Source organism: Microplitis mediator, chromosome 3 (genome assembly GCF_029852145.1).
Source record: "Microplitis mediator isolate UGA2020A chromosome 3, iyMicMedi2.1, whole genome shotgun sequence".
NCBI classification, from domain to species: Eukaryota; Metazoa; Arthropoda; class Insecta; order Hymenoptera; family Braconidae; genus Microplitis; species Microplitis mediator.
The window spans coordinates 21,163,871-21,229,073 of record NC_079971.1 but is presented as its reverse complement, the minus strand read 5'-3'; the positions used below and the strand labels follow the sequence as shown (position 1 = coordinate 21,229,073).

At 31.9% G+C, this 65,203-nt stretch overlaps 2 protein-coding genes across 2 annotated transcripts; one reads left to right on the top strand and one right to left on the bottom strand.

The window, feature by feature from the left end:
* Positions 1 to 44,280: 44,280 nt before the first annotated feature.
* On the top strand, positions 44,281 to 52,831 carry LOC130665161 (G patch domain-containing protein 4). The gene is made up of 4 exons (XM_057465451.1): positions 44,281 to 44,536; positions 45,597 to 45,719; positions 45,840 to 46,017; positions 49,020 to 52,831. Exons 1-4 carry the CDS (start codon positions 44,464 to 44,466, stop codon positions 50,647 to 50,649), a joined length of 2,004 nt encoding a protein of 667 aa, XP_057321434.1. The 5' UTR covers positions 44,281 to 44,463; the 3' UTR covers positions 50,650 to 52,831.
* A 31-nt stretch (positions 52,832 to 52,862) lies between these two features.
* LOC130665162 (translational activator of cytochrome c oxidase 1) lies at positions 52,863 to 58,110 on the bottom strand. Its single transcript, XM_057465452.1, has 4 exons — positions 57,961 to 58,110; positions 57,626 to 57,892; positions 55,583 to 55,992; positions 52,863 to 53,193 (listed from the first exon to the last, which is right to left on the bottom strand). Exons 2-4 carry the CDS (start codon positions 57,801 to 57,803, stop codon positions 52,942 to 52,944), a joined length of 840 nt encoding a protein of 279 aa, XP_057321435.1. The 5' UTR covers positions 57,804 to 57,892; positions 57,961 to 58,110; the 3' UTR covers positions 52,863 to 52,941.
* Between the last annotated feature and the right edge of the window lie 7,093 nt (positions 58,111 to 65,203).

Sequence of the window (65,203 nt, the reverse complement as noted above, 5' to 3'; positions counted from 1 at the left end):
ATTTTTTTTTAAATGTGTGTGTGTGTGTGTGTGTGTGTGTGTGTGTGTGTGTGTGTGTGTGTGTGTGTGTGTGTGTGTGTGTGTGTGTGTGTGTGTATGTATGTGTGTATGTATGTGTGTGACCGGTCTATAACTTTGTAACTAATGAACCGAAAATTTCAGATCATTTGATCAAGTAAACTCGAAAATATTGGTGAATTACGAAAAAAAAAATTTTTTTTTTAGTTTTTTATTGATATCTCAGAAACGAGTTGAATGATCGACTTCAAAACCTAATCAGCTCTAGAACTTTATAAGCCGCGTCGAATATTTGATAAGTGAAAGTGAATTTTAAGCTTCGAACATACCTTCAAAGATCTAAGAGAAAATTCTTAGCCACTGAAAATGAATAATTTTGAATGAATGTTAAGAAATTCTAAGATGTGAAATAGAATATAGAGTACCGCATATCCGAATTGAGTTTAGATATTTTATACCGAAAGAAAGATAAATAAGATAAGATTATTTCCAAAATGAACAATAGAGAACAACGAAATAGATGATAAATAATTATCTCGATAATTACAAAATTTGAAAATTATCGTTCGGATAAGCGGTGGTTTACTGTACGGATAATTTATGAATAAATTATATCACTACTAAAGTGTTTCATAGTTACAAGGCATTTATATTTTTGTGTCATTAACAATGTCGTTGCCTATTTATATTATCTTTGAAATGTCATTCATACTTTAGATTTTAAGAACGTATCATAACTTAGATATCGTGAATCAAGAGTTAAATAAGAATTATTGAATCGTTTAAAATCATTCATTTTTTACTATCAGTTGCTATATATGCAATCGATGAGTTAATAAGTATATATTTATTAGTTGTGAATCATAATTTGAAACATATATACAATCGAATTTATTTTCATTATTATTGTTAATGTCATTTTTTTTATCAAATTATGTGTTTTATTAGTAGTTCACTCAGGGGGTATATATATGTATATTATGGTTAAGGGTATATTAAATATGAATAGTTTGGAAAATCAAAAAGTGTATGGCTTTTAATGAATTAGACTTAGATTTAGATTTATTTATGCTAAAGCTTAACTAGCCAGATGGTAAAAGAAAAATGTTTACGTTACATAAGTATATTACACATTAGGTCATTACTTTTAACGAGATTTTTGAAACTTAATATATACTTAAACATAATATACAATAGAGTATTTGTATGACTGCTAATAGATAGATTATTTTATAAAAGATGATGTTATAAACGACTGTAACATATTTTGCATTTAATGATTTTGATTTAGATGATTTAACTGAAATTAAGTGAGACAAATTAGAGATCTAGATTAAATAGGTAGTTGAACATTTTATTCTTAAAGATTTCAATACTAGATGTATTTTTCAAGTCAGCTGCACGGAAAAAAATAAATAGTGAATGCAACATGATGCAGTCTTGGTAAATAAACATGATAAAATCATGTTGCATCCACATGATTTGTCATGTTTCGGCTACATGACAATCATGTTGCGGTAGCATGAGAAAATCATGCGGCAGCAACATGATTTGTCATGTTTCGGCTACATTTGTGCTTCAGAAAAATGATTTATTATTAAGCAACTAGATTTTTTCGGATTTATAATATTGCAGATGAAAATTAGAGTAAATTATCAAATTAAATCATTTGTAAATGATATTTTTGCTTAAGGTGTTAGGGGTAGTCAGGATTTTCAAAAAATCGTTTTTTTTTTGCATTTTCTTTAAGTGTAATATTTTAAAAATATTGTCTGAAAGTTTGAAGTGAATCCGACAAATACTTTTCAAGTTATTCGACAAATAACAAAGGACGCTCGGGCACTTCAGAACGCTCGAGAGCAGGTAGTGTAAAACTTTATGCTATTAAGGCTACATGAAAAATCATGTTGCTGCCACATGATTTTCTCATGCTACCGCAACATGATTGGCATGTAGCCAAAACATGACAAATCATGTTGCTGCCACATGATTTTCTAATGTTACCGCAACATGATTATCATGTAGCCGAAATATGACAAATCATGTGGATGCAACATGATTTCATCATGTTTATTTACCAAGACTGCATCATGTTGCATTTACTATTTATTTTTTTCCGTGTGGTAATTCTTCCCAGAGACGAATGCAGCTCATTAATGCTCATTTTATTGTCAATAAACACAACTTTTTACCAGCTATTTATTGGGCATGTTCGAATAACTTTTGTTACAATAATACGAATGATTAAATAATTTTCGCTGCTGTTAAATTTTGATAAAACCCTCTTTAATGCTTTGCATGTTAGGTTGTGTAACATACTCATCGATAAATATATTAATACGTCTTCATATACATGTTATAATGAAGCGATTCATGTTTACTTTTTATTGTTTATAGCTAAGCGACCATAAATTGGACCCTTATTTTGAAAAGCTTCTCCAAATATTTCTACAATATGTAATAAAACAATACCTTCCCAATTGTTGAAAATTTTTAAAACGAGAATTTAAAAATAGATTCCACTCATTTTTCAACTTATGCACTTAAGTTTTATTTGACATACTCGAAATAAGTTCATCCCTATCTTACAAGAAAGACATAAATTCGTAAAATTAAGACACTTCGTACTACTTTTCATTGTGATTCGTCTAAATATATTACAAAATTTCGTTTGACTTACAAAGAACTAGATATTTTATCAAATGAGGTACTCGACTGAACAATTGATCATTTAGTATCGTTAAAATAAAAATTTATAGCTCAAAACCACTTTACTCACATCTTCAGTCAGAGAAAGAATCCAGGAAAACTGATAGAAGTGAAGGTTGTTCTAATACATAATTATTTCAGTTCTTATAAACTATTCTATAAGCTTCAATTGCCATGCTTATTCATAAGATTTAATTTCAATTTTACCATCGATCATTTTGTATTTTATCACACATGATGACTCTACTAGATATTAGCAGACAAAGGGTAAAAGGGAACATTTTTCCATATTCCTTTGTCAACATGTTCAAAGGTTTTTATAATATTACGATCGTTAGGACAAGCAGCATAGAAATGCACACAGTCCATATGGAAAATCGTCAATATTCTTGACGAGAGTATCTTCTGAGGCTTACAGTCAGCAATCATCGCTAATGTGGATGTGAAACCAATAATAGAGTAAACAAGTACTCTAATTCCTAAGCCATTGCTTACTGCTAAAATAGAGCCTTCATTACCCCAAATTTCATCAGCAGCTACCATTTTCAAAAAATCAATTAGATTTGGATCTAATATCACATCTTTATCTTCATTACCGTTTCTAACTTCTATGGTTCCTTCTCTACATAGTACTGCATACTGATCACGATTCATAAAAACATAATTGATTACAAAAAGCTTAATGATGGGATATTTATCTTCATCTTTAAATAAAAGTTGAGCGATCGCTCGAAATAAACAATTGCCATCACTTTCTACATTAATAATTTCAAAATTATCTAGAATTTCCTTAGGAAACCGTGCTTTGATTACGCGTCTTCGTTTTTTGTTCGCTATTTCCTCTTTTACGGAAGTATTTTCAGTGTCTTCGATATTTATTACATTTTTAAGACGAGTACAAATATTTGAAATAACTTGGTCATTTATTTTTAAAATACTTTCTACATTGACAAGAGAGGTACTTCGTTGTATTTCTGTCAAAATTTTTCGAATATCTAATAGATTAATCTCATCGAGATTTTTTATTTCCGTAGTAAGACGTCTATTCATAGGAAGGTCGTCACTTTTTTTGATAGGGATGTCGATATCTGTTTGAGAATTTCGATAAATTTCCATATCGCGATTAAAAGGTCGCTCTGTCTTAGTTTTAATTATCTGTATGCCTTGTCAAGAAACACTGTCAAATTTTGGGGTTTGAGTTTCTGTGTGCCACTATAAAATGGCATCTAATTTCATTAACTATTGTTAAAGGTATTAGTCATGGGGGATTACTCGGTACCAATCTGAAATTATGATTCATATCGCGTGTTTCTGGGATTACTCCAATAACAGTTATAACGACTTTTAGCGCATCACTTATTGCATAAAGCGAGCCTTTATTTCCCCAAACATATTATCGGGTCATCATACATAAGTTAAGTAAACTATAAATAATTACCTTAAAATAAATGACTATACTGCGGATAAATTCGTTTTAATGATTGTCATGTTGAAAGGTAGAAATAATGTCACTGGCCTTATCAATATAAATTTAACTAGACGTAATAGAATGATTATATATTTTAAATGTTCAGTTATTTATTAGTTATTACGAGGGGAGTAATATATATATATATATATATATATATATATATATATATATATATTATACCCCCTCAATTAGCTACTAATATAAAACATAATTTAAAATAAATTTTCAGTTCTTTGTAGAAAATCAAATTTTCCTTTAATTTTGTTGATGAAATCAATTTACTAAATAATAATTTTAACACTTTCATTTACATTTCTCTGTAAATAATTATTTTGAAGGCACTGACAAAAGAAAACCTTTTTGATAAAGCTATTCATCCCTTTTAAAACTGTTTAGATGATTTTTGTGAAATTATTTTTCCTTGCTTTGTCAGTAAAAATGGACACAATCAAAAGAATTTATGTCCGATTGTATGGAAATCCATACAGGAAACTATGGCTAACTAAATCCCCCTGCAAGAAACCATGACATGTATACAGACATTGAAAAATTTAACGTGTCACTTTTGAAACTTTAAATAGAGGGTACATACTTTCATAACTATTGAGTTTTAGCGTCTCATTTTGATAAATGGAAGTAAAAAAAATTTTTTTGATGTCTTGCTAAAATATAAACCTGGACAAAATGATTAAGGTTACGTAGATCTGGATCGTTCTATTTTTCGGATTGACTTCCAAGAAAGCAATAACCCATTTCACAATCTTGTCCAATCCTGGTCACCAGTACACTAGTTAACTATGTCTTTATATAACTATGGATCTTGCTGCAGACACTGATACAAAGTTTTCAATTGCGAGTCTTGCACAAGACCGTAAAAACAACTTTCTGCTGTATTGTACTTCAAGACCGGTGAAAGAATATTGAAGATAACTTGCTTAAGGTGCACTGGTACAGTGAAATGAGTAAATCTTGCACCAGAAATTACTTGCAGGCACTGACGCATATCTTGCTCAGATTTGATTAAGAGAGTGTACCAGGTAATTTTCAAATGAACCGTTTTCACAGGTCAAGACCCAAATTATTAAACGAAATATGTCATTCGATGCGTAAACTTATTATTTATCGAATGAAATGTTTCTCGTTCGGAAATTGCAGTTTATATCTGAAAACGGCTCATTTGAAATTTCCATTTGCTAATGTAAGTGCAACAAGGACAGTTCCGTTCGTTCACATGTGTGTGAGAAAGAAAATAGATGGCACATCCTCTTAAGAAGTGCCATATTACACTATCTGTCTCACTTCTGTCTCTGTCTCTTTACCACTTCCATTAACACACGATGCATGATCCTGGGTTAAAGTGACAGAGATAGAAGTCAGATATATCGATACTGTGATATGACATTTCTTGAGCAGATCTGGTGCAAGAAATGCATTAGTGACTGTAAGTAATTTCTGGTGCGACTCGATCAAGATACGCAGAAGTAACTTTACTAACACGTTCTGATATTCGATATTATGGGCAAGTGCTACGACAATCTTGTCTTAGAATCTTACATCAATACCTTGTGACAGCGATAAATGTACTCAAGTATGTCTTTAACATTATGAATTGTTTGAAAGAGTATTTCCTCAAAAGGATAAAGTCTAATTATTGCATAAGTAGTCCGTTTTTATTTATACTTCAAAAAGCTCTATAATTTGAATCTTATACATATCAAATACTCCTTTAAGAATTGGATAGTTTTCAATTTATTCATCGATTAAGTTCAACATAACAAAACTTGAGGAAAAAATCGTTTTACTGTTCACTAACGAACTTGCATTGAATGGTAATTGAGCCGGCATATCTTGTCAGCGGAAGTATCGTTTGATTTCTTATGAGTAATAGCAGCTGATAAACATTTTGAACCTGTTTACTAATAGATTGTCAAATTGAAATTTTCTTGTTGAAAATCACCCCTGGTCCATTCTTTGTTATGTTCTTTTGGACTCCCATACATTATAGACTGAATAATACCAGGAGAGCTCTTCATCCAGAAATTTTCGTTAGCGAATGATATTCGATGCCTATGAGACGAAATCTTACCTTATCTTTCGAATCCGCAATTGGATAACCTTGTTTGTAACGCATTTCAAAAAGTTAGTTTGTGGTACTAATGGTTTTAATGTATCGTTAAAAGCAATATATCTTACACCCACTTTTAATTATGAGCGTAAGTTGAAAATATTACTTAAAAATGAAAAAAATCTAGTTTTCCACACCAGCGTGTACCAAAAGCGTAAAATCTTATCAAATATGTTTTGAGGATAAACTCACGGCAAATATGTTACATTGGAATAATAGACTTTATTGATAACTTATTAACTTTGTGCTAAATTAAGTTATACTATCAATAAGGTATATCCTGTTGTTTTTACGCAAGCGAACCGCAAATTAATACATTTAAATTTCCTATAATGAATCATACAATTTTTCTGTTTAGTACAAAAATTGAGTATTGTTATACTCATTGCTATCAGAATTGTGGTTAATTAACGATTAATGATGCTCGGTTAAATTTCCATAACCGGGATAAATTGTAAAATCCCAAGTTATTCCCGTAGAAACTATGTGTTTGTATAACGATAACGATGCCCATTACATTTGAACAATAGAAGTAAATACGGTCTAATAAACAAGACGCAAATCGAATTACAATGTGATGATGCAATAAAAAATTTAACATCCGGGACTATTTTTGATACTTACAAGGAAACTACGAATGAAAACGTAAGCATCGATGAAAGCATCTAAAATAGAGTCCAAGATTCAACTTTTTGTAGGTGCGCGATGGATAGTTTTCTGGTCCAATTCTTCAAGAATCCTAGAAATCCGCAGAATATGTTCTTGCGATGATAACGGCGGTAATCTTAGTCTATCTTAGTCATTCAATGGTTTCATGTATTATTTTAAACATGAAATACAAAGATAACTAAGATAGTCCAATATTAAATCTTCTTTCATCAAGGCCAGTCGTTCTGGAGTCTTCCGGTGAAAATGTCCGAAATGCATAGTGATGTAAAATTCTTGGCACGATTCAGTAATTCCAAACTGACTTGCAAAATAAAAACGCAAAGTCCATTTGGAATACCTATATCGGAAACCCAAGATAAAGCTTTCTGTTGCTAAAGGCACTTGATACAATATAATTAAAACAATGTTGACAATTTTAGCATAGTATAGAGTTGACATAAAAACAACGCAAACAATCTTATCTATTTTTGCTATTCATAACGATTTTGCAAAATGAAAACGCAAGGACATTTAAGGATAGCTGAAATAGAAGGCAGGATTCAATTTCTTGTTCTGGTGATCACAGGTAAGGTAATCTTGGTCTATTCTAGTTATGGCCCGATCTCATGAAAATTAAACACATGAGATACGAAGATTAACTAGGACCGGCCAAAATGAAACCTCTCTTCTTAGTCACTCGTAATCGTGTATTCTGGTGGAAAGATCCGAAATCTATACTGATGAAAAATCTTGGCACGATTCAAGGATTTCAAAGTGACTTGCGAAGTAGGAACGCAAGGTGAACTTGGAATCCTTAAAACAGAAGTCCAAGATAGAGTTTTCTATTGTTCAAAACACGATACAATTTATTACAGACAGCGTTGACAACTTCACCTTATTCTTGACGTGATGACGCAGATAATCTTGTCTATTTTAGCTATCTACAAAGACCAAACGAAGTGAAAACGTAAGTGTCCTTGGAGATAGCTGAAAAAGAAGCCAAGATTCAATTTCTTGTTCTGGAGATGATGACGGTTGTAATCTTGGTCTATTCTAGTTATGCTTTGTATTTATGAATAATGCAACACATAAGATACACAGATGAACTAAGACAGGCCGAAATAAAGCTTCTTTCTTCTAAACTACTTGTTATGTTATGACACTTGATACAATTTATTTCAAACGATGCTAACAAGCATAGTTAACTCGAGAATTTATAGAAACGCAGAAAATCGTATCTAATTTTGCCATTCACAACGATAATACATAAGAAAATCACAAGTACCTTTAGAGATAACTAAAGTAGGAGGTAGGATTCAATTTCTTGTTCTGGTGATGACAGGTAAGGTAATCTTGGTCTCTTCTAGCTAAACTTACATCTCATGAAAATTAAGCACATGAGGTGCAAAGTTCAACTACGATAGGCCAAAATGAAACCTCTCTTCTTAGTCACTCGTAATGGTGTATTCTGGTGAAAGGATCCAAAATCTATATTGATGAAGAATCTTGGCACGATTCAGTAGTTTCAAACTGACTTGCAAAGTAAAAACCCAATGTCGATTTGGAGTCCTTAAAACCGAAGTCCAAGAGTTTTCTATTGTTCAAAACACGATACAATTTATTACAGACAGCGTTGACAACTTCAACTTATTCTTGACGTGATGACGCAGATAATCTTGTCTATTTCAGCTATCTACAAAGATCTCACGAAGTGTAAACGCAAGTATCTTTGGTGATAGATAAAACAGAAGCCAAGAATCGATTTCTTGTTCTAGAGATGACGACGGTTGTAATCTTGGTCTATTTTAGTTATGCTTTGTATTTATGAATAATGCAACACATAAGATACACAGATGAACTAGGACAGGCTGAAATAAAGCTTCTTTCTTATAAACTACTTGTTATGTTATTTTGCGATATTATACTCTAAACAGCATAATGTTGTTAATATCTCGGCTTGATTCGGTATTTTAAAACTGCTACTAAGAGTCATGGATATATTTTGGCATTTTGAATTTACCAAAGCAGAAACCTGGGATTAAGTCATCGTTTTTTCAACACAATTGATAAAATGAATCCTAGACAATGTTGGAAACTTCAGCTTATTCTACAGTTGATGACAATGTAGATAATCTTGTCTATTTTAGCTACTTACAATGACCTTACAAAGTGAAAACGCAAGCGCCCTTGAAGGTAGCTAAAACAGAAGCCAAGATTCAATTTCTTGTTCTGGTGATGACGACGGACGTAATCTTGGTCTATTCTAGTTATCGTCCGCTCTCATGAAAATTAAACACATAAGATACAAAGATTAACTAGGACAGGCCAAAATGAAACCTCGCTTCTTAGTCACACGTAAAGGTGTTTTCCGGTGAAACGTATCCAAAATGTATATTGATAAAAAATCTTGGTACGATCCACTAATTTCAAATTGACTTGCAAACTAAGAACGCAATGTCGATTTGGAATACTTAAAACAGTAGCCCAAGATACAATTTACCATTTCCCAAGACACTTGATACAATTTAGTTAAAAAATGTTGACAATCTCAGCGTATTCTAGAGTTGATAACAACGCAGACAATCTTGCCTATTTTAGCTACCAACAAAGACCTTACGAAGTGAAAACGCAAGTGTCCTTGGAGGTAGGTAAAACAGAAGCCAAGATTCAATTTCTTGTTCTGGTGATGACGACAGACGTTATCTTGGTCTTTTCTGGTTATGCTTTGCATTTATGATTAATAAAACACATGAAGTACAAGGAATAACTAGAACAGCCCAAAAATAAAGCTTCTTTCTATTAAAGCAAAATCAAGACTATATCGTCGTTTCTTCAAGACATCGATCAAATTTATTCCAAACAATGTTGACTCCAGCTTATTTTAGAGTTGATGACAACGCAGATAATCTTGTCTATCTTAGCTACTTACAATGGCCTAACAAAGTGAAAACGCAAGCGCCTTTGAAGGTAGCTAAAACAGAAGCCAAGATTCTATTTTTTGTTCTGATGATGGCGACGGACGTAATCTTGGTCTATTCTGGCTACGCTTCATATTTATGATTAATAAAACACATAGCATACAAAGTGTAACTAGAACAGCCCAAAAATAAGGCTTCTTTCTTCTGAACTACTTGTTATGGTATTTTGCGACTTAATACTCCAAACAGCATATGGATGTAAATATCGGCTTGGTTCTGTATTTCCAGACTGCTAAGAAGATTCAAATGCATACTTCGACCTTTCGAACTTACCAAAACAGAAACCTAAGACTAAATCTTCGTTTCTTCAAGACATTTGATCAAATTTATTCCTAAAAATGTTGAGCACTTCCGCTTATTCTAGACTTGATGACAGCGTAGATAATATGGGATATGTTAGCTATTCGCACCGATCTTGCAATATGAAAACGCAAGTATCGTTGGGTATAGCTAAGATAGCAGCCAAGATTCAACTTCTTGTTCTGGTGACAACGATTACATAATCTTGGTCTGTCCTAGTTACGCTATGATTTTATGAATAATAAAACACATAAAGTACACAGACTAACCAGAACAGCCCAAGGGCAAGGCTTCTTCCTTCTGAACTACTCGTTATGGTACTGCGCGATCTGACGCTTCAAGCAGCATATGGATGTTAATATCTTAGTTTGATTTAGTATTTTTGAACGGCCAAAAAAAGTCAAGTGTCTACTTTGGCGTTTCAAACCTACCAAACCAGAAACCCAAGATTAAATCTTCGTTTCTTCAAGACACGATAAAATTTATTCTTGACGATGTTGACGACTTCAGCTTATTCTTGAAGTGATGACGCAAATAATCTTGTCTATTTTAGCTACCTACAATGACCTTACAAAGCGAAAACGCAAGTGTCTTTGGTGGTAGATAAAACAGGAGCCAAGATTCAATTTCTAGTTCTGGTGATGACGACGCCGCAATCTTGGTCTATTCTAGTCATGCCATGATCTCATGAATAATAAAACACATGAGGTACAAAGAATAACCAGAACAGCCCAAAAGCAAGGCTTCTTTTTTCTGAATTACTTGTTATGGTATTTTTAGATCTTGATACTTCAATCAGCATATCGATGTTAATATCCTGGCTTGATTCGGTATTTTCGAAATGCCGTGAATAGTCAAGTTTATTCATCGACTTTTCGAATTCACCAAAACAGAAACCCAAGAATGAATCCTCGCTTTGTCAAGATACTTATTACAGTTCTAAATGGTCAGGTTGATTGAAAATGCATTGGCTATTTGGAATAGCCAAAAAGACCAAAGATTCAATATTTATCATTCAGAGTTCATTCATATGTTGAGTTCCAACGACCTAGTATATCTAAAAGACAAAAATATTCAGATATTACAGCAATGCTAAGTAGAAACACATTGATAATTAAAAGTAATTGGAAATGATCAACGATAAGGACATCCGTGTTAACGGTGGCTTAATTTTTCATTCTGAAATTCAAGAAAAACCCAGTGATTAATGAAATTATTGTAATAATCTTCAGATATGATGCTTCTCGTTTTAATACTTTATGAAAAGTACAAGTTCCTGCAGACTTCACGTCGATTGTTAGAGTCTCCTTTCCGATATTCAAAATGGGTATGCTATCAAAATACGCAGTACCTATTGAGAACATCCAGAAAGACACTCAAAATTTGATGATCTTCATTTCCGCCAATCATTATAATTTCAACTCACCATTCGTGCAAGCATCGCAATCGATAACAAGGCATTTTAGCTTTTGAATAAAAACATTATTATACATATATTTAAATACACTGTCATCGGAGTGTTTTGTTAGTAATTTCAAGCCATTTATGTCCCAGGCCTAAGAAACTTCGTATTTAAGTATTAAATTAGATCGGAGCTTCAGATTACACTTTCTATTACTTGATCTAATCGACAGAGTTTTCTAGACACCGTTGTCTCTTCTTCATCCCATGCCTAAAGATCTTGTGCTTCCTCGTTTAACTCTAAAAAAAATAAACGTAGAAGCATCAAGATTAGTCAACATGGCCATGACAAAGTAGGAGATTTTTGTCCATTCTCGTAATTCAAGGAACATATGGACACGGTAAAACACATCATGTTTCTGGAATTACCAAAATAGACAACCAAAGATTAATCTTCTTTGTTCTTAAGCAGCTTACAGAGTTTTTCAGACGATATTGACTTAGTCTAGCCATTAAAATTGCTCATGCAGATAAAAAACGCAGCAGCAATCTTTAACAGCTAGACTAGATCAAACATTACATCTTCTTTGTTCAATGCCATTTGATGTTCCATCTTGAAGTCCAACAATCCATTGAACTTGGATGACGCTGGGAGTCACAAATTTGATGGATTTCTTGGCTGACGTTAATTAGTCCAAACATCATTGCGAAATAGAAACGCACATGCAGTTTGAAGTAAAAAGGACAGACCAAAAATTTGATTTGATGATTTTTAAGGAAGTACAGGCATTACAGTAGCAATCTGATGCAAGCCTGCTTAAACTTAAAGGAAATCAATTATTCATCCAACACTTTTACGTTGGTTTATAATAAAAAATTATTGAACAATGTTCTGGAATAGCAAATCGTGTATAGAAAAAAAATGAAGGATTTTTTTTTACGCATCCATGAGGCGCTAACTTACAGCAATTAGATTCTAAAACTAACTAAAACAAAACTAAAACAAATGAGCGAGCTATTTTTAATTTGTTGTTCATTTTCTTCCTTCGATAATTCCTTTTATTACAAAGTCAGTACAAAAGTATGTAAACAGCTGTTAATTACCCATTCAAAACCGCAAGAACTATTTCAAATTTTCCCGTAAGATAGTTCGCTTATGCGGTTGGGATTAAGTATGACGTAGAATAAAAGGAAAATGGACAGTAATTAAAATTGTTATCAGAAGTGAGGCCACTGTATTAGTATTGCGGTTTGATTAACCTACAATGGCTAAAATTAAATTAATACCTCAAGTAATCGCTGTGGTAACCTTCATATGTATGTGTCATTAATAATTCATATTACCGATGAACAAGAATAAATAAGGCGTAACGAGCTGGAAATAAAGACTTAAAATATAATTAACGTGATTGACGCGTTGAGTAACTTGGCCTATTTTCGCAACTTTCGATGGCAATGCAGACTAGAAACGCAATTACTATAGAAGATTGCTAAAACAGAGCAGCAAGTTTTAATTTTCTTTAACTCCACTGTTGACAGTCTTGGTCTATTCTTGCTGTCCTCAATAGAAGTGCTGATTAAAAACGCACTTCGCATTGGAGGCAGCTATAACAGAACAGCAAGATCTCATTTCTTCGATGCCACTCGATGCGTCGTGCTCTGGCCCTATATTCTGAAGCCGGAAAAATCGATAAGATTTATGATCGACGTACTGCTGTTGACAGTCTTGGTCTATTCTTGCTGCCCTCAATAGAAGTGCTGATTAAAAACGCACATTCCATTGGTAGTAGCAAAAACAGAACAGCAAGATCTCATTTCTTCGATGCCACTCGATGCATCGTGATCTGGCCCTATATTGTGAAGCCGGAAAAATCTATTGGATTAATGATTAACGTGCTGCTGTAGATAATCTTAGTCTATTTTTGACACCCGCAACTACAGTGCAGAATAAAAACGCACTGGTAGTCAAAAGGTGCTAAAACAGCCAACAAGATTTAATTTCTCCAAGGCTACTTGATGTCTTGTGTTCTGGTCAATATTCCGACGCTGTAGAAATCAATGAATCGATGGTTACTGCGGAAATGTAGATCTGCTTAGTCAATTTTTGCGACTGTTAACGTCAGTGCAGGATAAAAATGCACTTGACACTAACCGTGGCAAAAACAGAGCAGCGCGACTCTATTTCTTCTATGATCTTCGTCGTGTTGTACTCCAGTTTAAAATACTTCGAAACCGTAGAAATGAATTAGATTTATAATCACCGTGACAAAGTTGATATTCTTGTTCTATTTTAGCCACCCGTAACTACAGTGCAGAATAAAAATGCACTGGAAGTTATGGAGTGCCAAAACAGATTGACAAGATTAAATTTCTTCAAGGCTACTCGATGTGATGTTCTCTGGAATAATACAACGTCTTCGAGATATAAAAAATTTATGGTTACCGTGAAAATATAGATCAGCTTGACCTGTTTTTGCTACACTGAATGTCAGTACAGGATAAAAATGCATTTGACATTAAGTGAGGCAAAAACAGAGAAGCGAGACATTATTTCTTCCAGGCTCTCTGATCCGGTGTTAAAGTGAAATTATACCGGTGTAGCAGGCGTAGTTCGGCGGTGTTAAGCCGGTGTAAAGGCGGAGTAATACCGGTGTAAAAACGGAGTAACCGGTGTAAAAGCGAGGTAAACTGCGTCCGCTTGGAGTATTAACTTTAAAGATTATAAAACACAAAAAATGTCAGTTCTTTATGAAAATTAATTTAAAATATCATTTATTAACAAGTAGTGTTCGAGTTAGTACAAATATTCACAAAGTAAAATATTTTAACACCGGTCTAGAATATTTACACCGGCGGTGGCATTATTTTAACACCGGGGAATTTTTTTTGACACCGTTACAGAATATTTACACCGGTGGCGGCGTTATTTTTACACTGCTTTCGGTGTTGAAATTTAACACCGCCGATTGAAACACCTACACCGTTTGGACTTACCCCGGTGATTTTTTACAGTGTATGAATCCGTAGAAACAAATAAGATTTCCAATCACGATGACAACGTTGATAATCTTGGCTTATTATAACTTCTCACCGAGTCGATACTCAATAAAAATGCATTCGTTCCGGAGAGGCGTTAAAACAGGCTGTCAAGATGCAAGTTCTCCAAAGCTGCTCGATGTAGTGTATTCTGGTCCAATTCTTGGACGTCGTAGAAGTCAATAAGATTTATGGTTACCACAGAAATGTAGTTAATCTTGGTCTGCTTTGCTAATTGCAATGACAGCGTTGAATAAAAACGCACTGTCCATTGGAAGTAGCCAAAACAGTGACAAGATATGATTTCTTCCAAATGACTTGATGTGCTGTGTTTCGGTCGAATACTTTGAAAATTATTTAAATCAGTAAAACAAGAATAACCAAAATAGAGGCTTACAACTAAATCTTCCTTATCAAAAGAATCTTTACACAGAAAACTGAGTACCTGGATTCCTATATAGGAACGACGTAGGAACTTCGATACATGGATTTCTTTGTTAGACACTCATATAGGAATCTGGCTTCTTATATTAATAATTTTTGTCGAATCCAGGGTATCTGGATGTCTAGGTCTATTGTCTAATGATACACGTATATTAATAATGTGTGGATTTCCCTAGGAACCCATGTGAGAATTTATACCAGGATCTATGCTGTACTCCTCTAGGAAACCATATAGGAATCTATCCGAAAATATCATGTGGGAGCCCACGTAGGAATCTAGACGATTTTCATAGGGATTTTTTTGATAGGGTTATTTCTTGAACACGGTAAAAAAAATTCTTGCGAAGAGCTATTTCTGATCGTTAGATCAACCAAATAAGATCAATAATAAAGTCTTCTGCGTTTACGACTGCTATATTTTGTTTTCTTCATAAATCCGACACTATCTTGGCCATTTTTAGTTGCTCGAAGTTGCTTAGCGATAGAAAAACGGCTTAAGCACTAAGAGTAACTAAAATGATCGAGATGAAACCTTCTCTTCTCTAGCTCCTTATTAAGAGATTTTCCGCTCTGATATTTCAAAGAAAGCACACTGGAATACTTAGAAGTGATGACGTCGACTGCTTGAATCTCTTTTTGTGGTTCAGAATGAGTGTACATTCGAAATACGTATCACTTAGTGAGAACGTCAAACAAGAAGACTCAAAATTGCATCATCTTTTATGACACGACGATGTCATTTCAGTTGATGATTCCTGCGAGAATTGATATCGCTAGAAAAACATTTCAGTCTACACATGCATACAGTAGAGGAGGAAACTTTTTGGAAACGTTTTGAAAAAACTAATTATCTGATGGAAATTGAATAGTTAGGAAGCCACTAAATAGTTGAAGTCGATTTCGTGAAATCAGAAAAAGGTTCGGTTGGTTTGAGTCTTATTAGCAGCCTAAAATTGCTGAGTTTAGTTCTTTTGAATGAATATACTTTTATTATTTTTAAAATATTCACCCAGGCCTTCTTAGTGCAAGTCACAGATTTAAGAGCAAACATCTGAAAAAACGGGCGATATCATTTTTAACTCTTTTAAGTGTTATATAGTTCAAAGTTAGAACGATAATACCGATATTTAAAAAAGTGTTTTGGCGCCAAAATTATTCCTACTAAAAAAATATTTGTAGCTAATTATTAAACGTGCGCTTTAAAATGCTTATTATAAAGAACGAAGTAAATTTTACACAACCAAGAAATAAAAAATTACTACTCACCTGTTTCTAATACTCACCAAGATCGTGGATTCGTCCGAAGAACTCGCTCAGCATAAAACTACAAAATTAGCAAGAGCCTTTACTTTGCTATGGAACTTAGATCTTAATTTCATTATAGCAGGACACTTTCATCACAGTTGATGGTGAACTGTACACTGAACTAGTAATGAACCAATGGTCAGTTAAATAGTCCAGACATCCAGGAAAAAAGTTTATTTATAGAATAATTAATTTCTGACCATAACTATTCGTGGAACAGAACAAAGGGTCTCTTTTGCTGATAAGCACAACGAAGCTCAACTTTTAACAGCAAAGTGCGCAATTAATTTAATGATTCACTAAAATATGTTATTACTTGTTGACCAAATACCCATAGGTATTACATCACTTCAAAAACAATGGAGTAATTAAAATAACATTCTTACTATGTATCAGTGAATCACCATAAGCAAATAACAGTTTTAAAATATAGTTTAACCTAAACTTACAATTAACCTTCTCAATAAGACAATTTATAGATAAATTGAGAAGAATATATATAGCCCGTACTGGGAATCGAACCCAGACCGTGTCGATGTCGCGCCGAGTGCTCTACCAGTTAAGCTATCCAGTATTATGCTATATTCCGTTCAATTTGATCTATAACTTATTGAGCCACACCGTCCATCGGACGGTAATACAGACTTTAAGATATGTTAAGAGTTGCTAAAAAACTATAGTATGCTTCTGACCTTAAGCATGGAACATATTTAATGACTCCCTATCGGTTTTGAATCACCCTGGAAACACGGTGGATCCAGGATGGTTACACGGCGGGTTTTTGCCATTTTACCACCGTGTATACACCGTGTAATCACCGTGATTCCACCGTGTTTTCACTCTCTTAAAATGAACCAGTGAAATTTCACTGATTTTCCAGTGAAATCCACTGATTCTCCAGTGAAATCCACTGGTTCAACCAGTAAACGCTCGGTTCACTGGTTTAACCAGTGAAATTCACTGGTTTATCCAGTGAAATTCACTGATTCAACCAGTGGAATAAGATGATCGCTTGGCTCACTGGTTGAACCAGTGAGTTTCACTGGTTCAACCAGTGAAATTCACTGGTTAAACCAGTGATACGCCGGTGTACTACATAAATATAAACACAATAGGTTAGATTAATTTTATTTTATTATAAACGTTTATTTATAAACAAAGTGAAGTCAAACAAAAAGAGTCTTAATAACAATTATATTTAATTAAAAATTATTTAGTAGTAAAATAAATGATATTTATTAGGATTTATAAATATTTAATTTGTTTCCATTTTCAATGGGCTTTTTATATTGTTCAATTTTAAAATGATGTCATTCATTTTTGAGGTTAGCTCCAAGCTATTGAAATTACTCTAAAGTTATTTATTTTTAAACTCTCTAAAAATTGTGTCATATAATTATTATTGTTATATAAAAGTTAGTTAAAATATTACATGAAGATAATCAATAAATATTACTTATTTATTGACATAATAAAACACTTAAATATACTCATGTACAGAATGCTGCTGTACCCGCGCGCTTACATATTTTTAGTTCACTGGTTGAAACCAGTGAGCGCGACGTTCACTGATTCAACCAGTGAAATTCACTGGTTAAACCAGTGAACTTTTAGTCACTGGTTAAACCAGTGAACTTTTAGTCACTGGTTAAACCAGTGAACTTCACTGGTTGAATCAGTGGAATTTCACTGGTTCATTTTAAGAGAGCAGAGTGTTTCCAGGGTGAGTCAAAACCGCCAGGGCTGTTAAAATACCACATTCGTTTTTAGAGTGTAAATGTTTTCATATGATATTCTAATCAACCATAGATGTTTCAGTAATAATAAAGTATCACTATAGGGGAGGGTGGGGCAGAGCGGCCCCCATGGGGCAGAGCGGCCCCCCTGAAATTTTGACCAAAAAAAAAATTTTTTTTTTTTCGACTAATTACTATAAATCCGATATGTTTGCGCATTTTTACCCCTACGCATGACATTTGGGGCAAAATGGACAAGCCCAAAATTTTGAAAAAGTGATTTTTTCATATTTTTATCGTCAAATTAAAAAAAAATTAGTATAATTTCACATTTCTAGCCCTACGCATAACACCTGGGGCAAAATGGACCAGCCGAAACTTCCGAAAAAATTATTTTTTCATATTTTTCGGCCGTTTCTCTATGTAAGAGGCAAATTTGGTCACTAAAAATTTATAAAAATTAAATTTTTTTTTTTAGTTGATAAATTTTTGAAATAAAGTAAAATTATAGAATTGATGTTTTTTTTTATTAAATAACAATTAGTAATTAAGGTAATCGAGAGTGAACGATTTTTTACGCTTTAAAAAATTTTTTTCGAGTAATGTAAAACCAAAAATAGTTGTCACGAGAAAGAAATACATTCTTAATGATGAAAACAATTTAAAAAAAAGAAAAACGAAAAAAAAAATTTTTTTTATCACTTTTTGATGGGGGGCCACTCTGCCCCACAAAAAAAAAAAAAATTTTTTTAGAATTTTGGCAAAATGTCCATAAATTTGTTCGAAATAGGACAAAAGTAAAGTGATCTTATGGTTGAAAGCCACAAAAAATAATAATTGGCTTAGGGGGGCCGCTCTGCCCCACCCTCCCCTAAATATCTTCTGATTTTCCTAAAACCTTATTGTGGAGTACGCCACCTATGCAGGGGTGTCATTAACTAGTCGTCCAGTATTTGTTCATCTCTCAGACTTACAAAATAGTACATTGCGCAACAAGTGGACAAAGTTAGCCAGTATTAGTCGAGTGCAATGGCATAGTGCACATCGGAAACGAGTGCTAAAGACATTGTTTTTTATGGATAACGGTTCAGTCCACGTGTTTCGCACGATACTTTTTGCAACACTTGCTTTGAAAGTTCAATTTTCGAACGCTAAGCGATTCGGAAGTGCCAAATATATTCAGCCTTGCCTATACGTTTTACTTTATAGCACTTGGGTGCTAAGTATCCTATAACTGCACAGTTTTAACTTTACTATACTAACGTAGGAATAAGATGTCACGACCAGTGAGTTTGTTTAATTTCGCTCTCTATAACTAGCTCATATGGTTGTTGCTTACTCACCTACGGCTTGTTGAGACTACTATACTCCTCCTCATGTCAATGCATCACAAACCTTACGCTCATGTCACGACAACATGATTGTCAAATTATTCGCTCCTTATTTCACATGTAGCATAAACTATTATTATCCAACACCTTTCTGGTTATTCTGATTTATCAGACCAGTAAATCGAAGTCACAGTGGTCATTTCGCAGGAGCTCAAAGGTTCTTGCCATATTCTGGTGCAATTTGGCATAAGTGTTTAGAGTCAACATTCAGTACAATACTAGTTCAATTCTAGCGCAAGAAATCTGTTTCAGTTCTTTAGACAAAAGTCCTGTCAATACTGTATACCATAATCTTAATAATATTGTGAACAATTCTTGCGCAAGAATTGCTAAGTATTGCTGCTAGGGTACTTTAATGAGGTCACTAAGCCACGCTTTGTTAGATGTCACCACAGCCATCCTGTCGAGCGCTTGTTAAAACAAAATATTCAGTATAAAATACTTCCTCCTGTTATCTAAGAGGCATTGCTTGGGTGGAAGGACATAAATCATCTGACCAATGAAACAACGACATGTATGGGAACACATTTATTTCTCAATAATTTTAATATCACATGTAATTTTAATATTTTTGTTATTATACATCAGAAAAAAAAGAGGTCTATATTTATTGTCTGTCTACAGCTAGGCGCATTGCTTACATTTTGTTCACTACTTTTGTTCAAACTTTAGAAAGCTTCACGATTATTCATTTAATTTAATAAAAAAAAAAAATTAATTAGAGCGCGGTAGAAAATAATGTACTATATTTTTAATTTGGAATGGACTTTTGGTATCAAGCAGCCACGTAAGCCATAGGTAAGTGATGCCAGTCGAAGAAATAGTGAATCATAGGCTAATGGTACCAAACAAAAGAAGTATTACGCGTAATGTTGCATAAAAAATAAAAATAATAATGATTTTTAACTTCCCGCTAAGAAAATTGTAAATTTTCAATAATTCGGGAAGTTATTGGTTTCGGTCCGATTTACGAAAATCGAATTTTCATCAGATGTCGACGTTTTGAGGTCCTAGGAAGCTATTCTGACTAATTTCACGATGATGTCCGAGTGTATGTATGTATGTATGTACGTACATACGTATGTAAATACCTGTATCTTTTGAACGGATGAACCGATTTTGAACTTTAAGGTGTCATTCGACGCGGCTTGTCAATATCTTGAAGCTGTAAGGAAATTGAGCTTGATCGGTAGGGCTCGTTCAGAGATATTCCAAAAATAAAATTTTTTTAAAAATGTTTTTTTTGGATAACTTTTAATGTGCTCGATGGATTGATTCCAAAATAAACAGGACTCGAGAGATTTATCAGCCGCGTCGAATGCCACCTCAACCATCAAAATCGCTTCATTCGTTCAAGAGAAACCGTTGTCGAAATAATTGAAAAAAAAAATTTTTTTTATTTTTTCTGAAATATCTCAAAAACGACTCGATAAATCGAATTCAAAATTTGATCAGCTTTAGAATTTGATAAAACGCGTCGATTGCCACCTCAACCGTCTCAATCGGTTTATTCGTTTGAGAGATATCGTTGGACAAAAAATGGTGTAAAACGTTTTTTTTCAAAAAGAACGGCATACAAAAGTATTTCCGAAGAGCTCGAAAATGTATTCACAATAATGTTTTCGAGGTTCTTGAGCTCGAAAACAGCGGGAAGTTTTGGGGCTGGCCCGCAGGGTCAACTGACAGACCGATTTTTTGTTTTAATTTTAATCATGAGATTGTTTTTGATTGATGTCAAAAATATTTTGTATACATTAATTTAATGTATTATTTTTTACTTTTAAAATGTATGAAGAATAATTGAGACATCGAGACATTCTATCATGTTAATTTTGTCAGCTTAATTTGACGTCATCTGTGTTACTATTATTGCTATGAATGAAAATTGTGAGTCAGTACTTCGAATTAATAATTTATATATAGAATAATTTATGAATAAATTATATCACTGGTACAGTAAAACACCGCATATCCGAAAGTAATACATTGAAATAAAATAAATTACTTATTGTCTAATTGGTCATGTTCAATAAAATGATTCAAATAATATTGAACATTTATTATCAATGACTGTATAGTATTCGGATCAACGATGTTTTACCGTGTGATTTATTTTTAAACAAAAATTTTATAATTAAATGAAATTATTGGCGGTAATTATACGGAATCAGGGTCAACCACATTTTTCAATGTTCCAAGTACTCGTATTTTGAATATCCATAATTAAACTTTCACCACATGTTCAGTTACATGGCCAATTAAATTTCCTGTAAGTATTTTTGGCTGTAACATAAGATATCCATTCGCCCTGATTAAACAACTGAATTCGACCGAATAACAAATTTTAATTCTGTTACATTCAGTTGAATTCTGCAAATCAGAATTCAACTGAATTGAAAATTTGAATTTGAATTAAACAGAATAAAACCGATTAAAAAATTCCAAATTTGTTTTAGTTCAGTTTAATTCGAATTTAGAGCCAGAACTTGGAGAATTATTTTCGAATTAATCAGAATTAAACCGAATAAAATCATTTAAATTCGTTTTAATTTGGACGAATTCTGGTTTTCCTGCCGAATTAGAAAGAATTTATTTTTAAGTTAGGTACCGAATTAACAGAATTTATCTAAATTAAATAGAATTAAAAATTGATTCTGTTTAATTCGATCGAATTCAGTTGTTTAATCAGGGCTGGCCTTGCACTTAAAGGGTAAAAAATTGATGAAAATAACATGAAATCTAGCAAATTTTTCAAAATAAATTTTTAAACTTATAATTATCATTTTTATATAATACTGTAAGATAGACGATGGCCTTTTAATGGCTTATCTACGAGCTAGAATAATATTGAAGATCTTGTAATAGTTGAAAATTGGCATATTTCTGTTATTTTATCACTTTTACGTCGTACAACAGCTCACGAAACATTGAAATGTAAGTAGTTTGGACGGTATTCGCCTACCTTTACTAGTCTAGTGTTTAGTTGAAGCCCGCAACACGGTTTCAGTTCGGTGCGTAGTAGTATAAGGCGTAGTCTAAGGCAAGAGTACGTTAACATAGCCTTGCTAATGAGTCCGTTAACGTACTCAAGACGAAACTACTACCTATTATGGCACATAGATATATAACTTCAGTTTTGGTAGTTGACTTAAGAGTTCATGCAAAAAAGTAAAAAAAACACTTCATTTAGTGAAGTGTAGCACGGTAATGAAAAATGTCGAAGTTAATCTCGAAATTAATGAATGCAACGGAATCAAAGTCCATCTCCGTTTTACAGGAGGCCGTTTCTGCCCCCTTTTGGGCATACACACGCTGCGAAGTCATCCTCATCTTCGACCCAGACAACACTTAGCGGAAAAATATAATCGAGTGACGACTAAGGTGGACGTTACCCGAAGGTATAATCAAAAATCCTCAATGCACGTGGTATCTAACCACAGCCACCACGAGTCCATACCTCTCTCAGGCCAAACACTAATATCATCTCAGGAAATAAAGAGACTCTGGTTGAAGTGGGTTTGGAAAGGCCCCCCGTGGTACCAGTTCCCTGGACTGGGGATCAGGTTGCATCGAGATAAGCCGTGAGACCCAACCTCCTCAATACTCTAAAGAGAGTTTCCTTCATTTGTTACCATTCAGCTTCGAACAAGTTATTGACCACTTGTTCAGTCCCTAAATGAATTTTCTACTTTCCGAGCCTTTAGAAGCTCTGATTATTTAAGCCGGATCAGAATACAGAACAAATCGATGAGATGATCTCGAAAATAAGCATGAGTTATACTTTTGGTATACGCTTCCAGATTATTGATGATTATAAGGCACGAAGTTAAGCACATATATTGTTAATCCACAATAAATACTGGCTGTTGAAATTGGTATCAAAACAATTTGCCTAATATTGTATTTTTGCTTTTTGAAATACGTGTTGACTCTACTTTCAAACAATTACCGATACTATAGGGTTTATTTCCGTTATTGGATATTTCTGTTGCTAGGTAAGAAATAATGACAGGTATTTAATGTAACGAAGCCGAAGCTCACCTCTTTTTTACAGGAGGCTAAGAAAAATTCTTGGCCATTGAAAATGAATAATTTTGAATGAATATTAAAAAATTCGAAGAGTGAAATGGAATATAGAATCCCGCATATCCGAATTGAGTTTAGATATTTTTTACCGACAGAAAGATAACTAAGGTAAAATTATTTCGAAAATGAACAATAGAAAACTACGAAGAAGATGATAAGGAATTATCTAGATGATTAAAAAGCTTGGAAATTATCATTCGGATAAGCGGTGGTTTACTGTACGAATAATTTATGAATAAATTATATCACTAGTAAAGTGTTTCCTAGTTACAAGGCATTTATATTTTTAAATCATCAATCATGCCATTTTCCATTCATATTACCTTTGAAATGTCATTTATACTTTAGATTTTAAAAACGTGAGATAACTTAGATATGATGAATCAAGAGTTAAATAAGAATTATTTAATCGTTTAAAAGCATTTACTTTTTACTATCAGTTGCTATACATACAATCGGTGATTCATATTTGAAAACTTATAAGTACAATTTATTCTCATTATTGTTGTCAATAACATTTTTTTTTTATAAAATTTTTTTAAATGATGTCTTTTATTAGTAGCTAACTTAGGGGGGGTATATATATATAAATATATATATATATATATATATATATATATATATATATATATCCCCCCTAAGATAGCTACTAATATAAATCATAATTAAAAATAAATTTTAGATCTTTTTAGAAAACCAAATATTCCTTTAATTTCGTTGATGAAAACAATTTTTAAATAACAATTTGAAAATTATCGTTACATCCTACTGTAAATAATCATTTTGATGACACTGACAAAAAAAAACATCTCTGATAAAGCTTTTTATCCCTTTTGAAACAGTTTTGATGATTTTTGTGAGCCCTGATTTAAAAAAATGATTAAAAATGATTTCACGCGTTAAATGTCCATAAGAGACAGGATTAGAAATGATTTGAAGGATTAAAAAGTATTTAAAATGATTAAAAAACAAATCATTTTAAATACTTTTTAATCATTTTTTTTAATCAGGGAGATTATTCATCGCATTATCAGCAAAAATGGACACAATCAAAAGAATTCATATCGGATCAAGATACGCATAAGTAACTTTACTCTCTGCTTACAAAATCCGATAGATTCTTATAGCTGTATGTATAAGGCCCTATACTTAACCATAGCACCTCATAGAACTCATTCATTCTTATAAAATCTCTATAGGAATTTATGAGAATCTATTGGATTCTATGAGATTTTCTAAACAGGGCAAACACATCTTGGGCGAGACATCTTCAGTGTTCTGATTTACGATATTATGTACAAGTGCAACGACAATCTTGTCTCAGAATCTTGCATCAATACCTTGTGACAGCGATGAATGTACTCAAGTATGAGTCTTTAAGGTTATGAATTATTTGAAACAATATTTTCTTAAAAGGATATAGTCTAACTGTTGCATAAATAGTCCGTTTTGATTTATAATTCAAAAAGCTCTATAATTTGAATTTTATACATATCAAATACTCATTTAAGAATTATATAGTCTACAATTCATTCATCGATTAAATTCAACATAATATAACTTGTGGACAAAATTATTTTAGTGTTTATTAACGAACTTGCAATGAATGACAATGGAGCTGGCACAACTTGTCAGCGCAAGTATCGCTTGATTTCTTATGAGTAATAGCAGCTGATAAACATTTTGAACCTGTTCACCAATAGATTGTCAAATTGAAATTTTCTAGTTGAAAATCACCCCTGGTCCATTCTTTGTCAAGTCCCTTTGGACTCCCATACATTTACAGACTGAATAAGACCAGGAGAGTTCTTCATCGAGAAATTTTCGTTAGCGAATGATATTCGATGCCTTAGAGACAAAATCGTACCTTATATTTCGAATCTGCAATCGGATAACTTTGTTAGTAACGCATGTCAAAAAGTTACTTTGTGGTAGTAATGGTTTTAATGTACCATCAAATGCAATATATCTTACGCCCACTTTTAATTATGAGCGTAAGTTGAAAATATTACTTAAAAATGAAAATATTTTCGTTTCCCACACCAGCGTGTGCCAAAAGCGGAAAATCCGATCTAAATATGTTTTGGAGATAAACTCGCGGCAATTATGTGACATTGAAATAGTAGAGTTCATTGATAACTTATTGACTTTGTGCTAAATATATATTTTTTTTTGAATGAGTCATATCATGCTGTTATCGAACCAGCGAATTGCAGATTACTGTTTCCGGCAATGGATTCGTACAATTCTGTTGTTTAGTACAAAAGTTAGGTAAAAAGAATTGAAATGTGTTATTATATTCGTTATCATCAGGATATGGTTAATTTTTGACCAATGATGTTAGGTTGAATTTCCATGACCGTGGTGAAATTGTAAAATCTCAAGTTATTCTTGTGGTAATGTTGTGTACGCATGACGATGACAATGCCCAGTAAATTTAAATGAAATAAGTAAATGAGGACCAATAAATGGGATGCAGATAAAATTATAATATAATGATGCAATACAAAAATTGAACATCCGGAACTATTTTTAATACTCCCAACGGGTTTACGGAATGGAAACGTAAGCATCGATGAGGGTATTTAAAATAGAGCTCGAGATTCAACTTTTTGGAGGTGCGCGATCGATAGTTTCTTCCAATTCTTCGCAAATCGTAGGATTCAGTAGAATTTCTTCTTGCGATGATGTAAAAATCTTGGCACGATTCGGTAGTTCCAGACGGACTTGCGAAGTAGGAACGCAATGACCATTTGGCACTGCCAAACCAGACCCGAGATGAAGTTTTCGATTTCTCAAAACACTGGATATAATTTATTACAGACGATGTTGACATCTTGAGCTTCTTCAGTTCTTGAGGTGATGACAACGCAGATGATCTTGTCTATTTTAGCTACTCACAACGAACTTACAAAGTAAAAACGTAAGTGCCATTAGAAGTCGCTAAAACGGAGGCCAAGATTCAATTTTTCGTTCTGACGGTTCCGACGGACATAATCTTGGTTTATTTTGGTTATGCTTCGATCTCATAATCATAAAACACATGAAACAAGAAGACTAACCAAGATAGCCTAAATCGAATCTTCTTTCTTCTGGTCCAGCCATTATAGTGTCTTCCGGTGGAAATCTTCGAAATGCATAGTGATGTCAAAATCGGCGCGATTCAGGGATTTCAAGTCGATTTGCGAAGTACGAACGCGAAGTCGACTTGAAGTCCCCCCAACCGAAAGCCCGAGATAAAGTTTTTTTTTTTCAATACACTTGATACGATTTATTTCAATCAATGTTGATGAGATTAGCTTATTCTAGAATTGATAGGAACGCAGATGATCTTGTGTACTTTGGCTATTCACAACGATTTTACAAAATGCAAACGCAAGTACCTTTAAAGATAGCTATGATAGAAGCCGTGATTCAATTTCTCGTTCTGTTAATAACGACGGACGTCTTCTTGGTCTGCTTAAGTAATGCTCCGATCTCATGAAAATAGAAGACATGAGATGCAAAGAATACTTAAACAGACCAAAATGAAACTTCTTGCTTCTGAGTCATTCGTTATGGTATCCTCCGGTGGAAATCTTCAAAATGCAGAGTGATGTAACATTCGGCACGATTCAGGGATTTTAAACTGACTTGCGAAGTAGGAACGCAAAGTCGATTTGAAATTCCGTAAACCGAAAGCCCGAGATAAAGTTTTCTTTTTTCAATACACTTGATACGATTTATTTCAATCAATGTTGATGAGATTAGCTTATTCTAGAATTGATAGGAACGCAGATGATCTTGTGTACTTTGGCTATTCACAACGATTTTACAAAATGCAAACGCAAGTACCTTTAAAGATAGCTATGATAGAAGCGGTGATTCAATTTCTCGTTTTGTTAATGACGACGGACGTCATCTTGGTCTGCTTAAGTAATGCTCTGATCTCATGAAAATAGAAGACATGGGATGCAAAGAATACCTAAACAGACCAAAATGAAACTTCTTGCTTCTGAGTCATTCGTTATGGTGTCCTCCGGTGGAAATCTTCGAAATGCATAGTGATGTAAAGATCTTGGCACGATTCAGTAGTTCCAAACAGACTTAAGAAGTAGGAACGCAATGTCCCTTTGGAGCTAACAAACCGGAAGCACAAGTTAAATTTTCCTATCCCAAGGCCCGTAATAAAATTATTTTCAGCCAATGTTGATAACTTCAACTTTCTAGAGTAGACGACAATGTAGACAATCTTATCGATTCTGGCTACTCACAAAGACTTCCCAGAGTGAAATCGCAAGTACCCTTGAGAAAAGCTAAGATAGTAACCAAAATTAGTTTTTTTGTTCTGCTGATGACGACGGACGTAATCTTGGTCTATTCTAGTTATGCTCTGGCCACATGATCATGAAACACACGAAACACAAAGATGAACTAGGACAGGCCGAAGTGAAACTTCTCTCTTCTAAGTAGCTCCGTCAAGGTGTGGTCCAGTAGATATCTTCATGATGCATAGTGATGTATTAATCTTGGTACAAGTCAGTAATTCCAAACCGTCATGCAACTAGGAACGCAAAGGCGATTTGGAACTGCCGAAACGGACGCCTTAGATAAAGTTTTTTTTTTTCACGCTATTTAAAACAAATGATTTCAAACAATGTTGACAAGTTAAGCTGATTCTAGAGTTTATAGAAACGCAGATAATCTTGTCTAGTTTCGTTATTCGAAACAATCTTACAAAATGAAAACGCAAGTACCTTTAGCGATAGTTTAAGTAGAAGACAGGATTCACTTTCTTGCTCTGGTGATAACGACGGACGTCCTTCTGGTCTATTCGAGTGAGGCTCCCACTTCGTGATAATCAAACACATAAATGCAAGCCTCACTCAGATAGCCCAAAATTAAATCTTCGATCTTCTGGGCCAGTCATTATGGTGCTCTTCATTGGGAATCTCTGAAATGCATAGTGGTGTAAAAATCTTGGCACGATCAAGAAATTCCAAACTGGCTTGCGAAATAGGAACGCAAAGCCGATTTGGAATATTCAAATTTGATACTCCAGATGAAGTTTCCTATTTCTCAAAACACTAGATGCAATTTATTACAGACAATGTTGACAACTTCAGCTTATTCTTGAGGTGAAGACGCAGATCATCTTGTCTATTTTAGCCGCGCACAAGGACCTTACGAAATGAAAACGCGAGAGCCCTTGGAGGCAGCTAAAACAGGAGCCAGGATTCAATTTCGTGTTCTGCCGTTGACGACGGACGTAATCTTGGTCTATTCTAGTTGCACGGTGTACATATGAATAATAAAACACATAGGATACACAGATAAACTAGAACAGGCCAAAATAAAACTTCTCTCTTCCAAGTCACTCGTTATGGTGGTTTCTAGTTGGAATCTCTGAAATGCATCGTAATGAAAAATCTTGGCACGGTTTAGTAATTCTAAACTGACTTGCAAAGTAAGAACGCAATGTCGATTTGGAATACCCAAATCTAAAACCCCCGATAAAGTTTTCCATTTCACAGGACACTTGATACAATTTATTTCAAACAATACTGACAAGCTCAGCTAATTCGACAATTTTTAGAAACGCAGATAATCCTATCTTATTTTGCCATTCAGAACGATAATACATACGAAAATCACAAGTACCTTTAGAGATAACTAAAGTAGAAGGCAGGATTTAATTTCTTGTTCTGGTGATGACAGGAAAGGTAATCTTGGTCTCTTCTAGTTAAGCTTTGATCTCATGAAAATTAAGCACATGATGGGCAAAGCTTAACTACGATAGGCCAAAATGAATGGTGTATTGGAATGGTGTAATGGTGTATTCCGGGAAAAGGCTCCGAATCTATATTGATGGAAAATCTTGGCACGATTCAGTAATTTCATACTGACTTGCAAAGTAAGAACGCAATGTCGATTTGTAATCTTTAAAACCGAAGTCCAAGATAAAGTTTTCTATTGCTCAAAACACTGGATACAATTTATTACACACAATGTTAACAACTTCAGCTTATTCTCGAGGTGATGACGCAGATAATCTTGTCTATTTTAGCTATCTACAAAGACCAAACGAAGTGAAAACGTAAGTGTCCTTGGAGATAGCTAAAAAAGAAGCCAAGATTCAATTTCTTGCTCTGGAGATGATGATGGCTGTAATCTTGGTCTATTCTAGTTATGCTATGTACAAATGAATAATAAAACACATAAGATACACAGATGAACTAGGATAGAGCAAAATGAAACTTCTCTGTTCTAAGTTACTCCTACGCTGTCTTCCAGTAGAAATCTTCGAAATGCATAGTGATGTAACAATCTTAGCACGATTTAGGGATTTCAAATTGACTTGCGAAGTAGGACCTCAAAGTCGGTTTGATTTCCCAAAACGGAAGCTCAAGATAAATTTTCATATTTTCAATACACTTGATACAATGTTGATGAGTTTAGCTTATTCTAGAATTAATAGGGACGCAGATGATCTTGTCTACTTCGCTATTCATAACAATTTTACAAAATAAAAACGCAAGTAGCGTTAGAGATAGCTAAGATAGTAACCAAAATTAAGTTTCATGTCCTGGTGATGACGTCGGGCGTGATCTTGGTCTTTTCTAGTGGGACTGTGATCATATGAATAATATAACATAAGATACATAGATGCACTAGGACAGGCCAAAATGCAACTTCTCTCTTCTAAGTTACTCGTACGGCGTCTTCCGGTGGAAATCTTGAAATGCATAGAGATGTATAAATCTTGGCACGATCTAGTAATCCCAACCTGTCTTGCAAAGTAGGAACGCACAAACAATTTGGAAGTACCAAAACGGATGCCTAAAATAAAGTTTTCTGTTTCTCAAGACACTTGATGACATTTATTTCAAACAATGTTGACAGGTTCAGCTAGTTCCAGAGTTTATAGAAACGCTGATGATCTTGGCTAATTTAGCTATCCATAACATTATTACAAAATGTAAACGCTAGTATTTTTAGCGATATCTAAAATAAATGACGCATTTACTGTCTTGTTTCGATGATAACAACGGACGTCATCTTGGTCTATTAAAGCTATACTTCGATCTCATGATAATGAAAGACATGAGACACGAAGAATACTTTAACAGGCCAAAATGAAACTTCTCTTCTAAGTCATTCGTTATGGTGTCTTTCGGTGGAAATCTTCGTAATGCATAGTGATGGATAAATCTTGGCACGATTCAGTAATTCCAAACCGACTTGCAAAGTAGGAACGCAAAGTCCACTTGGAATTTCCAAAACGGAAGCCCAAAATAAAGTTTTCTATTCCTTAAAACACATGATAAAATTTATTTCAAGCAATGTTGTTAACTTCAGCTTATTCTAGAACTCATGACAACGCAGTTAATCTTCTTTATTCTAGGTACTCACAAAGATCGCACAAAGTGAAAAATCAAGTGTCCTTCGGGATAGCTAAGAAAGAACCCAAGATTCAATTTTGTGTTCTGCCGATGACTACGGACGTAATCTTAGTCTATCCTAGTTATGCGATGCATTTACGAATAATGAAACACATAAGATACAAAGAATAACTAGAACAGCCCAAAAGCAATGATTCGTTTTTCTTAACTTCTTGTTGTAGTATTTTGCGATCTGATATTCTAAACAGCATGTTGATGTTATCTTAGCTTAATTCAAAACAAGAAACTAAGATCAGATCTTTGCTTCTTCAAGACACTTGATACAGTTGTTCAAATCAGACAAGCTGATTGAATATGCATTGGCTATTCAATAGCCAACAACGACCAAAGATTCAATATTCTTTACTCAGAGCTCCTTCATATTTTTAATTTTAACAACCTATTATGTCTAGGAGACACAAAACAGTACGGATATTACCGTGATAACAAGTAGAAACACATTAACGATTAGAAGTCATCGAACATGTCCAATGATAAGATCATCCGTGTTTACGGTTGCCTAATTTTTCATACTGGAAACCAAGAAAAACGGAGTGATTAATGATATCGTCGTAATGATCGCTAAAAAAAACTATTGCTGTGAGAGCTACACAATAAGGATATAGTAACCATCTAATGTTGAGAAAATAGTAGATTTTTGACATAGCCATACTTCCTTGCGTAATGGTTAGATTTCTTGTAATTGGTCAGCCACTGTGGATAATCTTGGTCTATTCTTGCTGCGCTCAATAGAAGTGCTGATTAAAAACGCACTGTCCATTGGAGCCAGCCAAAACAAAGCAGCAAGATTTAATTTCTTTAATGTTACCTGATGCTTCGTGCTTTGATCTTATATTCCAAAGCCGGAAAAATCAATTGGATGTATGTTTGACGTGCATCTGTACATAATCTTGGGTTATTCTCGACACCTGCAACTACAGTGCAGAATAAAAACGCACTGGTAATTGAGTGGTGCGTAAACAGACAACAAGATTTAATTTCTCCAAAGCTACTCGATGTGTTGTGTTCTGGTCAATATTCCGACGCTGTAGAAATCAATGAATCGATGGTTACCGCGGAAATGTAGATCTGCTAAGTCAATTTTCGTGACTGTTAACGTCAGTGCAGGATAAAAATGCACTTGACGCTAATCGTCGCAAAAACAGAGCAGCAAGACTATATTTTTTCTAAACCTTCGATGTGGCGTGCTCCGGTTCAACATACTTCGAATCCGTAGAAATAAATCACCGTGATAACGTTGACAATCTTATTCTATTTTAGCCACTCGTAACTACAGTGCAGAATGAAAATTCACTGGTAATCACAAAGTGCTACAACAGACGCAAGATTCAATTTCTTCAAGACGACTCGATGTGATATTCTCTAGATCAGTACTTCAACGTCATTGAGATCCAAAAAATTTATGGTTACCGTAAAAATGTAGATGAGCTTGACCTGTTTTTGCTACACCCAATGTCAATACAGGATAAAAATGCATTTGACATTAAGTGAGGCAAAAACAGAGAAGCAAGACTTTTTTTCTTCCAGGCTCTCTGATGTAGGCGCTTCAGTTAAATACTATGAATCCGTAGAAATAAATAAGACTTCCAATCACGATGACAACGTTGATAATCTTGGCCTATTCAAACTTCTCACGGAGACAATGCAGGATAAAAATGCACTCGTTTCAGAGAGATGTTAAAATAGGCTGTCAAGAGGCAGGTTCTCCAAAGCTGCTTGATGTAGTGTATTCTGGTACAATTCTTGGACGTCGTAGAAGTCAATAAGATTTATGGTTACCATAGAAATGTAGGTAATCTTGGTCTGTTTTGCTTATTGTATTGACAGCGTTGAATAGTAACGCACTGTCCATTGGAATTAGCCAAAACAAAAAATTTATGGTTACCATGAAAATATAGATGAGCTTGACTTGTTTTTGCTACACTGAATGTCTCTACAGGATAAAAATGCATTTGACATTAAGTGAGGCAAAAACAGAGCAGCAAGACTTTCTCTTCTAAGATCTTCGGTGTAGTGTGATCCAGTCAAATACTTTGAATCCGTAGAAATCAATAAGATTTATAGTTACAATAACAACGTTGACAGTCTTGGGCTATCAAGTCACGTATGGCCAGATGTAGTATCTAAGATGAAAAAGTTGACGGTGCACTTTTAGACATGACTATATGTAACATATGTCCACATATAGTCTTGCATAGCTATGTATGAATTCATTTGAAAACTTCGTGTGCCCATCTATGCCCTGATCGAGCCATTCATGGATATATATAACATCTAAGATATATCGAAATAAAGGCTTCAAATTCTTATATGACTATACTTAACCATATATGCCCATATATAGTTATATATGATTCTACATAGTTATATATGGACTCTTTCGAAAAGTACATATGCATATATATGACCACATATGCCTCGATCAAGATACATGTCCTTAAATAATATGCAAGATAGCATAAAAATAAGTAATGCACTTTGATATATGCCTATATATGGTCATAAAAAGTCACATGACCATTTAAGCTCTATACATGTTCCACATATGTTCCGTTTTTGGCCATAAATAATTCCTTTTTCTCTGAGCGAATTGCGTTACATCATGTGGACGTCGAGCAAGATCATAAAGACGAAGAGTTAGTATTGTTTTGAACACATTTTAGTACATTACATTATGATTTATGCGAAAAAAAGATATAACATGTTATTTTATAAACTTTTCATCATCGATATCTTTGGAACTAAATAACCGATAGAAATGGTTGAGGCGGCAATTGACGAGTTTCATCGAGTCCTAAAGCTAATTAAATTTTGAAGTCGATCCTTTGAGTCGTTTTTGAGAAAGTAAAAAAACGGTGATTTTTTATTGACTTGTTGAGTATATTATTTAAACTATCAAAACGATTGCATTACATTACGGGGTAATAGAAAGAGACTATAAAGACCAAGAGCCGGTATGATTTTTGGACCATTTGGTAAATTATATTCTGAGTTATCCGGAAAAAAGACGAGGTAACCATTTCAGTCGGTTAATTCATTTAAAAGATATAGAGAGTTTACATCAATAAATACACACACACAGACACATACATACATACAGATAATCTGACATAATTCTGGAAATGATCAGAATAGTTTCCTAAGGCCTGAAAACGTCGAAATTCTATGAAAACTCGATTTTCCAAAATTGGAGTGAAAACATTTACTTCCCTAATTTTTAAAAATTTACAATTTACTTTGCGGGAAGTTCAGAGTATTTTCATTATAAGTTCATTATAAAACCTGCGCTTTAAAATAATTTCTACTGAAAACAAAGGAAATTCAAAATAACAAATAATTAAGAAATTTCTACTTACTTGCTTCTAATACCCGGGAAAAAATGATTTTGCCTAATCATATATGATTATATATGTTCATATATATAATCATATATGATTATGTATAATCATATATGAAGTTATATATAATCATGCATGATTATATATGGGGTCATATATAATTATATATAATTATATATGACCCCAAACATAATTAGATCTGATCATACCTGGCTGTTATAAGCCCATATATAAGTCTATATATAATCAGATCTGATTATATATAAGTCTATATATAATTAGATCTGATCAGATCTGATTATATATAAGTCTATGTATAATTAGATATGATCATACCTGGCTGTTATGACCCCATATATAATCATACATAAGTCTATATATGATCAGATCTATTTATATATAAGTCTATAGATAGTTAGATTTGATCATACCTGGCTGTTATGACCCCATATATAATCATGTACGTCTATATATGATCAGGTCTGATCATATATGAGTCTATATATAATTAGATATAATCATACCTGGCTGTTATAACTCCATATATAACCATATATGAGTCTATATATGATCAGATCTGATCATCTATAAGTTTATATATAATTAGATATAATTATACCTAGCTGTTATAACCCCATATATGAACATATATAATTCTATACATGATTAGATCTGATCAGACATGATTGATACAAACCCATATATAATTAGATATAGGCCTATATATAATTAGATCTGATCAGATTTCATTGATATGAAACCTATAAATATTTAAATATACATATATATATATACATATATATATATATATATATATTAAATAATATGACAATTTCTTAATATCAATGTTATTAAATTTTTATTCTGTCAACTATCAATCAAACTTAAATCCCCAATACTTAAAAAATGTTCAAAGGTTTCGGCAGTAATTCAAAAGTATAAAGTATCAATTTGATTATTTGAGTTAAGTAATGCCATAAACGTTTCTTAATTGTAAGTGTATAACAGACTAGAGGATCAGACTCCAAACCATCGATAACCAAAGTTAAGCAGCATCGGCGTTGGACATTAATTGGATGGGTGACCTCGTAGTAAAATAATTGTCGATGGTTAATAATTTTTTTTTTTTTTTTTTTTATTTAATTTTAACCGACATTGATATTGATGAAGACAATAAATCCTAATTAAACTACTTAATTAATAATTTACAGATATTCTAAATGAGATTCTAAAAATGACTATATTCGTTCATGCATGATTATATATAATCATATATGATCATGTATAAACAGATCAAGTTATGTATGATCAGACCTGGCCAATTTTTGGATCTGATCATATATAGACAATTATGCATGATCATATATGATTAGGCAAAATCATTTTTTCCCGGGTACACACCAAAACCGTTGATTTGTCCGAAGAATTTGCTCACTATAATACTACAATATTAACAAGAGTCTTTACTTTGATATGCAAATTAAATCTGTATTTTAATATAGCAGGACACCCCCATCACAGTCGACGGTAAACTATACACTGAAACATGAAATGAACCAATGTTCCGTGTCCAGTCATCCAGGACATGGGTTTTTTATCACATGATTAATGTCCGACCATAACTATTCGTAGAATAGGACGAAGGTCCTGTATGCCGGTAAACATTGCTGATAACGGAGCTGAAATTTTAACCATAATGTATGTTATCAATTTGATGATTCATCCCCGCACGAAAAAATATACATCCCGGCAAAATAGTATGTATCTGGCTATATCTTTAGTATTGTCATATGTATGTTATTTTGCCGGCATATATTCCCGGGTATATCTTTTTCCGTGTGGGTCAAACTATGTTATTATTTGTTTACCAAATGCCTATAGGTATTATGACACTTCAAAAACAAATAACATATCCACGGTATACTAGTGAATCACCATAAGCAAATAACAGACTTCAAGATGTGGTACAATAGCACACTTGTTTTTAGAGTGTATCTGCTTCTATGAGACCTTATAATGGACCACAAATGTTTCATTAATAAAACAGCATCACTATGAACATCTTCTGATCTTCATAAAATCTCATTTTGAAGTACGCCAGTTGAGCTATCCGGCCCTATACTATATTCAGTTCAATTTGATTTACGACTTTTTGAGCCACACCGTTTATCATACGGTAATCCACGGTTAAATATAGTGAAACCTAAGCTTACAATTAACCTTCTCAATAAGACAATTCATAGATGAATTGAAAAAAATGTAGATAACCCGAACTGGGATTCGAACCCAGACCATGTCGGTATCGCGCCGAGTCTCTTCCAGTTGACCTATCTGGCTCTATACCACATTCCGTTCAATTTCATAATACAGAAGTGTATTGATAGACTATTTATATACTAGAGCGAATATAATTCACATAGCCATACATCCTTAAGAACCGTTTTCAGATAATTTTGTCCAAGCTTTTCTCTGAGATAAAAACCCTAAACGCTAAATAAAGACACAGACCCGATGCTTTACTCTATGAACTAGCGAAGTGCACTTCAATTTTTTGACAACTCCCATTTGTTTACGAGAAAAGCTTGGACAAAGTTTCCATTTACTGAACAAGTGCAACAAAGATAGTACCGTTTATCCACTTGAGTGCGAATAGAGAAACAAATGAAAACGCGTCTTAAACGGGTTTCTTTCAAAGATGACGTCTGCATGAGGTTCGAAAACCACGGTTTTCGACACTGTCTATTGAAACACGTATATCAAGCTATGCTGCATTCCTATAGGAATCCATCCGAAAATGCCATGTGGGAACCCGTACAGAAATCTGGGCTGGATTCCAATATGAATTTTGGCAGGTAGTTCTTATTGTATTTTGGCTCTCCCAACTCAGAAGAGTTGAGTCATTATGGAAAAAGTGGGGCCTTAGAGCTAGTATGCTTGACTTATGTGGTCCCATAGATCTACTACGCATGCGTCATTTAGGTCTTCAGAAATAAAATAGTTTTTCATTGCTTTCATTAAGTATATTTATAAAGATTAAATACAATTCTATTTATCAATAGTCAACGAGAGATAATCCAGAATTTCACTATGCATTCGATACCGTTTTGACTTGAAATTATCTATCATTTTGACAATATATGATGCTGATTGTAACTATGTTTAGAGTTACGATTTGTTAGTATGTTTGTTAGAATACATATATTATATTTATTTGTTTGAAGACAGGACATAGAGCAAACATGCTTGACTCAAGTGGCCCTATCGAATACAATGTGTTTTGCTATCTTTATTATTATTATTATTATTATATAATTTTTAATTTAATAATTATATATATATATTACAGTTTAGTTTTAATTTTGCCGTAATAAAGATTAGGAAATGGCTTAAAACTTATCATTTACAAATATTATCAACCAAACAATCACGCTCACTTACTACAATTATTATTATACATATTTTCTTTTTATATAAACATATATTTTCTTACTGTAGATGTATGGACTCTGGTTCATAAAATATTTCTTAACTGACCCTCGTACTTTGCTAGTAGTGGTTACTTAACTAATGACGCTTTCTTTTGTTAGTTATTCATCTCCTTTTTGGACGTTTTTGTGGTTTATTTTTGCGTTGTCGTCAATTTTGGTTCTTCTGCCGCTTCTTATGCTTCCTTACTACTTTGTGGTGTCTCGGAAGTTCGTAATCCATGATTTGGACTTCGTGGAGGATGATGTTATTTAGGTTGGGCAAGAATTCTATTCCTAATACGAGAAATCTGGGAAGTAGTTAAGGTTGATATCGGTTTACTGCACGGATTTCACAAGATGGTGATGGAGCGCGTAACCAGTTGAGTGAAGCAAACGGAAATGGAATTGGCTGAAAAATTTGATCGTAAGGTTTCCAATCCTCTACATCCTGACATCAAGAATCGAGGAATTACTCCATGGTTTTTGTGGATCTTGTGTTGTTTCCAAAGATTTTTTCTATTTTTCCAGTAATTTTTCATCACTTGGTTCTGTAATTTGTTGTCTTGAGCGACGATCCAGGCTCCATAGAGTTCTAGTGCGGTGATGTCGATTTCCTTCGGTGGTTTAAATGGTGTTTTTGGTGAGAAGTAGCGTTGGTCATATTTGAGTTCGATAAGATTCGAGTGATTTTTATATTGACTTCTTCGCAACTTCCGGAGGAAACGTTTGACTTTTGTGATGTTTCAGCAATCGTTAACAATAATAAGTGATGCAACGTATGCGAACTGCGTATCTAAGCCGGCTTTTATCTTTATCATAGCGTTAGTTAGATTCAGACTTTTTCCCATAGTGTTATCTAGAATGGGTATTCCTTTTCGCGATTCTCTAAAATCCAGCGGCGTAGATAAACGGCGAGGTTTAGTGAACATCGAAATTTAGCATCTAGAAGTCCGTGAGTATGGCACTTTACTAAAAGCTTGGACTCTTTAAGATTAGGGCACTTTTTATCTTTTTCTAAATTTACTACTTCTCGAGACAATTTTTCTCTTAAGTAGGCGGCTTTCATAGTTCCCCTGGTATAAACTGTACGGGCTGTCGCTGAGTATTTCTTTAATACTTCTAGTACTTGGTCGAGTGACGCTTCTCCATCCGTCCACTGAATGCCAAGGTGCTTTTCGGTTACAAAATCGTTCTTCTTAACAGCTTCAGGGGATAATTGATCATAGGAAAATGGCTCTTTTACAATCCAATGTCCCATTGTTCCGTCGGTGACTGTTACTAATGCGACTTCTTTCGGCAAAAAATTTTCGTCGCTATCCACAAATCCTTGTAAATCTACCACAATATCCATGATGTAGCCGCGAGGTAACTTTCACTTAGCTAAATTTAGGTTTCAAATTCAATTTCAATATCTTCGAAGCTCGGCTTGATTGTCTATCCCTCTCCAAGCTTACACTTTTTGTAGGTTGTGTTGGAGTCGGTTGATGGTACTCTTTTGTTGCTGCAGCAGCGGATTGACCTGTAAGTTTAAGATTTCGTTAAGAAAACTACATAACTCAAGATGGTTATTATTGGTAACAGTATCCCATAAAGGATGTAGTTAGGTTGTTCATTGTTCTTATATTCCGGGGGTTTTATTTCGAGGACTTTCTGCCCGACAAATGCTAGAGTTAAGTCAGAACTTAAATATCCGTGAGTATTAGTAAGGGGTGATTGTAGTAAAGAGTGATTGTTCTTTTAATCGAATTGCGTTACATTATGTGGAGATCGAAAAAGACCATAAAGACGAAGAGTTGGTATTATTTTGAACACATTTTAGAACATTATGTTATAATTTATCCGGAAAAAAGACCTAACATGTTATTTTGTAAAATTTTCATCATCGATATCTTTTGAACTAAATAACCGATTGAAATGGTTGAGGCGGCAATTGACGCGTTTTATCGAGTCCTAGAGCTAATTAAATTTTGAAGTCGATCCTTTGAGTCGCTTTTGAGAAAGTAAAAAAAAACGGTGATTTTTTATTGTCTTAGTGATAATATTATTTAAACTATCAAAACGATTGCATCACATTACGAGGTAATAGAAAGAGACTATAAAGACCAAGAGCCGGTATGACTTTTGGACCATTTGGTAAATTATATTCTGAGATATCCGGGAAAAAGACGAGGTAACCATCTCAGTCGGTTAATTAATTAAAAAGATACAGAGAGTTTACATTCATACATACACACACACCCATACATACATACAGATAATCGGACATAATCTGAAAATGATCAAAATAGTTTCCTAGGATCTCAAAACGTCGAAATTTGATGAAAACTCGATTTTCGAAAATTGGGGTGAAAACATTAACTTCGCCAATTTTTTTAAATTTACAATTTACTTTGCGGGAAGTTAAAAGTATTTTCAACTAATTATAAAACGACAACTAATTCAAAAAATTACTATTTACCTGCTTCTAATACACACAAAAATATTTGACTTGTCCGAAGAACTTGTTCACTATAACACCACAAAATTAACAAGAGTCTTTACTTTGATATGCAAATAAAATCTTAATTTCAATATAGCAAAACACTTGTATCACAGTCGACGGTAAACTATACAATGAATCATGTAATGAACCAACAGTCCGTTAAATAGTCCAGTCAATCAACAAATGAGTATTCTCAGAAAGTATGTTATCAAGATGACGCAACAAAATATGTTATTGAGCGCCGACTGAATGTCTATAGGTATTACGCCACTTTAAAAACAATTGAGTTGTTGGAAATAACATATTTACGATAAAAGAGTGAATCACCACAAGCAAATAACAGACTTTAATATGTGATGCAATAATACACTTGTTTTTTTAGAGTGTGACTGTTTCGATGAGACTTTATGATATGAACCGAAAATGTTGCATTAACAAAGAACTAGCACTATGAATATCCTCTGGTCTTCATAAAACCTTATTGTGGAGTACGCCACCTATGCAGGGGCGTCATTAACTAATCGTTCAGTATTTGTTCATCTCTCAGACTTACAAAATAGTACATTGCGCAACAAATGGACAAAGTTAGCCAGTATTAGTCGAGTGCAATGGCATAGTGCACATCGGAAACGAGTGCTAAAGACATTGTTTTTTATGGATAATGGTTTAGTCCATGTGTTTCGCACTGTACTTTTTACAACACTTGCTTTGAAAGTTCAATTTTCGAACGCTAAGCGATTCGGAAGCGCCAAATATATTCAGCCTTGCCTATACGTTTTACTTAATAGCACTTGGGTGATAAGTATCCTATAACTGCACAGTTTTAACTTTACTATACTAACGTAGGAATAAGATGTCACGACCAGTGAGTTTGATTAATTTCGCTCTCTATAACTAGCTCATATGGTCGTTGCTTACTCACCTACGGCTCGTAGAGACTACTATACTCGTCCTCATGTCAATGCATCACAAACCTTGCGCTCATGTCACGACAACATGATTGTCAAATTATTCGCTCCTTATTTCACATGTAGCATAAACTATTATTATTCAATACCTTTCTGGTTATTCTGATTTATCAGACCAGTAAATCGAAGTCACAGTGGTCATTTCGCAGGAGCTCAAAGGTTCTTGCCATATTCTGGTGCAATCTGGCATAAGTGTTTAGAGTCAACATTCAGTACAATACTAGTCCAATTCTAGCGCGAGAAATCTGTTTCAGTTCTTTAGACAGAAGTCCTGTCAATACTGTATACCATAATCTTGATAATATTGTAAACAATTCTTGCGCAAGAATTTCTAAGTATTGGTATTAGGATATTTTAATGAGGTCGCTAAGCCGCGCTTTAGTGGGTGGCACTACAGTCATCATTCTCAAAAGCGCTTGATAAATAACATATTCAGGATATACTTCCTCCTGTTATCTATGAGTCATGATTTGGCCGGAACAACATAATTCCTCTAGCCAATGAAACAACGATAGGTATTGCATCACATTTATTTCTCAATAATTTCAATATCACATGTTATTTTAATATTTATTTCATCATACATCAGGGAACCAAGAAATATATGTTTATTGTCTGTCCCCTTATTAAAAGAAGCGATTTTAAACGATTAAAATATTATATTTTGAATACATATATACATATACATATATCATATTTTGAATACCTCCGAATAGGCCTTCTTATGGGCATTTAACATCGCAAATCGCTTTAAATCACTTCTTTTAACAAGGGTCGACAGCCAGGTGGCATTTCTTACATTTTGTTCACTACTTTTGTTCAAACTTTAGAAAGCTTCATAATTTTTCATTTAATTTAATAAAAAAAAGTTTATTCAAATGCAGTAAATAATAAAACGTCATATTTTTGTTTGGGAACTTTTAATATCAAGCTACGTAAGCCATAGGTAAGTGATACCAGTCGAGGGGATCATGAATCATAGACTAGTGGTCCTAGAAAAAGAGTCAACACGCGTAATATTATGCATAAAAAATGAAAGTATGATTGATGATAAATGAATTCTTTTTCAATTTTAATTATGAGACTGTTTTTAATTATTATTAAAAATATTTTGTATAAATTAATTTGATGTATTATTTTTGACTTATAAAATGTATGAAGAATAACTAAGTCATAGAGACATTCCATCATATTAATTTTGTCAGCTTAATTTGACGTTAGGTGTCTTGATATTATTACTATGACTAAAAATTGTGAGTCAATACTTCGAATTAATAATTTACATATAGAATAATTTATGAATAAATTATATCACTGGTACAGTAAAATACCGCATATCCGAAAGTAATACATCGAAATAAAATAAATTTCTTATTGTCTAATAGGTCATGTTCAACAAAGTGATTCAAATAATATTAATTATTTATCATCAATGTCTGTAAACTATTCGGATAAGTGAAGTTTTACTGTGTGATTTTTTTTAAATATTGCAATTTCTGGTCCTGCATGAAGATTAAAAACGATATAAAATTTAATCGTTTTAAATCATCTTTAATCATCAATTGAAGATTCATGACGATTCAAAACGATTAAAAAATTTTTAATCGTCATTAATTGTATTTTCTAATCAGAGAACGTCAGAATTTTGTGAATATTTAGGTGATTAGACACTTCAGTTGATTGAATTAATCATTTTTTGTGGCAAACCCTAAAAATTTTATGTTTTTTTAACTTCCCGCTAAGAAAATTGCAAATTTTCAAAAAAAAAAAAGGAAGTTATTGATTTTGGTCCGATTTTCGAAAATCGAGTTTTCATCAGATCTCGACGTTTTGAGGATCTAGGAAGCTATTCTGACTATTCCCGGATGGACGTTTGTGTGTGTGTGTGTGTGTGTGTGTGTGTGTGTGTGTGTGTGTGAACTTTTTTTTGTCCGACGATATCTTTGGAACGAATCAACCGATTTAAATGTACTTGGTGGCAATCGAAAGGGCTCACCAATACTTAGAATTGATTAGGTCTTGGGGTAGATCGGTCATGTAGTTTACGAGTTATACGAAGAATAAAAATTAAAATTTTTTTTTGTTTTTGGTTTTTTGCGTATAACTTATAAACCACTTGCCCGATTCGCCTCAAAATGGACTCAGTTTCAAGTCTTGTGTATCCCTTTCGATTGCCACCAAGAATGTTTAAATCAGTTCATTCGTTCCAAAGATAATGATACTGAAGTTAGCCGACATCTAATAATTTTTGGATTTTCTTTTAGACGGTAAATTATAAAAAAAAAAAACTACAAAAAAGCACATGCAGAAAATTTAAAAAACTACATGTGCAATTTTTTCGAATTTTTTTTTTTTTTATAATTTACCGTCTAAAAGAAAATTCAAAAATTATTAGATGTCGGCTAACTTCAGTATCATCCAAAGATATCGTCAGACAAAGATTATAATTTTTCATTGAAGTTATGTTTTACCGGCCTAACAAATTTTTGAGCTCGAAAAGCTCAAAAATTTACAAGCAATAATATTTACGAGCTCCCTGAGCTCGGAAACAGCGGGAAGTTTTGGGGCTGGCCTGCAGGGTCAGGCGGTTTTCAGATTTTTTTTTTGTATCTTTCATCGTTTTTGAGATTTTTAAAATAAAAAAAAAAAAATTACCAGAGATGATTAAAATATGTTAAATAAATTTAAGTCTAATATTAATTAAGATTAATTAAAGTAGTATTACTCGAACAGTTACTTGAGGCATGCAAATTACTAATAATTAATTTACATAATCATATTGTCGAGAATTATCCATTTGTATTATTCTTTTTCAGTTTAGTTTAAACTATTTTCAAATTTCGCGCCAAAAGTCGCTATTCAAATAATTCCTTTTGCGCGCCACCAGGGCAGTAGCCCGTGGCGCGCTCTTTTATCTCCTACTGTCTCACTCAGTCGTCATTAAGTTTTCGCGGTGAAAACGTGTTGCACATGTTCACACATGTTTTAAATTAAATCAATTTTACTATTAACAATTAACATTTATAAATGTACTGTTATGTATATTAAATAAAAAGTAATATCAGTTAATGTTTTAATAATAAAACAATTCGTAATAACAAATAAATAGTATTTTAAAATGGCCATGCTAGCAGAACCTAAAAGAAAACAAAGATGGACGTTGAATCCACGGGGCAAACAATGGAGCGACGGTTAGTTTAAATTTCCTATAATTATTATACATAAATCAACATCTGCTTTAACGAACTTTTTTTTTATTGAGTAAATTTATATGCGATTATGATTATTTCGTATTTTTTTTTAAATGTAATTATGCATAAATTTAATTAATTAAAGTGACAGAATTTTTTTTTCTTACGAATTGAATTATGGAATTGATTAGTTTTTAATTAATTAATGTAAAGAATATTAATTGATTTATAATGACACTGAAGTTAACAGACGTCCAATAGTTTTTTAATTTTTTTAAAAATGATAAATTTAAAAAAAAAAATTATAGTTTTTTAAATTTTCTACATGTGCACATTTTTGATTTAGATTTTTTTTTTAAATTTACTTGTAGAAAAAAAGATCCAAAGATTATTAGACGTTAATTAACTTCAGTATCATAAATTAACCGACGTCTAATAATGATCCTGAAGTTAGCAGTCAATTAGTAGTTTTCGGATTTTTTTTTCAACAAATAAATCAAAAAAACTAAAAACTAAAAATATGCACATGTAGAAAATTTAAAAAACTACAGGTGCAATTTTTTCAAATGATTATTTTTTTATAATTTATTATTTAAACAGAAGTTCGAAAATTAGTAGACGTCGGCTAACTTCAGTATCATCGTCTAATAATATTAAAATTTTTTTAAAATTGATAAATTTTCAAAATAAAAATATTTCAAAAAATTGTACTCATAGTTTTTTTAATTTTGTACATGTGCATATTTTTGGTTTAGATTTTTTTTAAATTTACTTGTAGAAAAAAAAATCCAAAAATTATTAGACGTCGACTAACTTCAGTATCACGAATTAACCGACGTCTAATAATATTTAAATTTTTTTAAAAATGATAAATTTACAAAAAAAAAAATATTAAAAAAATTGCACTTATGGTTCTTTTAATTTTCTACATGTGCATATATTTTTTTTTTTAAATTGTACTGTTGATTAAAAATTTAAAAATTGTTAATTGTCTGATAACTTCAGGATCATTAATTATCTATAATTAATTCTGTTTAATTGAAATTTTTATTTCTTTTAGATTCGTCGAAATTTGGTCAGAAAATGTTGGAGAAAATGGGCTGGACTCAAGGAAAAGGTCTTGGTGCCAATGAACAAGGAGTTACTGATCATATAAGAGTTAAATATAAAGATGATCAAGCCGGTAGTTAATAAAATTTATTTATTTATTTATTTAAAATAATTTTCTATAAAATATTTGGCCGCAGATAAGCAATAGCGTGAATATAAAATATTAATTAAAAATAATTAATTTTATTTTTAGGTATTGGTTTTTCTAAAGACAAACAAGAAAAATTGTGGACAGAAACACAGCAGAGTTTCAGTGAACTTCTTCAGCAACTTCGAGCTGGAGAATCTCCTTCAGCTGAAAATTTAAATGATTTAAATCTCAGTGGGAAATCATTGGAATTAAAATCTAAACAAAGTCGCGCTCGAGTACAGTTAGTAATTTTTATTAAATAAATTAAATCATATTTTCGGAAAATTAGAATATTTTTAAAACTTCCCTCGCAGATTTGCATCACGGTGGAAACACGGTGGGTTTGTTCCATTTTACCACTGTGATTACTCGGTGTATCCACCATGATTCCACGGTGGCTTTACCACCGTGTATACACGGAGTTTTCACTGTGATTACGCGGTGGATACAGCGTGAAACCACGGTGGTGAAATAGCACAAAGCCACCGTGGAATCACGGTGGATACACCGCGTAATCACAGTGAAAACTCCGTGTATACACAGTGGTCAAGCCACCGTGGAATCACGGTGGATACACTGCGTAATCACAGTGGAAACACTGTGTATACCCGGTGGTGAAATGGAACAAACCCACCGTGTTACCACAGTGGATCCACGGTGTTTACACTTCCACGGTGTTTCCACCGTGATTCAAATCTGCGAGGGTTGAGATGACGTGCCCGTGAAAAAAGTAGAATTTCAAAATTTTTACAAAGCATCGCTACTAAACATAATTCAGAAGTAAATAAATTATGGAATAGGATTCAATTGCAATATAAATAAATTTTACTGACGTTTTCAGAAAATTTATTAATTTCATACTCGTCAATAAAAGAGTCATAAATTTTTTATTTTAAAAATTAGACCCAAACGGAAGAAATCGTCAAAATTTGAACTTTTTAGAATTTTCGCGCCATCACTAATCAGTTTAAAAGTTGAAAGTTTTTGGATTTTCTCAACTTTTTTCGAATAGAAAAAACTTTTATTCAAGTAGCAGGTGGTTAGAATTTGGGATTTTTGAAATTTTTTGATAGTTCTCATCAGTATGAAAGTTTTGACAAAATTTCTCATTTGTTTCAAATTTCTCAATTCGAATCGAGAAAATTCTAATCAGCTTTCAATTAATCAATTTTCATTTAATTGAGAGTTCAGTTTTTAAAGCAACCAAAAGTAATTATTTCGTACATTCTTATCTGAGCTCAATTTATCCCTGATAAAAATTAGAATTATTGTAAAAAGTATTTCAATGTTTGGTTTTATTTTGAAAATTTTGATACAATTCAAAAACTTACGAATTATTTGATACCAATAATTTGTAAGTTCAAACTCTTCTATCGACCGGTCAAAACTTTTCTCCAACTTTTTATTTTACCCGGGCATAAATAAAAACTGAACATTTCTTTACAAATAACCCAGCAGTCAATTGGCCAATAGGCTCTCGAATTACAATCAGTGTCAATAAAAATTTCATATAATTTAGAAATTGCGGTATTAATTTAAAAAATGTCAACAATTATTATTCGCAGTTGACTTGAATATAAAATAATTTTTGAATACTGATCCAGGGTGGCCACGAACCGGGAATTGTCAGAGAATTGAATGCAACCGGGAAATATCATGGAAATGTCAGGGAATTTCGAAAAGTATCCGGGAATCAAATTGTAACAGTTCAAAATTTAAATAATTTTCAATTATACACTAGTTATAAAAATTAAGGGATACTAAAAAAATTTCAAATTTTAAAGTGATTTTCAATAGATTATAACTCGAAGGAAAATGGTCATGCTACAAAAACAAAAAAAGCAAATTGTAGCTTCAAGTGTCTAGCTTTCTGATCTGGTCTTTAAATTTTTTTACTGTGTGCGGTTCCGGAGTAATTCTGAGAAAACTATCGAAAAAGAAATTTACCAAATTTTTGCTCGTCTTAAAAACGGTCTTCGAGCTTCAATAAATTTTCTTCGATAATTATGATTGATTTTTGATTGCTCCAGAACCGTGCATCATAAAAAAATTGAAAGACCTAGATCAGAAAACTAGACACTTGAAGCTACAGTTTGACTTTTTGTTTTTATTGTACGACCATTTTCCTTCGAGTTACAAACTGTTGAAAATTACTAAAAAATTTAAAATTTTTTAATATCCCTTAATTTTTGTAACCAGTGTATTTTGAATTTAATTAAATTAAGATAAATGCCCCTATACCCGCTCAGTACCATTAGTCGCTCACTTTAACTGTTTAAGCCGTTTTTTTAATAATTTTTGAAAAAAAAAATTACAACTAAAAATATTATTATTGATAAATAATTATTTGTGAATCTAAATATATTAAAATATGATGTATCAAATTATTTTATAATAGATTATAAATTTAAATTAAATGACTTTTTTCAAAATCGCGCTCAGCCGGGAATTTTTTACTTTAACGTTCATTCGTTAGATTAAATTTCGGTTACGTCAAATTTTTTAAGAATTGTTATAACTATATCTTATTAAATACATTTTTAAAATTCATGAAATTTTATATTATGAAAGAATAAAGTAGAATAATTTATAAATTATTTGTCCAAATCAATAAACTTATCATAGTTTAATTGATGTTGTCTTTGAGCGACTATAGGGCCATGTGTTGATCGAGTAATGGTACATGACAACTTTTAGTGAGCGACTATGGGTACACTCAAAGACCTTATTTAAAAAATTAATAATAATTAATTATCAACATTATTCTTCAAACTTAAATTTTATTCTAATACTCGAAACTCCAAAAAATAACTATAAAAAAATAATCATGGTTTTTCATTTTATTTATTAATTTATATTGAGTGATTTAATCTCACTCCATTGTAAAGTGAGCGGGTATAGGGGCTTTTACCTTAGAAAATTCCTTTTTAAATATTTTAACATAAATTTTTAACATCGAATAATCAAAACTAGGCAATATTAATTTATTTTATTGCCATTCTTTCTGTTTTCTCGCATGATTTAATTATCAAATTTAATTATTAAAAATGAAAATATAATAAACACTTTGAATATCTAAATGATACGAATAAAATTTCTAAATCAGGGAAAAATGTAAAAAACTTAACTGGAAAACCGGGAAATATCGGAATTTTGAAATTATTCATTTGTGGCCACCCTTTAATCCTAATTTATTAATAATTCTTCTAATTAAATATTAATTATCATTATTATTAATTACAGTTACAAAAAATTCACCCGAGGCAAAGATGTAAACCGCTACAGTTCAAAAGATCTAGCGAACATATTTGGAAAAAAAGATTTGAACGAATTGCCATTAAAAGTTGAGCCTCCAGTCACCGAATCAGAGCCCGTCGGTGCATCGGATACCACCGCGGGTGTTCTGACAATAAAAGGCGGCTCAATGAGTGATTATTTCAAAAACAAATTGCCTCTTATACTGGCTAAGAAGTCGACGATTCCAGTAGTGAATGAATCAAAAGACGAGTCTGAGAGTGAGAGTGAAAGGTACGTAGGTTTTGGTTTTGGTTTATCTTCAAATTCTTCGGCAACTGATTTACCAGACACGCCACGGAAACGTAAGAGCCAATTTTACGTTGAAAATAATTCAGAGACACCAATTGCTGATACAATTGATGAGCATACTCCTAAAAAACGTAAAGTTAAAGACTTTGCGTTTGAAAATCCAGGGTTGGATTTAATTTCTCCTGACCCAGTTGCTCCGGTAAATAAAATGGAAGTTCTGCGTCCAGTTGCTCTCGAATGTATTCCTCAGGTTCAGAATTTTAATGATGAACTGAATGAGGTTCAAGTACAGGGACAGGGACAGGAACAGGAAAAGACACCAAAGAAAAAAAAAAAAAAGAAAGACAGAGAACAGGAAAAAGATAAAGAAATTGTAGGATTTGTCAACGATGCTCTGAATTTAGAAGCCAAAGATTCTGGTGATTATTCAGAGGCCTTTGAAGTATCGCGAGCTTTAGGTCTGGAAAATGACGCTTTAGATTTAACTGACGAGTCCAGTGGTAAAAAACGCGTGACTTTTAACGACACGGTTGAGTACAATACCGATAAGAGTAAAAAGAAAAAAAGCTGCGTCAAGTTGGATAAATTTGAAATAGTTGACGACAAGTGTAGGAGGAAAAAAAAAGTTAAGAGCATTCTGGTGAATGGGGAGGTCAGTAGTTTTGTTAACGAGGCGTTAGATGTTGAGATAATAAATGAGGAAGTTTGCGATAATGAAGTTAACGAGCGTAAAAGTCGCGGTAAGAGAAAACGGGAGAGGAGATCGAACTTGGAAACAATTGAGGAGGTTGAGGAAAAAGTTGACGTTGGTACTGAGGTTGAGGTTGATGTTGATGTCTATGGTAGAGATGAGGATGAGCTCCAGGATACTAGTGATAATTTGGGGGACATGAGTCTGGAAACTCCGAAGAAGAAGAAAAAAAGTAAAAGTAAAAATAGAGATAGAGAAGGGAGAGATGAATTTTGTGGAAATGGAGACAAGGGTAAAGATAAGGATAAGGATGAGGATAAGGATAGGATGGATATTGACGAGTGTGGTAATAAAGAAAATTTAAATGATAGCAAGTCCTCGGAAATTACGGGAGTTAAGAAGAAGAAAAGTAAGAAAAATAAAAAAGAGAGGGAGAGTTTAGAGGAAGTTGAGGGGATAGATGTAGAAGTTGCAGATAATAAAGTTGAGGTTGAGGTAGCGGATGAGTTTGATGGCTCGGGTAAAAGCCCGAAGGTTAAGAAGGCCAAGAAAATTTTAAAGTCGTTGTTTAATAAAACGTCTGCTGATTTTGTTGGCTCGAATATCAACAAAATTAAAGGATATGGAGTAGAATGATTTTGAGGTTGAAGTTTTTTGGTGGAATATTTTTTAAGCCTAGGATTTTTTGTTTTGTGAAGTGTAGTGGAGTGAATTAAATCAGAGGATTGATGATGAATAGGACCAGGATTTTTGCTTTTATTTAAAAATGAAAATTATTAATTTATGGTGTCAAATTTTGGAATTACAGTGGAAATATTGGCCGTATAAAAAAATTTTTCAAGTAAAAGTTGTAGGAAATTATATTTTCTAGCGAAAATGTCTCTTATGTTTTTTTTATATGACCAATATTTTCACCGTAATTTCAAAATTAAGATTTTCATAATTAACAAAAATTTGAATAATTCATTATGAATCTCAATTTTGGAATTACGGTGAAAATATTGATCGTATAAAAAAAAACATAAGAGACATTTTCTCTAGAAAATAAAATTTCCTACAACTTTTGTTTGAAAAGTTTTTTTATAAGACCAATATTTTCGCCGTAATATTAAACATTTGAACCATTCATTTCGAAGTTAAGGCTAAAATCTTGTCCCTAATGATGAAAATTTATCGATGATACTGAAGTTAACAGACAATTAACAATTTCCGGATTTTTTTTCAACCAATCAACTAAAAAAAAAAAAAAAAAAAAAATATGCACTTGTAGAAAATTTTAAAAACTATAAGTGCAATTTTTTTAAATATTTTTTTTCTACAATTTATGGTTTTGAAAAAAAATTCAAATATTATTTAACGTCGGCTAACCAGTGTCATAATTTATCGGGGGCTTAGAAGAAATTATTATGGGGAATTTGTATTTAATGTTGGATGGAAAATTTATTAATATAAATTAGAGTGAAGAGAAATGAATTTTTATGAGGTGGTGTAAATTATGCTGGTTCATTTTTAAAAAAGTTAGAGGATTGTAAGGGGAGATAATTTTTAGTGATCTGGATTTTTTAATATTTAGGAAATTCAGTGGATTTGAAATTACGGGTGTCGTAAGGGCGGTAATTTTTTTGTTTTGCTGATTGTACTTTTTATTTACAATTCAAATTGACAAATAAAAATTTTGAATTTTTTTCGCGCTCTTCGTGTAAAAAAAATTCGTTTCAAAAATTTTTTGGACAGAAATTCCGAAATTGCGGCAGTTCTGAACTTTAAGTTGAACATTTTTGGAATTAGAATAATTAGAAGTGGGAACAATTTTTTGTGGGTTTTTTTTTTGGAAATTTTTTAAGCAGAAATGATTTGAATTGACAATTTTGTGAGTTAATAATTATTTCTAATCACTCATTTTTCGACAATTCAAAAAGTGAGAAAAAAACTGACCTTCAAAAGTTCTGATAAAAGTTGAAAAATTTCATAAATATTTTCAAATCATTTTTTTTTTGCCTCATACCTGAATAATTCTGGTAAGAGCCGAAAATTTCTCTTGATGCTTAATTAACTACGAGAGTGAATAAAGCAGATATCAAGTTGAAGTAAAAAATGCCTGGCAAAGCGCGATTTTGAAAACAGTTATTCAATTTAAATTTCTAATCTCTTATAAAATAATTTGATACATCATATTTTAATATATTTAGATTCACAAATAATTATTTATCAATAATAATATTTTTAGTTGTAATTTTTTTTTATAAAAATTATAAAAAAACGCCTTAAACAGTTAAAGTGAGCACCCAATGGTACTGAGTGGGTACAGGGGCTTTTACCTTACTTGTAATTTAAAATTTGTCTGATGTCTGCTACATTAACTCCTTTTTTTATTTTGTTCTTCAAACCCAAAAAACTGTCAAATCAAATTATTTTTGCTCAAAATAAAAAAAAAAGAAACCACAGGAAAATCCTACACCAGTTGAAAATTGTTCACTTTATAATTTTTTCAAAGTTCCAAAAATGTTCAACTTGAAATTCAAAATTGTCTCTATTTTTGAAGTCCCTTGTCATGAAGGGACTTAAATTTTTTTTATTTAATTGATATATTTTTAATATCATAGTATCAAAATAAAAAAAATTTTTTCTAGTTTCCGGTATGTCTCCCTGGAACTAAGAGCGTAAAAAAAACTTGATTTTTAAATTTCGATTTTAAAAATAAAAAAAATTTTTCAATCATTTTTCAATATCTTTTACTAGGTTACGCTCTTACCGCACCTGTAGTGATAAGTTGATATATATAATATATATATAGAAAAAAATGTAAATAAAAATTGTGTGATTTTGAAAGTAAAAAAAAAATCAATAAATATAATAATGAATATTTATTAATAAATTTTAAAAATAACAATTACATATTATAATTATTTAATTAATATTTAATTTGAATTATCGACTTTTCTTTTTTTTGACTACTTCTTCTTCTCCGTCGTCATCAGGAAGGTCAATATTGTGGTTAATCGAAACAACTTCTTCGAGAACTTTGAGTTTTACAAAGAGAGTGTCAACTCGTTTCAAATCATCATCAGACAATTGAATTGTCGCTTTTGGTATGAACTCTTCGTCAGCTGTCAGTACCGAGTAATTCAATGATTCTAATTGATTTTTAACTTTTGGTACTCGTAGTGGATCGCATGTGAACTGTAACATTTAAAATTCAAAATTTATGAATACTAACTAAATATATTTGTAGAATAGTATATCAAATTAGTGTATGTTGCAATAGGAATCAAGGTACTGATGATGAGATTCAATTTAGGGTAACAGTACCAAATATTGACCGAGTCCCATTTAGTGACCGGGTTCCTAAAGACCCTAAAAATGGAAAAATTGGTGAATTTAAGGAGGTTCGAGTGAAACTAGTGAGTCAGAGTAGTGTTTAAATCTTTTTGTTTACTAAATTTTCGTAATAGTTGTAGAAATTTATCATTTTTATTTATAACGTCACGAATTTATAAATTAATAGCTCGTTCTCACTTCTAAAACATCGATATTTAAATTAAAGCGGGAAAAATTTATTTCTAATCTCGTCTCTCTTTTTAATGTACTTTAATCTTTGTTTTTTTTCTCAGCGGTTTCCGCAACGTTGCCCAACCCTCAATAATATGTATCTCTGTCCATGAATGAGATTAAAAAATAAAGTTTAACTTTAATTATTTTAATAACTACAACGGTAACACTAGACTGTAAAAATGTTATCGTATTCTACAAATATTTAAGTTTATAATATGTCGTTTTTCATTCCTTAAACTTGGGAGATTTATTATTATTATTATTATTATTATTATTATTATTATTATTATTAAAAATTTTTTTCTTAGGCCCTGAAGCCTTAGCTCCCTAAGGGCCTTACAATAAATACAAAATGATAAATATATATAGAGAGGAGCAAAAATGAATTTCATAATAATAATAATAATAATAATAATAATAATAATAATAATAATAATAATAATAATAATAATAATAATAATAATAATAATAATAATAATAATATTGCCAATAACAAATAATTGTAAAAATAACAACAACGGCAATAATAAGTTACGTTGTCTCGAAGCAAGTTGATCAATTATAATTTGCTGTGTACAAATTACGGTAGTTCATATAAAATTTTGAATGTACAGGAATTACAATCATTGATTATCTTTATCTATAAAAAATATATCGCGTGCCAAATGCCAAAAGGGCGTATTACAGCAGTTAGATAGGGTTCCATGCCAAAAGGGCGTATAAAAAATTTTTTTTTTGCCATTCTTTTTAGAATCGCTCGAAACGTAAAGATCTGCAGAAAAAAAATTTTTGACGTTCTAACGCCAAAAGGGCGTATCTGAAGATATACGCCCTTTTGGCTTTGGAATTTTTTTTTTTATTTTGAGGCTTAGAACATGTTTCCAAAACGATTGGCACCAAAAAAAAAAATTATACGCCCTTTTGGTTCTTCAAAGCCAAAAGGGCGTATAACTTTTATACGCCCTTTTGGCATTTGGCACGCGATATAACATTTTGATCTAAATTCATTGTAATCAATAATTGTAACAATCTCCTCCGGCAATTGATTCCACACTCTAACTGCCGTAACAATAAACGAGTTATCAAATGTTACAGTCCGAGCATACGGTAAACTTAATACATCAGTTTGTCTAAGAGAACGTGCACGAACTGAAAAAATATTTTATAATGAAAAAATATAGTAAATCATGACGAATCTTGTCAGCCATAAGAGTCTGTGTATAAGAACTTTGAAAATTTCATTTTTGAAACTTTTTTTCTAAGAAACTATACAGTGGGTCAGTTTCAAATTTTGAGAATACATCGATAAAGTACTTCCCTGATTAAAAACTCCGATTGAAACCAATAAATTCTGATTGAAAGTCTATCAGATTTCAATCGGAATTCAGCGGTTTCAATCGGAGTTTCTAATCGGGGTTACTTATATATATACTTTAATAGCCACTTTAGCTAGAAATTGACAGGAATTTGACAATTGAAATTACCGAAATTTGCTGTCCGAATTCGCTGACAATTTGACAGCAAAAGTTGGAAAGAAAAATTTTCGGTTAATTTTTCCTCAATTTAAAGGTAATTTTTTTTACTAGAAAAAACCCTAATAAAAGTTTCCTTGAATTTTTCGTCAAATGTCCGTCAACTTCAGGCTTTCCGTTTTTGACAACAATTTGTATACAACTTTTGAAGTTAATTTGCATTCTAATTCGGGTAGTAAATTTACGTCAAATTGTATACAAATTGTCGTCAAAAAGGGAAAAGCCCGAAGTTGACGGACATTTGACGAAAAATTAAAGTATAGTTTTGCTAAACAAACTGTGCTATTAAGGTATAAAATTTCAAATCTTAAAGTTGGAAAATCCTTTTTGCATTAAATTCGCTCGTAGCTCCAGAATCGATGAAAATTAAAAATTTATATTTACATATTTTTCATAAATTAAATTTAACAATTTTTTAATTTTGGCGCGAATATTCTGTGAGGGCACCAGATTTAAACAAATAATATTTATATTAATTATATTACCCGATAGAATTTTCCATTATCTTCAATTTCTTCAACATCCTCAGCCCCAACAGCAATAGCGTCCTCAGTAGCGGCATCTAAATTATTTTTATGTTCTGTAATAATGCATCCAAAGTGATCAAACAAAGTTCCCTTAGTTTTCCCATCCGATAAAGTGCACTTGTTTTTTCTGAGCACGGTATTCAATGAGTTTTTAGTGGCAATAAGATTGCCGGATAATAATCTTACAATAAATGTCGCGCCTCCAGGGCCGCGGAAATCTAACAGTTCTGTTTGAGTTTTGAGTTTTGATTTCTCTAGTTTTTCTAATATTCCATTTATCGTTCCTTGTGGTATATTTTTCTTTCTAGCTTCGTCAATTATACTTGCAAGCTTTGGGTTCTCACTTGGCTTCGTCACATTATTATTCTCTAGAAAAAAAAACATTTAGTTTTAGAATCAATATGGCATAGATATTATGAGGATTCAATTCTGATTACTGAATAATGGAATGGGGGTAAGTCGACCAATAAACGAATGGTTAAACTCTTTCTCGCAGGAAAAAAGAAATTGTTAACGTGGAAGAACCGTCAGTAAAGCACCCCTAGTGCTTTCGCGCTTGAAGTGTGCAATAGAATTAGAAAATTAATTTCAAATAAGAATTCAAGGATTTTGTTAAATTGTCGAGTGAAAAATAAATTTTTAAACAAACGGACGTACATGGAAAAAAAATTTCTTGGTACAAACGATTTAAGTGTAAGAAATTTTGACTTGTCTAAAAAAATTTATCGTATTATGGATTAAAAATAAAAAATTTCTTGAAGAGAGAATAAATTTTCTTCGAGCAAGAAAATTTTTGTTTTCAATTTGTAGTACAAAAAATTTCTTGGGCCAAGAAATTATTTTTTTCTGGGTAGAAAATTTAAAAAACTGAGTGCAATTTTTTAAATATTTTTTTTTGGGCGTTTTTTAAACCGGGTTTAAATTATTATTGCTGGTATATTTATATATTATCATAATTAATGTAAGGTAAATGTCCCAATACCGGAACGACGAAGGGTTTACGACTAATTTTTATCGTTTTAAAAATATTAAAATAGATTATAAATCAAAATAATTTATTACATCTTATAGAATAGACATTTTCCTATTCAAAAATAATTAAATTATTTCTTTTTTTTTAAATTTAATATAAAAAAATTTTTTTTTCTATGACACTGAATAGACCCAATACCAGAACGCTGAAATAACCTTGTCCCAATACGGGAATTTGGTTGTCCTAATACCGGAACAGTAAATAAAATGAGTTATTTTTTGCATTTATTCATAGTTAAAATATTAACAATTATTAAATAATATTAGTGTAAAACGAGTGTGAATGTAGCAGACATCAGACAACTTTAAAATTATAAATAAATAAGATAAATAATTTTAATAATATATAATTATAAATATACTAGCAATATTAATTTAAACCCGGTTTGAAAAACTGGCCCATATAATTAATGGTATTGAAAAAAAACCAAAAATTAATGACCTTGAAGTTAGCAGACAATTAACAATTTTCGAATTTTTTTTTTAACGATTTAATAAAAAAAAAAAAAACTAAAAATATGCACATGTAGAAAATTAAAAAAAATTACAGGTGCAATTTTTTAAAATATCTTTTTTTTTAATTTATCGTTTTTAAAAAATCCAAAAATTAGTGACCCTGAAGTTAGCAGACAATTAACGATTTTCGAACTTTTTTTTCAACGATTAAATTAAAAAAAAAAAGAAAACTAAAAATGTGCACAAATAGAAAATTGAAAGAACTACAGGTGCAATTTTTTAAAATACTTTTTTTCTTGAAATTTATCATTTCTAAAAAATCCAAAAATTATTAAACGTCGGCTAACTTCAGTATCGTCAATTTTTCAAAATGACATCTGTCAACTGACATCTAATTGCTCATCTTGGTCCATACCAATCAACTTTTTAAAATATCCCTCCTAAGAAATTTGAGCATTTCGAGCCCCAAAAATATCTGCAATTCCTGTATTTAAATAAAATGATAATAATTACCAGCCACAGCTACTTTGATACGTCTTGCAAAAGCTAAAGACTGTGCTGATTTTTCAGCATCTTTTTCAGCTTTTGTGTGCTGAATATTCGCCCATTTACTATGTCCTTTCAAACGCTTGTCTTGACGTATAAATTCTCTGAAGGTTCTTTGAACACACGCTCTTGTGAAGTTGTACATTATATTTTTTCTAAACTATTACTCGGGATTTATGTTTTTTTATAAATAATTATCGAGTCAAAACTTTTTGTAAAAACTCTGGCCTTAACCTATGAAAATTTTTATTAGATATTTTTTTTTTGTTAATTGTAATTAAATTATTTTGAAAAATATTCACCTTCCTCCTTTATGTGAATCAGAAATTTGTGATAAATGATTTTTTCATTCATCAATTTTATGGAGTAAACAAAAATTATTTTTATTTTGTGGTTAAATCTTAAAATTAATTTAAGAGTCCATGTGATTACTCAGATGGTAATTAAATAACAAAATTAATAACGAAGCCAAATTACCGACTGCCAGTAAACTAAAATCTCTAGTGTTGAATTCTGTGTTCATAATTTTTATTTTGAAATTGACATCCGTTGGTTATTGAGTATAAAAAAAAAATTGACAACAGCCTGATAGCTAAGTTGGCCGCACAAGTTAGCATTTTCATAAGTTGACGGCAACTTTCCAAGAAACTTGTCGACAACTTTCAGCTCGTGTAACTGTTGCCGACAACTTGTCTACAAGTTGCTCAGAAATTTGGTGGCAGGTTGCGGCAGTAGATTGTTGTCAAGTTTCTGAGCAACTTGTAGTCAACAGTTACACAAGCTGAAAGTTGTCGTCAAGTTGGTCGCAACTCAGGTACAACAACTTTCTGATCAGAAACTCTGGCTATCAGGAGGTACCGTAATTTTATTAAACATTTGTCATTAATGTGATTTCAATGTAAGATAAAAGATCTAGTACCCGATCAGGGAACTAGTACTCGATCACTTGATGTATTTATATGTCTGTATCTAGTAAAATTTAGTAAATATAGATATACGAATACATGAGTGATCGGGTACTAGTTCCCCGATCGGGTACTGGGTCACTTACCTTACTTGTCATAAAATTGGGATTGATGTTTATTATACAGATCCCAATAATTCAGATCACGAATATTTAGAATCCCATTAAACAGATTCCCGATGAAATGGATTGACTTTTTTATTTACTAACCGTAAATCTTAAATCAAAAAGAAAATGTTGAATTCAAGAATATCTAGAGAATTTGAAAGGATTTTTATAGAAAATCAGGACCGTCTAAGAAAATTCATAGAAAATCCACTCTCTAAATCTGAAACAGTGACTATTCAGTGTTTCACAGTTGTAAGTATATCAAGCGATATACTTATAGCTGTGGAATAGTGTATATATACTAGTGTTTCAAAAAATCAACTTTTTTTTTTCTCAAGGAACATTGAATAATCGACAGAGTATCTCTAGACAAAGATCCTGTTAAAATATGAGACCTTAATATTAATATTTAAAGATGGCGATTCGCGATTTTCTATTTTCCATTAAATAACATTGGAAACACTCTAATATACACGGAGAAAAATGTTGGCTCAAAACCTACCAATTTTTTTATTATGCTGTCGACCCAACTTAAAACAGGAAGTGAAGCATCCAAAAATTTATTATGTTCTTATAAAAAATTATCATGCCGCATCACAATTATTATAATGTATGAAACCCAATTGTTATTAAAATTAAAGCTTACACTGAGAGAAAAAACAGGTTTTTGGAACTAGGAAAACGTAGTAAAAAAACGTCTCAGCTATTGGCTGTAGTACCAGTAACTAAAGTGTTATAGTAAACAGTACTATAAAAAAGTAGTCATTTACACTATTATGAAGTTAAAGAGACTACGACCGTACTAGTTAACATGACTGTTCTGAGATGAGTAATTAGAATTAAAAATTACAGGTCAGCTGAACTATATTACTCATTTAAACTTAACACTTTATTTTAAGTTAAGTAAACTACTTTGGGCTGAGTCTATTAAATTAAAAATTTATAGTGAGCGTAACTATGCGATATGGTAATAATTGAATATTTATATCAAGTAATATCAACCAATTGAACATAGTCATTCAGATTTTGTGTATATATTGTCTTTCGAAATTTTGTTTTAATTCGAAAACCATTTTTTGTTTGTTAACTGGAGAGTATTATTTATCCTTTTTTTTTTTTTTTTGAGAAAAATTATTCAAGGAATTATTAATGTCATTATGTAGTTAAGCATCTACTATATGACCACCAAAACAGGTACTTGTCACTCTGTCAATTAGGAGAGGTATATCCATGCCAGAATGGTCTTCAAGCATCGTATATAAAAACTCTGAAATACCTATCCAACCAGGGACAGCACAATAAGTTGGCCAACCATCTAGTGGCGAGCACTGAACTACTTCCACTGCTGCTTAGCACCGGTGACTTTCTCCTCTTCAATATACATCTTCTCCCAACAAATTTTTCTCTTAAGGCTTTTACATTAAAAATCAAAGACAAAAAAAAAAATTGAAAAAATGTAGATATCACCAATCGTCAGCATTTTTTCGGAAACGAATTTCTATTGTATCCTCCAAAAACCATTATTTTTTTTTTTTTTTTTTTTTTTTTTGTTAACTACAGTTATAAACAAATGAATTTTTTCAAAGTCCGGATTGGATTGAAAAAATCGACAAAATGTTGATACCACCAATCGACAACATTGTTTCTGAAACGAATTTTTATCGTATTGATTTGTTTATAACATTAGTTAACAAAAAAAAAAGTCTCTGGACGATACGATTGAAATTCGATTGAGAAAAAATGTTGTCGATTGGTGGTATCAACATTTTGTCGATTTTTTCAATCCAATCCGGACTTTGAAAAAATTCATTTGTTTATAATTTTAGTTAACAAAAAAAAAAAAAAAAAAAAAAAATAATGGTCTTTGGAGGATACAATAGAAATTCGTTTCCGAAAAAATGCTGACGATTGGTGATATCTACATTTTTTCAATTTTTTTTTTTTGTCTTTGATTTTTAATGTAAAAGCCTTAAGAGAAAAATTTGTTGGGAGAAGATGTATATTGAAGAGGAGAAAGTCACCGGTGCTAAGCAGCAGTGGAAGTAGTTCAGTGCTCGCCACTAGATGGTTGGCCAACTCATTGTGCTGTCCCTGGTTAGATAGGTATTTCAGAGTTTTTATATACGATGCTTGAAGACCGTTCTGGCATGGATATTCCTCTGTTAATTGACAGAGTGACAAGTACCTGTTTTGGTGGTCATATAGTAGATGCTTAACTACATAATGACATTAATAATTCCTTAAATAATTTTTCTCGATATTTAAAAAGAAAAAGTATTTTATTAAGTCAAAATTGTAACTGATACTATAAACATGTAGTGAAGCGAATAATAAAAATATTATTGTCAGTACTACTCAAGCTTCAGTAGCAATAACTTTTTTTTCGAAGTTATATCAACTACTCAACATTAACTAAGCCGAAATAGTTACTAATACTATTTTAATTTGTTGACGCGACTATGAAACGTAGTTATTATTACTATTACATGTTAAGTAGCGAAGACTATTTTTTCATAATTGTTATAACCAGGTAAAAATGGTTCGTAAAGAATAGTTGATGTTACTATTTTGTATTAGTTTTGAGCACTACTGTGTAGTACCAGTGACTACGAAAACTAGTTTACAGAACTAATATTTAATAGTTGTGACGTCGTAGTTCAGGCTACTATGCATTTTTCTCTCAGTGTATCGATAAGTTTCTCGTGCGTAGTAAGTGTTGTGATATATACAGCAAAATAATTTTTCGTATGAGCACAATAATTTTTTGGATGCTTCCCTTCCTGATTCAAGTTTGGTCGACAGCATAATAAAAATTTATATATAAAAAAGCTTATAGGTTAATTTCGAGCCAACATTTTTCTCCGTGTAAATACTATTTTTCAGTGGTTTTCATTGTTTTAGATCTATAAGAGAGCATAGAACAACAGGACTTGTTACTGTCTAAGAAAATCTATAGAAAACCAAAATTTGTCACCATCTAAAAAAATCTATAGAAAATTTTGAATTGAAAATTTTCTTTTTAATTTAATAACTTTTTTTCTGTGCGGTACATTACTTTTTAAGTTGATTTCATCCCTGTCAGAATCGTAGTTGTTTATTGTAAACTAACTTATAGTTGCGTTTCGGAAAATTACAAAAATGATACGAGCCCCAATGAAAAAACTAGTTGAATAACTAAAAAGTTATTGTTTCTTTGATAAATTACTCAAATTTCCATACTGAAAACATATACTTATTTTGTCGCGCTATCGGTTCAGAAATTATCCTGTTTCCATTGACCAGACATTAAAACTTCCAGCTCGAGATTTCAGACTTCGGGTTATCTTAGCCCTCGTTTCGTCTCGGGCAGTCCATTCTGGTCTAAAATCGTCTCGTTTCATCCCTTGGTACGCAATGTTCCCATAAAATTCTGTTAGTATTGATTAATTTTCATTCTTAAATTAATTAATTTTTTTTCCATGCGTTAAGTACTCAATTATTCAACGATAAATTATTTTAATTAATGAATGTAAAATTATATTTTATTTATTTGATAGCATATCAATTGGGAGAACTTTTAAATTTATAATTCGACAAAAGCTTTCTCACGGTACTTTATTTTTTTAATTAATTTTTTTGACGTTGATAAATGAATTTCCATGTTCAGTGATGAGAGATACAGTAGGAACGATTATCGATTGAATTTATTAAGGAAACATTTAAAAAAACATATATTTTTTTAAATTTTTTACAGTCAGTTAAATATCGGAGTTACTGTCAGCAGTAATGTGAGTAATTATTTAATTATTATAATTTTAAAAAATTTTTTATCTTACCCCATTACACTTTATTATCTCATCAATCGATTCATCCCCTAGCTATTATTTTATACACGATTAATCAATTGTCGTTTCACTCCCCTCTATCTTTTATCTTTACAAATAAATAAGGCCATTTACACGCTCAAGTATATAAATTTGAATAATCAAATCAAATTCATTAATTTAAATGTCTTCATTACTTAAAAGTTTTAAGTTAAAACCGTTGCCATGGAAAAAAAAAATTAAACTATAAACTACACTGTAGAAAATCGGAAGTGAATTTGAAGTGAATGTGGAATTTATCCCGTACGGAAAAATATATGTCGGCAAAATAGCATACATATGACAAAACTAAAAATATAAACCGGGTATATACTTTTTGGCGGGAATAATATTTTTTCGTGCGGGATTGAAATCCGAATTCACTTCGACATTCAGAGTTCCAGAGTTTTAGAAAAAATTACTCCGCATACAGAGTAAATAGAAATTTTTTTTTCAGCGAAGTGATTTTGAAGGGATGTTGATTTTAGTTTAATCCGTGTCCTTTCTGATCTGGAGTTTCATATAAAAATAAACTTTCCTTCGGAGTAAATTTCACTCAGAGAGAAACGAATCAAAAATCATTCACTCTGCATTCATTTCGCGTTTACTTCGCGAATTTTTTACAGCCCTGATTAAAAGAAACGATTCGAAACGATTTGCAATGTTACTTGGCCATTAGAAGGGCGATTCGAAAGTATTCAAAGTATTCAAAAGCATTAAAAAGTATTAAAAACTTTTTTTTTCTAATCGTTTTGATTCTTTTAATAAGCGAGTCTACTATCTTGCAAAATGAATTGAAATCTTTGAAGAAATTCGATAATTTTTGTTGAAATCTTAATTAGTAAAAAATACTAAAAAAATTACAAAATATAAACAATTTTCAACTTATGATCGAATTTGGTTTGGTAATTTTTACTTGCATTGAAGGTAAAAACTGTTAAATTGTCCTAATAATCATAGTTTTCTTTGCGAGATAGTAGGCCATAAATCGTAAACGGTAAGTTTTGCAAAAAAAGTTTACTGGAAACAAAAGATGCGAAATTTTATTCTCTACAATAATGGCCACTGTGACTTTTGTCCTAAAGTTCATGGTTTCCGAGATATCGGCCAAAAACGTTTTTTCAAAATGGCGCTTAAAGCTCCACCTGGATCTGTCAGCATTTTGTGATTGTATGCTCAGGAAGTGATCCTAAATCTAATAAAAAAAAAAAATTGGATCGGAAATTTATTGCAAAGTTGACCGAAATATAGTTGACCGACTAGATATTTGAATTGTATTTTCAATGAAAAAAGCTTTAAATTTAATATACGTAATTTAATAATCAAGCTGGTATTCAAAATTAAGAAAAAAAATATGAATTTTAATAAACGTCCCGGGTCAAAAAATTAGATCTGTTTTAAAATAAATGATAAATTCAAATATTTTTCCTTCAATTAAAGTTTATGAATCGTATTTATTTTATATAAGAATTTAATCTGTTTTTGCCCGTACTATTCCTTATCCAGGCTAATATCAGACTTATTTTCGTATGATATTTAGTCTGTTTTAAATCGCGTTTAGACTAAAAACAGACTTTTTTATTATAATTATTGGTCTGTGTTCAATTGTTTTTAAGGACAAATACAGGACTTTTTATAAATATAAATAATAATAATAATAATAATAATAATAATAATAATAATAATAATAATAATAATAATAATAATCTAGATTTATTAATTTATTTTAATTTTCTTGGTATTTAAAACATGCTAATGCGCTTCCATAATAAGATGTCACACAGAGAAAAGGTTGGCTCGAAACCTACCAATTTTCACAATGCTGTCGACTAAACTTGAAACAGGGAGTAAAGCATCCAAAAAATTATCGTGCTCTTACAAAAAATGATTATACTGTATCACATTACTTATTACGCGCGAGAAACTTATCGATGAGCTTCAATATTAATTACTTCCATACATTATAATAATTTTGATGCAGCATAATAATTTTTTATAAGAGCATAGTAATTTTTTGGATACTTTACTTTCTGTTTCAAGTTTGGTCGACAGCATAGTAAAAATTGGTAGATTTCGAGCCAACATTTTTCTCCGCAGCACAAGAATTTTGATGTTTTCTTATGCCAAAATATTTTCAATTTTATCCAGTAAATAAGAGAAAATTCTTGACATTTTAAGAGTTGTTTTATCACTTTTATTCAATGATATAAATATTCAATGAAGACAACTAAAAAATTAAGCTGTCAAATTTTCATTAACTGCCGACATTTTTAAACAAAAGATAGTAAATAAATAGTAAATAAAACATAATCAATTCTGCAACTTAATATTTTTTCATAAATATTGCCCATAAATAAAAATTTTATAAGTCCATGATTTAATCTAGTTTTGTCCTTGTAAATTTTCAGAACTAAAATTTTTTAAAGTTCACGAATTAATCTGAGATAGTCTGCTCGTAACGCGTTTGTTTTTTAAAGTAGCAGGTCGAAAACAGCTTAAAATTTTCATAAAAGATCAAAATCAGATCAAAAGTCCAATCAGACTAAAATCAGGTCAAATTTTTCAGTCCGGGTAGATCAAAAACAGATTAAAATTTTTATCGAAGTTCAATAACAGACCAAGTAGTCCAAA

Excerpts from the sequence above, each read along its gene's own strand:
- LOC130665161 (XM_057465451.1), top strand. The coding sequence starts at position 44,464 with ATGGCCATGCTAGCAGAACCTAAAAGAAAACAAAGATGGACGTTGAAT. Across the intron at positions 44,537-45,596 it reads GGGCAAACAATGGAGCGACG|ATTCGTCGAAATTTGGTCAG; the intron begins GTTAGTTTAAAT and ends TATTTCTTTTAG. Across the intron at positions 45,720-45,839 it reads ATATAAAGATGATCAAGCCG|GTATTGGTTTTTCTAAAGAC; the intron begins GTAGTTAATAAA and ends TTTTATTTTTAG.
- LOC130665162 (XM_057465452.1), bottom strand. The coding sequence starts at position 57,803 with ATGTACAACTTCACAAGAGCGTGTGTTCAAAGAACCTTCAGAGAATTT. Across the intron at positions 55,993-57,625 it reads TATCAAAGTAGCTGTGGCTG|AGAATAATAATGTGACGAAG; the intron begins GTAATTATTATC and ends TTTTTTTTCTAG. Across the intron at positions 53,194-55,582 it reads ATAATGGAAAATTCTATCGG|TTCACATGCGATCCACTACG; the intron begins GTAATATAATTA and ends TAAATGTTACAG.